The 72,089-nt window shown below is 41.7% G+C and overlaps 2 protein-coding genes across 2 annotated transcripts; one reads left to right on the top strand and one right to left on the bottom strand.

Annotated features, from left to right (window-relative positions):
* Positions 1–22,250: 22,250 nt before the first annotated feature.
* ASIP (agouti signaling protein) lies at positions 22,251–28,627 on the top strand (the record flags this gene model as incomplete). The annotated part of the gene is made up of 3 exons (XM_084296735.1): positions 22,251–22,422; positions 26,118–26,179; positions 28,451–28,627. Exons 1-3 carry the CDS (start codon positions 22,269–22,271, stop codon positions 28,625–28,627), a joined length of 393 nt encoding a protein of 130 aa, XP_084152861.1. The 5' UTR covers positions 22,251–22,268.
* Positions 28,628–43,294: 14,667 nt separating this feature from the next.
* On the bottom strand, positions 43,295–69,667 carry AHCY (adenosylhomocysteinase). Its single transcript, XM_084296507.1, has 10 exons — positions 69,575–69,667; positions 67,728–67,918; positions 64,796–64,871; positions 62,012–62,164; positions 55,026–55,138; positions 53,976–54,183; positions 53,045–53,132; positions 52,059–52,176; positions 47,320–47,514; positions 43,295–44,278 (listed from the first exon to the last, which is right to left on the bottom strand). The coding sequence occupies exons 1-10, from the start codon at positions 69,600–69,602 to the stop codon at positions 44,147–44,149; spliced, it is 1,302 nt and encodes a 433-aa protein (XP_084152633.1). The 5' UTR covers positions 69,603–69,667; the 3' UTR covers positions 43,295–44,146.
* Positions 69,668–72,089: the final 2,422 nt, after the last annotated feature.

Below are 72,089 nucleotides of genomic sequence, written 5' to 3'. Positions count from 1 at the left end.
AGTATCTTTATGTTTTATAGAAAGGAGCAGTAGGAAACTATATAGCCTGTGGAGAGAAGAGAGATTGTATTTTACACATTAAGAATGAAAAAGTAAAATTGAGGTTTTACTTGAAAAGCTTCAGTTACAAAAACATGTCTGTGCCTTTTTCAGTTTAATTTTCTTTATTATATAACCAAAGAGGCATGTTGGGTGAATATACAACCAAATTCCCTAGGGAATATTCCCTGTGTAATCACTGTCAGAGGCAGCTGAAATAATCAGAGGTTGCAGGCAACTGTGAGCAGCCTCCAGCTGGTTCTGGCAGAGTTATATGCAAGGCATATGTTAGGCCAGGTTCAGCCTGATGCAAACCAGATAAACCAAAACAAGGGCAAAAACGTCAGAAAAATACAAAAAAAAAAAAATGAAATAAAATAAAAATAATAAAAAGGCAAATTTCCTGTTTTCCCTTAAAAAAAATAAAAAATAATAATAATAAAAGTGTAAATCCAGTATTAACTGTTCTTAGTTCTCTATCTCAACTGCTTACAACCAAAGTTGTCCCAAAATATTCACAGAACTAGAGAATATTAGTGTCTATGGAAAGCCTCACTTTCAGCTATTGAGGATTACATGTGGAAGAGTCTGTACAGCTCCAAAACTCAACTAAAGCATCCTAGAAAGTTCTTCTCACTGAAAGAACATCCAGGAATGCATGTTTTGGTTTATATCGCTCTTTTCAACCACTCTTCACCAACAGTTTTTAAGGTTCCAATCTTCAAGCATTTATCTGCTTCAAGAAGTTGTTCTACTTTTTAATTTTCCCTTTGTGAAAACTTGAGGAAAGAGATTGCTTATATAGCTCATTTGCTGTATGGAGCAATGAGTGACATGCTTTCACAGCCTGTGTGTGGTACATTCCGAACTGTGAAAAAGCACAACTTCCCATGTGCAATGCCCAGCACCACTGCCATGCCTCTAGCAAAAATAAAAAGCAACCAAAGAGGATTTTTTTTTTAAGCCTGCACAACGTTTATTCATGTTTAGTAATTGCTTAATAAAAATTTCCACTCAAATAAATACCCCACACATTAGAGAGGCAGAGCTGCAGAAAGGGAATCAGAAGGCAACCTACACCAGGCCCCATTAGCAGAGGCAGAAGGAATAACAACCAAGCAGGTCTTGCAGAACAGGACTCACCTCACCAAAATATCATATCCCTAGCCAGTAGGGAAGAGGGAATTGGTTTGGATGCTACAGCTCCAAACCTCATCCATACCTTGTCCTGGTATCACCCCCTTGTTTCTCATCAATACCACATCCATTTGGTAGCTGTAAAGAACAGCCTTCCCTCCCAGCCCTCACACGACATAGGGTGAGAAGGAGGAGGGAGAAAGAGGTATGATTCTTATAGCATTATCCATACCTACATTTTCCATGAGCGTGGCTTGGACAAGGTGAACACCTCATGAATCAGACTGTACAAAATGCTCTGGGCTCACCCACGGCCAGCAGGTGCCAGACAGGGCCGTGGCTCAGGACAGGCCCTGCACAGCACACAGCGCTGTCAGCGTGGCGAAGGATGAGGTACTGACACCACAGCAGTAGCAATGCAGATGGCACATTACAAGCACATACCAGCTACCCATATAGTCACATTACCCATGATGGCAGCTTTCTGCTTCACTCTGCCACCCTACACAGCCCACTCAGACCCTCTTTTTTTTTTTTTTTTTTTTTTTAAATGCTTAACCCTGCAGCATCCCTGTCCCATCTCTTCTCTGTCTCCAGGCTGTGGCAGTGCTACCAGTGTGATAGGAGTGGGGAAAGAAGAGGCGCTAGAGCCAGGTTGCACTCCCCCTCCTCTGCTGCTAGCTGTTGGCAGTCCTGTGATTCCTGAGCAAACTGCTGGAGCAGAGCTGCAGCACTTCTGGGATCAGTGAGGGTCCTGGGCTGGGCAGAGTGGAGGCAGGGGGGAGGAAAAATGCTCTTCTGTTGGGGAAGGAATAGGTTTCCGAACTGCTGAAGGGGGCAGAAGAAAAGCAGCCCCAGGCCCACAGCTGCACATAGGTCTATAAGCCACCAACATCCTCGGCAGAAGAGCCCTGGAGCTAAACCAGGACGTCCCAGCAAGGGAACTCAAAGGAACCAGCAAGAGGTGTTTGCCTTCTCTGCACTCCCCAAGAGCTCATCAGCCTTTCTCCTCCACCACACACAGGACAGAAACCAAGTGTTCAGTGGCTTGATTTTAGTGTCAGGATACTCAAATGCCCTGCCTCTTCAAAAAGAAAGGTACTAAACCCACAGACCTCCTTCTGTGATTAGAACCTGCTATGAAAAGGACACCAAATAAAGCCTTCAGGTCTTTGCTTTCAACTTTAAATAGGTGCCAATACCAAAGACACAAGACAAGTAACCAACAGGTCAGAGCAAAAACCACGTTACAGTTTGACAGTATTGGCTGCTTGCTCCTCTAGAACTGTATACCGGGTCTTTTACATCTTGCATACCTGATGTACAAACTTTTATTGTGTACATACAAAGGACCACATGAATTGACAGCATTAGTCCTACTTGACATTTGCGTTGGAGAGGGAGGGAAAAAAAATTATAACCCTTTAAAAGTACCACCCCTGCCAACATGACTTCAATATTCAATATAAGCAAGTCCTCTCACATCTTCAATTCATTGATTGAAAGTTCTGATTTATATGAAAAAGAAGCAGAACCAGAACATTAACAATACAGACAGCTGAAGACCAGTAAGAAAGGTATGTAGTAAACACTTTTGGAAGTTCATTTCTAATACAGCTAAACAAAATCTATTGAGCACATCCTGCTGTCCTTTCTGCCCTTAGGCGGCTACTACAATGCCAGGATGCCTCAGTGCTACTGCAGTTCTTTTACAGTTACCTCCTTTTCGTCAGTCGCTTATTTTTTAAGAGAAGAAGATGCCTTAAAACCTTAGCTACCCGTAAATACTTAGATAAATCAAAGGATTTAGCAGGATTAGTTTCACCTGACTTGTAGTGAAGTCTCCTGCAATGAGAAAAGACAGAACTGCCGGTCAATGTACAGCACTTCTGCTATGACTTTCAAATCTGGCTGGAAGTGCATTCTCCTCAGCTACATGCCTGAGGTGAGTAAATGTTTTGTTATTTAAATGGATGTTATACTTTTATTCATAATTTTTTCATAAATTTGTACTTTCATATTCTTTTTCTAAATTACAATGAAATATTTTATGATATATAGTTCCAGCAAGAATTTTACGTGCAATGTGGAGTTGTTTAGCAAGACAAAATGAAAATGCAGGGACCAGAGAAATCTATGGTTTAAACAATCTGCTTATATATACACATGTATGTATATCATCTACCCTGAGAGGAATAACACTGGTCAGTTGAAACATGAAGGGTAATAATTATTCACCAGTTACATGAAATAAAAACTGATTATATTGAAATGAAGAAAATAAGTTTTAGTTAAATTAAAACATTAACTTCTGCAACTGTCTTTTATGGGCAAGATAGTGTTGTTTTTTGTTTGTTTGTTTTTTTTTTTTTCATATTACCATTTTGCCTTCAGAAGTTGGACACTTTAGACTGTATATCAAAAGATATTTGGAAATGTATTTTTAATGTGTTCAGAATTTTGTCTTGTACTGGCCTCGAACTCTATATTATTGGACAAAAAGAAAGTTTCTTCATAGTGAAGAGTTAAACTTTTGTTGTCTGTTTCAGTACTGATCTAATTGAATGTTAGATTGGTGGTGGTGGGTTTGTTTGGTTTTGCTGTTTTTTTTCCTTCCCCCCCCCCTTTTTTTTTTTAGTTGCCCTCTTTCAGAAACAGAAACTCTTTTTTGTAAATGTTACATAGTGTATATGTTCAGATTTATGCAAGATGTTTTGGTCTTTTCATGGTATACATGGAATTCTGAACCCTGTAAACACATTGATGGCATTAACAAGGACCATATGTCAGTTGCCTTTCTCATATAGAAAAATCAAAAGGTAGGAGTTTTGACTACTCAAAGAATTTAGTGAATAGGTGCTTAAATGTGATGCTCAGTTTCATATATGCATGGTTTTGCAAATCCCAGACAGCAGCTCAGACTTACATGACTTAACATTAATCCTACCAAGGTTCCAATAACATTAAGTCCATTTGTTGAGGGAGGATGGCAAGTTCAGGTATTTTTTTATGTTACAATTAAATCAACAATTCACTTCAAGTAGCTGTAACCAGTGGGGGGATGAGCGGGAGGAAACAACACAAAGTTTGTTGTAAAGTTGGTTTGGGGTTATTATTTTTCCCCCCTTCCCTTCTAATTCCTTTGCAACAAAAATGTACTGGATTTATTGTGAAAAGAACTACTGAGAACATTCTGATACGAAACGTTGCAACAGAGAAATGAGGAAGTATTAGTTTAATCCTATGTGTTACTTAAAATCCTTTTATTTGTTTATTTAAAAATTAGATGTAGTAGAACAATTTGAATCTGTTTTGAAGGTTCCAAAACACTAACATTGCAGCCTGTTTTAATGCTTTAATACACCCATCAAAGTGCATGACATCTCTAAGATGCGACAAGTGTTATGACTGTAATCCAAATAAATAAAGATATGAACGCAAGATATAAATCAGCTATGTCATTAAAATGTTATTTTTCCTTTCACAGTCATGACTATCACTAGAATTTGCAATTTAAAATTCAAAGAATTAATGTAATGAATGTAAGAATTGAAGCACTTCCTAAACCTCACTTTATATATTCACAGTATACGTCCAATATATTTGACAATTTGAGGCATAATGATGCACCACAAATCAGTTATGCGGTGACCAGAAATATAGCAGGTACTTCAATAAGTAATTAAAATATTTTTCCCCAAAATCCTTACAATTCAAGGATTCAATCCTAAAAACCTGATTGGAAAACCTGATTGGAAGATCAGAGTTGAAACAGATGCAAGAAATTACATATCCACACAATATTACTGTCAGTAATTAATGTATACCTCCCAGATTTAAGATTATTTTGCTATTGCCTCCTTCTTCCCTGCATTATCCCAAATGCCCCACTCTACCTGTTCTGTTATGAATACTGTACATACTTTCTATTCATCAGGCAAGTGAAATAAATTTTAAGGACACATGCTCTAATGTTTTACTGCTGATTTCAGTGTAAGCAGGAGCAAGACAAATAAGTTTATAAGGCAAATTTGAATCATTTAGCCTTCAATTAAACCCCTTTCTGATTAAATATGAAACAAAAAAAAAGGGTTGGGATTAACTCTTGATGGGTAGATACCTTTATTAAATGAGCATAATATGAGATGGCATGGATTTATTTTTAAGCTCTTTAATCAACACTTTGCCTAATATTCTTCCAATCACAATGTTTTGATATTTTCAACATTTCTGTGATCATCATACTCTATATATTTCTTTCCTTTGAGGAATAAAACATTTAAATTGCAAAGTAAAAATCATATCCCAAATTAGGTACATCATTAGGGAGGAAATTCTGAAAGTTAGGGCAACAAATAAAGACATACGGTTAAATCTGTCTGGAATAGTTGAGATCAAGGGAGTGAAAGACAACCTACATTATGAATTTCATAGAAATGAAAAAGAATGAGGGAATGACCATGTTAGACAACATTGCAAACTTCTGGTGTTTCTTGTTACTGCATAAGCCTAACCTGTAAATCTAGTCCTAACCTGTAGCTGTGTGTTGATGTTACTAGTTTTGACTGCTTCCCCTGAAATAGTATACTTTGATTTTTCAGCTATAAGGATAAACTATGAAATACCAATCCTCTCAAGCCTAAAGATAAGGCATTATTTTAAAGTTGTATTATTATACCAAAGTGTTCTGCAACTATTCATAATATTTTACTCAAATGCAGAAGTCAGATCTACTTCACTTGTAAGCACCATATCACATAACACTTCTCCAAATGCTAAGGCTTCTCTGATTATTCTCCAAATAGACCTGTCTTCTTCCTAGTTTATTACAGGAGAAAGTAATTTTCTAGCCGTGCAACTCCATAGAAGTAGTAGTAAAACTGCCTCCCACTGATTTTTTGCAAAGCTAGGTGTGCATTTTCTTGCTTCTCATATTTTTGTTGCATCTACTCACAACAACAACAAAGTAAGAATTAGATCAGAAAAAGAGCTTGTCCAAAGACAAGTGTTACTTCTCTTGGAGAGGAGCAGCAATTCTCCCTCCAGATTGTCCTTCTAGCAAACGTGCTTAGATCACCTGCCAATGTTACCATCACAGAAGTGGACACCCTTCTTTCTACTAAAATCAGCAAGAGTCTTGTAAAGGACAGCAACTTGGCTTTATGCCAGGCTTCTTTCTCATTCAAAGTTTTCCAGAATAGCAATAGTTCCTTGATAAAAGCATTTGCAACTGAGGGAAAAAGTTTCATTCTTGTATTGTATAAATGTGAATAGACAAGGGCAGACCAGGCTGTTTTCTCTTACATAAGCACAATCTCAAAATCAAAGAGATGTTGCTTAGAGAAGTCTGGTCTCATACATTCATGAAAGACATCAAGTCCTTATTATAGGGTAGTATGGGTCAGTTAAAATATGATTTATAACTATCCACAAACTGCTCAGTGGACCTTGCAGAGATCCACATTTGAATGGCCTACAGACCACATGTGTTTCCAGATCCTCATGGGAACGGGGGGAAAACTCCTTGTCTCATCCCCATCCTAATGCAACCAAAAACATCTGCATAAAGATATGCATGTGAGGAGGGGTACCAGGTGCAGGTTTGAGGCAGTCAGGAAAGAATGAACACGCTGTGCAGTGTTGCATTAGGGACGTGATGAAGGGTATGGTGAGGGAGCCAGGAGAAATTCTGAGAATATTGAGAGGATGGTAAAATGGGGGGAACAGATGAGAGCAAACAGTATGGGTAATAAAATAAAAATAATAAAAATAATGAAACCTAATGAAAAAAATAAAAGTGAACAAAAGGGAAAGAAGAGTCTGGAGAAAGTCATGGAGAAAGGACTCTGGAGAGTCAAGGAAAATTGGAAACAGTTGGGTAGAAAAAGTGAGAAAAAATAAGTGTCATAGGGAAGTATGTTCATTTGATAGTACAGGAGGGGAAGAAAAAACAATATGGAAAGAAGGAAGAAGTAAGGAAAAAGTTGGTTTTTTTTCTTTAAAAAAAAAAAAAGAAAACAATAGAAAACATAAGCAAGACAGGGAGAGAATAAAAAACTGACTGACATCAAACAGAAAGGAGGAGAATGCACACAAATGCAAATGCACACAAAGGTTTTTCACAAGGTTGCAATGGCTGGTACTGTGAATGCAAACCAACGCTCCTGATGATCGAAGACTCTCTCCAGAGTGACAGCTGACCTTTAATTCAAAGAAGCATAAAACAAATTCCTGCAATTTCTTTTTTTGATTTTTTTTTCTTTTTAAAGGAGAAAGTTTGTAATTATCTTGAAATTAAATCCCATAAATGTTTACAAAAGAGATACAAATTTTGTGACTTGGTGCTGGAATAGAAGCTAAGAGAAGAATCATGCCTTAATTCAGGTAAAAGCACTGTCTGAAAAATAGGTTTTCCTTTAAGGGAAATTTTGACTATGGTATTTTTCAATTCAAGTTGAAAAAAAATGTTTTGAAGTTTTAAAGTGGAAAAATAAGAACAATGTTTTCAAAAGAAAGGAAACAGTTGATACCATAGATTTCCCCTGCAGATATCAGCACAAAGTTTTAATTGAAATTCTTTCATTTTGAAATGTTTGGTTGCTTTTAAAATTTTTCATGTAATAATTGATAATTGTCAATTTTAAAAACTGGGAATGTTTCAACTCATTGGTTCTACTGCTATGTCATTTTATACTCATCACCCAACAAAACTGAAGATAAGTAGAGAAGGATGAATGAAAACATCAATACACTGTGTTAATGTCAGCCTATATTCCTCCCACTGTCCTAGGTTACTTCTCACCTTCACCACACTGCACATTTGATCATTCTCTTTGCCTCAAGCATTGCTCCTTGAGCATCTCAAACATGTTCAGTAACACAGAAGACATCTTTCACCCATGTTTCTGGTCGCTGGACACGTTTTTTCCTTTGTGCAGATACTGTTGGAGGGTAGTGCCTAAGTGCTCCAGGACAAGCTAACATTCTGGATGCTTTTTGGAAAAGGGAAGGTTGTGCACTGTTTCCTTCAGTAGGAACAAAGCAATCCCCAAATGTTCTGTGATATCATTTTACTGACAGAGTAACAAACGTGATGGCTTCTGAAGACCTTTTGCTACGTTTTGTCTGTAAAAACAGATAAGCAACATCCAATCTGGACTAAGTTGCCTAAACCGATGTCACAAAATCTGTGTAGAGTTATCTACACACATTTCAAACCCAAAATGGAGAAACTAACTTTGAATTAGATAATGAAAGGATTGTAAGCAAAACAGCCTACACATGTGAGACTGCCCCACATGTCCAATTTCCATGGTACAAATAATGGCATCATACACAAGCTTGAACAAATAACTAGTTAGCTGCCAGCTGGCCAGCTTCTTAAAAGGTTTTACTGGCTTCCAAAGCACTGTGGCTTGGCCAGAATAAGCTGGTTTCCCATTTAAAAAAAAAAAAAAAACTTAAGGGGAAAAAAATATGATGATGAGCTATTACTGCCATACTAAAGCAACACATCTTAGTAAAAAGCTATTAATTAGCTTTAAATTAAAGTCATGCTATAAACGTGAGGCATAGCTGCCTCTTATTCCTTTATGATGTAAGTACTAAATTCTTAGTTATTACTCTGATTGCACTTAGAGATTTTAGTTTGACAATATCAGAGCAAAACATAGGAAAACATGTTTCATCAACTGCTCTTCCAAAAGAGACATCTTGGATACAGAAGGTTTTCATTGACTTAAAGTCTTTCCATTTGAAAAAAAAAAAAAAAAAAAAAAAAAAAAAGAAAAAGTGAAAACCCCCCTTGCCCCACCCCTGTGAGGTTTAATCTAAATGCTGGAAGTCTACATCAGCGCCGTAAGTTTGCTTCAATTAATGACACCCCGTATCTATTCTTGGTGATATTGTATGTTTATGCAAGTCTTCTGTGAAAAGCTGAGTTTTGGTCAAATTTTATTCTCCGGTTCTAATTACCCTCATGTAAACCTGGAATTTTTGCATTGTGACTTTACAACTGCTGTTGATGTCTTTATTTTCAAAATAACGTGACCTTGAATCAGGAAAGTATACTAATCTATAATCACTTTTAAGTGTGTAAATATTCTAACTCACTTTATTTTAAATTGTGTTGGCAATCTGTTAAAGCACATGTTTATGGGCTTTTTGTACCCTCAGCATTTTACCTTCCATATCTGTGTCATATATTTATTTTTATTTTATTTTTTAAATGGCACAACCCTGACCTCTTTGTTGTTATGGTTCACTCTGGGGCAGGAAAACGAACTGTAACACTGGGGAAATGTGAAATCTCCAGAAACCAAGGATTTTTATTTTTTTTTTTAAATAAACTAGCCTATAATGGAACAGGCATCCAATACTGCTAGTAACAGTAGTTTCTTAGAAAATCAGCCATGACATATCTAAGAAAATAATACAAGTGCAGTATTTTAAACCAAGCAAATACATGGCTGCAGTCAGCAAAGTGTTCTTTTAAACTCATGATTTTTGCAAATTTTTCCAACACATGGGGTGTGCAGAGTTGTTCCAGCAATTCCCATCTCCCCATGCTTTTTACAAATGCTTATAAACCTGCATCCTCAGCTCATGTTATCTCAGTGCGTTCTTTCTCACCTAAACTACCATGTTCCAGGAGACATACCGAGAAAAAAAGAAAAAGAAAATAAAAGAACAACCAAAGGAGGTATTTTTCCTATTCAGGAATAATCCTTGCTGTGTTATGAGATCCAGAGGGAACAGTGAACAACTGCCTTCACAAACAGCTTGTTAATCACACGGAGACAAAAGGAGACACGACTTTATTTCATATATCAGCCCCACCACCACCACCACCCCATTCGACATACAAAAATCTATTGACACTTTGTCACTTATTCTAAACCAAGACTCGGTGCCCTAGGCTGCAGCTTTGTCAGAGGCTAAACATCTTCATGATTAATTATTTCCATCTATCCCATTGCACAGAACTCAACCAAGTAGGTATAAAAAACAAAAACACCTTGTGGCACACGTGAAGCACACATGGCTGTAAAATAGCCAGCATAAAGTATTAATATACCATTACAAAGTACAATTGTGGTGTATGGAAAGCAAAATTATAGCTTTGAAATTAAAGAGGGACATCCGATACATTTCAAATAATTGTGTCCCACTTCTGGTAAACTCATCTGTTTTTTGCACATGCAGTTATTAAACTTTAAAACACACATGTACACACAGACAACAAAAACCACCTTTCCTCCAATATGTTGCTCCTTTTTGTTGCTCGAGCTATAATTATCTCATTGCAGCAGAGTTTAAAACATCGCTATTATCACATTCAGGCAACTGCTGCAGATCTGCTCACACACATACCCAGCATCTGCAATGATCCCTCCAGGGAATGCGGCTGCCCGAGACCGACCCTTGCAGGAACGGGCCCTGAATAAGGTCTGATGAGCATGATTTCTACCGGCAGGTCTTTTCAGTTGTTCCCATTACATAACTGTTTCTACCTGAGTGACAGAAAATAACCCCTAGCTGCCTTTTCTCTGCTGCCATCAGCTGAAAATGCCTCAGCCTGAAGAGTGCTGCAACAGGACTGTCCCCCTGGTTTTCAAATGGGAAGAAAAAGGAGGAGCTGAGGGTCAACTTTCCAACAGATTTTTTTCAGAGCAACAAAAAAAAAAAAAAAGAAAAAAAAAAAAGCACTGAGAAGAAGCAGAAAAGAATAGCCTGTCCATTGTGGTTAAAATTTTGTCAGCTAATACACGGAAAACACTTTTTTACTGCTTTGGGAGGAGGTGATATTTAAAAGCAGGCTGCTCAGCAGTGAAAGGGGGGACTAAAAGCAACTCCAAAAGCTTTGCCTATATCCTCTGCAGATCAGCAGAACAAGGGAGAACAGCTGCTTTAAGTTTCATTTGAGCCTGATAAATAGAATAACAGCTTGCTAATTTGGTAGGACCAAAATATTTAACCTCTTCTGCAGGGCATTTGACTTCCACTGTATTGCTTGGATGTAAAAGGTTGCGTTTTACTGCTACATTGCACCAGAGATAATTGTCTTCCTTTGCATTCTTACCAGTTGTGCAAATTTATCTTCATGGTGTGGGAAGCAGCAAAGTTCTTAAACTGTCTTTGATATTTTACTTTTTTGCTCTTTTGCAGTTATTTTCTCCCATTCTGTGTTTGGCTTCAAACTCTTCCTTTTCAGCATCGTCGGCGGTTTAGAGTGCCTTGATTCTGTTTGATCTATCTGTATTTTGAGTTTTGTTGCAAATTGTGCTTTAGTTTAGTCGACATATAGCTAAGTTTTTTCTGAAACTCTTTATTTTAAATGTTATATTATCTCTATGCACTACTGTATTATGATTTTAATGTTAAGTACATTTCAGAGGCTGTATTTCTCCACTGCTTGAAGAAGTTGGCTAGGGTTTTAATTTTTGTCCTTCAAGTGAAACAAATAAACTTACTGTATAACACTAAAATCTTTATTTTCCTGAAGCTTTTATAATTTCTGAATGATTTTAAGGCTTTAGATTTTATTTTGGGGGCAGTAATGCTTTTTTCTTCAAACTTTGGACTGTAATTCTTTTTCTAATTTGCTCTGTAAATTCTCTCTATAGCATGTAATATTCATAATTAGTGTTCCACCATTAGTATTAATAGTATTCATATATTTTAATATCTTTTATATAGGAAATATATTTTGTTCATAATATTATGATATAATTTATGTGAGTTAAAGTAGTTGTTGCTTGCATGAAGACACTATTTATGATTGCCATTTGCAATACCGACATTTTTCTTCTCAATTTGATTCTGTTGATTTTTAGTGACTTCAGTTTAAGAAATATAATGAAATGTACAGATATTTCCCTGACGAGATGCATTCATTACTGCTGTCCTGATATTTTTGTTTGTTTTGCTTCCTCCTCTCCCCTTCCTTTCTCCTTGTATATTAAACAGCTATTTTTTCTTTTGATTTTTAGCCATATGATGAAAGTAATAGCTTATCACAGCTTCAAAAGTGAATTTGTTGCTTCTCTGATATTTTCATAGTTTCTGGACCATCTTAATATCAGAAAGACTTCTGACTGAGACAGGAGGAGTTCTTTAAAGACAGTATTTGACTGTAGAATCTGACTTTTTTTTTTTTAATAGTTGTATGCATTTTATTTGGATAGCTTGAAGTCTCCTCATAACATCTTGGGAAGTTGTTTTCACTGTTTGTCTCAAAAGCTCTTTGGAGGCTACATGGTTTTTTTTTGGTTGTTCTGTTTTTTTTGAAGTTTTTTTTGTTTGTTTTTTGTTTTTGTTTTTGTTTTTACAAATAACATGCATTTTTGTTGGGTTTCCACATATTAAGGCTGCACTTCCCTATGCATCTCCCACTCTATGGGAATTGTTCTTCTATATTGAAACAGGCTCAGAAAGCTTTAGTGAGTATTCCAGCTCAAACATGAAAACAGAAAAGCAATCATGGCTAGGGAAGATAACCAGAAGAAAGAAAAAAAAAAAAAGATACAGTTCTCATTTTTCACAAGAAAAAACTATTCGCTTTGAAAAATGGAAAAAAATGCCAACTTCAGTATAGGTTTTTCTTGTTAGTATTGTCTTTGATCCATTATGCATGACAAAAATCTAGATACTCAAACTCATGCAGACATACATGCATAATTAGTTCTCTGTACTTTTCACGGCAAAAATCTACTAAAAGTTTTGTTGAGATAATTAACAGCATGTTAATTAAGCGTATATATGTGCTTGTGTTATATATATACTGCATAGGAAATTTGTTTCATTGTGGTTTTTTGTTTTTTTAGAAGTTTTTAATTTGCTGTTTTTAAGAAATGTTAATGGAAAAAGCCACTGACTTATTGAATAGCTGTCGCAAATTATTTTTCAAATCACACTTTCTTTTCGATATTTTTTGACTGTGGGTTAAAATTTTAAATATACTTAATTCATATTAAATAAAAGAGACCTAGGGAAGCAGAAGGCAGGATGGAGCGGTGCCCTGCTCCAACAGGGCTAACTACACCTTTTCACTCACTTATCTGCATTTTTAACAATTCATGACAAAAAAAACATCTCAGAAAAACAAAAAAGTCACTCATCTACAAATACTAAGGAAACCATTATATTAATAACAGCATTTAATTAAGCAATTCATATCTATTTAACATGATCATTTTCACCATTTAGCAAAATATTAAGCACGGTTTCATCCCATCAATAGAAGTATTCAGTTTAAGATGTGTGAAAGTACTCATAGAAACATATAGCTTTTTTTTTTTTTGCCTGTAAAGCACACTTTTTAGTGGATTTTGCCACGTGTCCACCACTGATGTATTTCCTGCACCAGTGTAAAGCAACCCTGCCACACGGAGCTGAGCTCAGAGCAGGCTGCAGAAGCCAGCAGCCGATGGCAGTGGGTACGTTCTTTCAGCACAGAGCCCTTACGAAGGCTGCCGCTGCCAATGAGACACATTTATAGGTAGCAGTAATATACTTGCTTAAAAACAAATGTTTTAAAGGTGACAAATCCTACTGAGAGGAAGCACACACAATAACCCACACTGAATCAGTTGTGACATTTGATAAAAATCAAATAAAGCTCTGTGCTGACCAGATCCAGCTCATGCCTGTGATCAGTTTTAAAAAGTTAGAAAGAATCCATACAGACACCTTTCAGATCCCAAACTATGCTGGATCAGAAGAGACTTATTTTCTATCTTCTTTTTGTGGCAGAGAAGCAGCTCCAGGCAGATCATCTGCAAACAATACAGTTTGCATTTGAGGGAATAGAGTATACAAACAAAGTAAAAAATTAATGTATACACACACATGTATTATTTAGGGATTTGCCCTAAACTTTTTAATCTTTTGAATGTTAAATTTCAAAGCTTGTTTACCTTGTTTTCTCAATGTATGTCCTCTAGGATTCAGAGGCATGCTCCTTCAGCATGCCTGACTCAAAGCCTGATGCTCAAGACAAAAACAATCTATTTTCCTGGAGTTAGAGGGGTTTCAGAGATCACAGGGTTTGGAAAAAAAAAAAAAAAAAAAAGTAAAACAACACACTTTGAAATAAATAATAGGGGATATATGTTGAGCCAGTAGGAAAACCAAACCAGTAGGAAAACCAAGCATGGCAATGCAATAACAGCAAACACAGCACTTTTGTCTCCAAGATTACCAGCGAGAAGTGTACCCCTTGCATGCCCGAGCTGAAGTGAATATTCCTAATCCTGGCACAGACTCAGACACTTGTAAAATGACAAATAAAAGTGAAGGTCTCACTAGTAGTTACTGCATAACAGACAATGATGCAAATACCAGCAGCTTTGCTTGGAATTTTCATTTCCTAGTTCAAAGAAAAAGTATATATGTATTGTTTTAAGTCTTTGTAGTAGAAAACCCATTTCAACCTTTGAGCAGTTGTTCTAAAACATAATTATTAATGAACCAGAATAGTCAAGAGCTTGGAAATACTTTAGACCTGACTTCATCTCATTATATCTTTGCCATTTTACTCGAAAAGTCTTCTGTCACTCCTTCCCCCCTGTCCATACCAAGCATGTTCAGTGATCGAGACACTCTACAGTTTCTCTTTGATATTAAACAGCTTGAGCTTCAAGAGCTCTTTTCAGACATACTTTTCCACTCCTTTGATCATTTTTGTTTTATCCAAACTCTTTCCACTCAATGAGTGTTCTTCTTGGAGTGTCTTCCAATAATAGCCATACCAATGTCAAATAAATATTCTCTCCTATTGAAGTCAGCCCTCTCTTCTTATTCAAGTGCTACATTCATGCTTTTTGTGTTACACCGGGAGCTGTTTTCCACCACAACTCCCAAAACCTTTTGATTCACTGCTTTCCAGAAGAGAATCTCCCCATCCTTGAAACATAATGCTTATTTTTCCCTTAGATTCATGACTATATTTTTTTTCCCCATTTCAAAAACATTGTTTTTCTGTGGGTAGTTTATCAATTAATACATATTTCAGCCATTTGTCCTCATCCCCATTTACCGCTTATGGGACACACATGGATTTCCCTTCTTCTACAAAAAAAAAGCCGTGCCTTGAAGCACTTTGTAGACAGTTCAGATCCCTTGTTGATCTTGTGTAGATACCAGAGATTGTTAGAACGTCTTTCTTCCATATGGTATACTGTCTGACTCACTGATGCTAGGTTTCTCCACACACAGGCAAAGTTAGTCATAATGTTATTTTCTCACTTCTAAAAGGGTACATAACTGTAACAAATGATTTACCTTAAGTAGCAGCAAACTCCAATGGTTCCAACTGCCATTATTTGTCCAGAGTATAGCTGTGATAATATAACCTTGCTTAGATGTTGGAGGAATGTCTAGAAACCTCAATCTTCTATGCATGTACCACACAATAGAAGCTACTACTAGCAGTAGATCTGTTATTACTCATTTTGCTTTCCATCCACTGCAAATAGATATCATGTTACACTCTGAACACGTCTTCCATTACCTTCCCGATAGCAGCTCTCTGTCCTCTGATTTTCAATTAAATCTCAAAATTAATCAACAGAAAAAGCAAGAGAGCTATTTTATTTCATTTTTTCTATTAGATATAATTTGATCATTGCTCTGATTTACCACTTTACCATCATCACCAGGAAGATTATAATTGCCCAAATGATTTCTGAAAAGTATCCAATGTCAGCTTCTACCAGTCACAAGTTAAGTATCTCATAACTCAGGTCCTTAAAAATAAAATAAATCACCACTTAGATGTCTTAGTTGTAACATAAAAGTTAATCTGTTCCAGAATATACAAAGAGAGTAAAACCAGAACACAAATCTAAGACAATACAGGTTCTCTATGGAATAGAAATAGGAAAAGTCCCATACTCAGACCTGTAGAGACTCTGACATAGCCACACATAAGGAAGGAATAGAGGGACTTGTCAAAAAGATCATGTCTGTTAATCAAAGCAGTATGTGAACTTTTAGAAACTAATAAGTGAATGAGAATTTCATGTAGTAGTCTCTCTAGAAAGTGAAAGTAGAGCAAACAGTTTTACAGCTTCTGCCTTCCTACGTTCTTCAAAGACATGTACTTTCCCCATTTTCCACCTTCTGAAGACATACAATTACATAGAGCTGAAAAAAAATATATTTCTCCCAAATAAGCTAGGCAAAACAGAAATTGAGCTCAGAACACTTTAAGGAACATTTTATACAATGACTAGAATCTACTGAGGCAGGAGCATGCTTTCAAACAAAGAGTCCTGCCCCTGGACTTCAAAATAACTTGAGAATCAGAATGTTGTTTTTCTAAAAAAATAATAATAATTAAAAGAAGATTTTATAATAACTTGTTATTAGTAATAATAAAGTAGAAAATTAAAGTCGCTTACAAACAGGAAGAAAAATGATAATCTATGTGGGCAGATTAGATTCTAAATGGGGCTCATAGATAACAAGGGAGAAGAGCCCCACCGATCTGTATCTATTACATGAGAGAATACCTTCAGCTAAAAAGAAAAGAAAGAAAAAAAAAAAAAAAAGAAAGAAAGAAAAAAACAAACAAACAAACAAAACAAAACAAGCAAAATTAAAAAAAAAATTTACTACTGGGGTAAAAGAAAAAACATTAAAACACACTTTACTTTCCAACAGTTATTCAGAAGACAGGTACTGAAAGTGTTTTAAATCAACAAGTCTAAATAACTTACCACAAAGCATTTAACAGGTCAGCTTACAAGCAGGGAGTATCTCATAACTGAGAGGAGAATTCAGCATCAAAGAGGAGCGCTCCTTCCCCCTGAAATCCTTAGGGCAAGAATCTGGAGTCCTTTCTGTAGTCAGTGCTTTGATTGTCAATTGATCAATCTGCTCACCCATTCACCCATCTCCCCACACCTCCACAGTTTCCCCCTATACTGGCAGAATCCTTTCCTCTTTGAAGGGAGACTGGGTAACCAATTTAAAGCAAGTGCTGTCTGTTAACTGGGGAAGCTGGGTGGGAAACATTTTCAGTAAGTCAAGGAACAGCTAAATAATTTCTTATAGTTAAACAATTACATGGATAATAAGGCCATCATATTGGTTTGACACAGATCTTAGAAAAACTGGAAAAGGACTTAGAGAACTTGATTTACAAAAACAAACAAACAAACAAACAAAAACAACCAAAAAAAAAAACAACAAAAAAAAAAAAAAAAAGAAAAAAAGAAAAAAAGAGAAGAGTAAGGAGATCCCTTGTCATCAGCAAAGTCACTAAAGGAACACTACCTCTGCTTCTAATGAAAAAATAGATAACTGAATAGTGGATATATCCACGTGGATAATTGAAGTACTGAGAGAAAAGTAATTTATACTTCTTTTATAATTTTATAATTCTTTGGGCTCAACCTGTTCAGCTGAGCCAGAAGAATATTAGAAAGTTACTTGCTCAGCTAGCCATCTCTTAGGAGGGAAAACAAACAAACAAACAAACAAACAATCAAATTTCTACAGTGAAGAGAAAGGTTCAGAAGGACTCAGGTCCTGGAAAATGAAATTGAACCAATCAGATAAACAAGTTACCAGAATCTTTATCACTCAGTTTAATTAAGAATTAAGCAGTGTAATCCAGGCAGGGTCTATGGCCTGCTGCAGAATAAATCAGACCACATGATCTTAGTGGTCCTGTTTGGTTTTGTAAGCCTGTAGCTTCACTACAACTCTGCTCTCCCCTAAATATTTAACAGCATATTGTTTACCCAGTCTTATTGTAGCAGCTTCTGACCTTTTTCTCAAGAGCTCTTCTAAATCGTCAGTTCAATAGTCACTTCTAAATCTAATATAAACATACAGCGACAAGCCTAACAGCCACATTACAGGTAGTATCCATAAAACAGTTTACAAGAACCCCGTAGTTCATACTGATCACTACAAATTTAAAATTATTGATTGCTTGTGCCTTCTCCACTTTACTGGAACAACAGCATTCAGAGTTGTTTCCTTCAATATTAGTTGTATCTAAGTGTTTCCATTATTAACAGACTATTCTCAGTTTTAAAATTCACTCCACCCTCACTTAGAGTATCTAGCATCTGTATGAAATGTGAAATGAGGATCCATCTCTTTGCTTTACACACACCATCACACTGGCTAGTTTTGAAGAGAGTGTAATTTTGCCTGCTTCATTAATTGTATCTGTATTGGTTTTAAATAGAAATGATACAGCAGACCAGACTGACAGATGTGTCTAATTCATTCGTCAGTATCTCTGACTCTGGAGAATGCATAATTACCTCCAGGCAAGCTATTCCAATATTTCCCTATCACAAACATTGGAAAGGTTTTCCTTATATGTCATTGAAATCTTTTCTCCCATAATTTAAACCTTTGTTTGTTGCCCTTTCCATCCTGAACAATGAAGGCAGCGGACAAAGATGGCTATAGTAGGCTCTGAATGAGCAATAGCAGGGAGGAGAGCAAGCAGTGAAATTTTTAGTGAGTTATAGCAAGTGTAATGGACAAGTTTCTCTCCTAATAGGACTCCAACCCCAACACAATTGATCTCTGAAACCAATTGAGTCATAGATTCTAGCTACTGTAAAGACTGATTCTCACACTTTATTACCATGCTAAGATTTGAGCTATGATGAACTTATGGCACAGGGGCTCAGCTGAAAATCCTCAAAATGGAAATTTATTTTCTTCCTTTTCAGCCCATCTGAGCTCAAGTGATTTTGTTCTAAACTGTGTGGCATACAGGTTATATAATTACAAGGGTTTTGACAGACCAGTGGAGCTGCAGAATATAAAATAAACTCAGTGTAGTTTGAGAGAGTCTCTGTGTGCTGAGTTATCTGCCACTTATATAAACACATAGAGAGTTCAAAATGATTTGATTTATATATAACAGTAATAAATACAGGATCTGTGAATCAGGGATTTTAAATATATTTAAACCAAGTCATGGTAGACACTGTGTATTCCTGCATGAAAAATCTGTGTAGATTAACTGTGTGCCTCACTTGTCACTTTGAACTGTGCTCAGGAAGCCTCAGGCAGGGTTGATGCAGGGTTGAATCTCCCATAAGCAGGGAGGTTCAGGCTGGATGTCAGGAAGAGGTTCTTCGCCAAGAGGGTTGTCGCACACTGGAACAGGCTCCCCAGGGATGTAGTCACGGCACCAAGCCTGTTGGAGTTTAAGAAGCGTTTGGACAGTGCACTTAATCATATGGTCTGAAGTCTGATTTTTGGGTAGGCCTGTGTGGAGACGGCAGTTGGACTCGATGATCTTTGTGGGTCCCTTCCAACTCAGGATATGCTGTGATTCTATGATTCTTTATTTAATCAAGGAACAGGTAATATAGACACAAGAAGAGTATTGCTCAAAGTTAGTACAGCCAATTTGCTGCAGATATAGAACATATCTCAGCTACCCAACAAACTGCTTTCCTTTTCCAAAGAGGGAACTCTGAAACAATTTTCATGGTAGCACATTTTACTTTTGTTGAAAATATAAGAAAATCATTTGATACAATCAAGGAGATGATGGAAAGGTATATTTTAGTAAGATGCTTTCAAAACCATGAAGTTAGAGAATGTAATAATAGTGTATTAGTGCTGTGGGTAACCCTGGCTGGCTGATAAGTGCCCAGCAAGCTGCTCTTTCACTTCCTCTCCTCAGCAGCACAGCAGGAGAAAGTACAGCGAAAAATCTCATGGGTTGATAAGGACAGGGAGGCCACTCACCAATTACAATCACAAAAAAAAAGCAGACTTGTCTTGGGGAAGATTTAATTTATTGTCAATTAAAAATAGAATGCTATAGTGAGAAACAAACAAACAACAACAACAAAAACAACCAAGAATTTCCCCCTACCCCCTTCTTTCCAGGCGTAGCTTCACTCCCAGTTCATAGAATCACAGACTGGTTGGGGTTGGAAGGGTCCTGAACGAGCAACTGCTCCACCATGGGTCACCCACAGGTGGCAGTTCCCCCCACATCCACCTGCTCCACCAGGGGCCTCTCCACAGGCTTCAGGGGAACTGCTGCCGCGTGCCCAGAGCACCTCCTGCCCTCCTGCTGCTCTGACCTTGGGAGCTGCAGGGCTGCTTCTCTCATGTTTTCCTCACGCTGCATCACACTGTCGTTGTCATGATGTGATCAATATATCCAGTTCTTTCCCTTCTATTATTTGAAATCCAAAATTGTTAAGTTTGGAATTTATTTTTTTTGCACTCAAACTTGGCCTGTGCATGGAGATATATTCAATTTCTACTCCATTCCTCAGGAATATCGAGCTGGGGATGATGAGAACAGGGTAGGGAAACAATAAAAGAGTACAAAAAGGAAAAAAAAAATGCATGAAAGGCATTTGTCTAAGGTTTGTCCATGTCAAAAACAACAGGACATAGGGCATAGCTGAAAATGAGAAGAAACAAAAGGTAGAACCAGAAAACAGAAAGTAGAAATAAAAGGAGTAGGGGAGCAAGAAAGATAGAATGAGTTCAGTAACTTCGGGAAGATGCTTAAGTTAAAATCACCCTGAAATTTAACAAACAGCTTCAAATGCTTGTCTCTGTACACTTGTCTCTGCACAACATGCAGAATTTGTTTTAGTAAACTCATTGTGGTTATGGTACAGAAAAACTAGAGAACAGACAGTGCCTGGTGCTGGGCCTCTGTACCTGGGAATGAAAACAAACAAACAAAAAACTTGGGGAAAAGAGTCTGGAAGGAAGAACAAAAGTAAGAGAATGAACTGAAAGAAGCCCTCCAATGCTCTTTGCCAGTCTGACTTGACTCAATAGTATTTCATAGACTTTCTTCAATTTAAAGAAGAAGCAGAAATTTGGATGTATCACATTGGCAACCTATGAAAATTTTAATCCTAGAAATTCACATATTTTTTCTGGTTAAAAACAATTTAAGAATTACACTGTTTGCTGCAGATGAACAAAGATTTACTTAAACCTATTTTATAAAAGGGGAAAACTGGGTTCTTGCTGCCAGCTGGCCACAGCAGGGAGTGGATTGGTGTCCTGCATCTCAGGGGCATCAGGGAGACACACTCATCTGGCAGCAGCCTGGGCAGATGAATGAAATTCCCAAGCTGCAGACATGTAACCACTGAGCTTCACCTGCAGTTCTGCCTCCAGAGTAACTTCTGGAAAGCCAAAGGGAAAATAAGTAGGCTGGAGAAGAAACAGAGCCAATACCAGTAATTAGAGGTATTAGAGGAGAAGTATAAAAATAGTCTCAGGGTATGTCTTGAAAATACCCTAAACAGAAAAAAAAAAATAAATAAATAAAATAAAATAAAATAAAATAAAATAAAATAAAATAAAATAAAATAAAATAAAATAAAATAAAAGTAAAAAAGGGATTTCTGATTATGGTCAGTAGCAGATAGGCGATAAACAGGATGTTTTCCACAGAAAAAAAGGTTTTTCACACCAACCTTGCACTTATGGCCAGAGGGAGAGGATGGACTTGTGCACAAGGATATATAATCAATAATCATCATTAGCAAAAGTACTTTTATGGACTCACTATCCACACAATCTGCATGTATCCACAGATGATTATTGATAGTGATGGTGCCCATCCACACAGCCAGCAATGACACAGCCAAGGGAGGCCTTGGGCCCATCGAGAGCAACTCAGGTTCTCAGTGGAGCAGGGACATATAAAAATCTGAGGTACTCAATGTCTTCCTCAGCTTTCAAAGGTCAGGTCTGCTTTTGGCCTCCCAGGTGCCTGAGTCGAGAGGCAGAGCCTGCAGGAACACAGCACTACGTACTGCAAGCAAAGATGCAGTCAGAGGGCACTTAAATTAAGAGGACGTAGAAAAGTCCATGAGACCAGGCAGGGTGCATCCTAGGGCACTGAAGGTACGAGTCAAAGCCTCTGCCTCTGTTCACTATCATCTTTAAAAGGTTGTGGCAACAGAGGGAGGGTCTTCAAAACTTGTCAAAGGTATGTTAATACAATTGATCAACAGGATAGCAAACTATTGCTGAGACTCATTTCCTTGCTTTTCTTCTACATGCAGGTTTTGACTGATCTTGTTTTTTTGACAATGGGATTTTTTCTCCCCAGGATGGAAAAAAAGAACCTCTTCCTAAGCCTATTGCTCTGCTACAATTTGCTCAGAGCTACCAATTCTCACATGGTAATCGAGGAGAAGACAGAACGCAACCTGTCAAGGAACAACAAAATGCACCTGTCAGATCTCCCACCCATCTCCATAGTAGGTTAGTAAAATCTGCCATTCGATGCCAAATGAACAGCACTTCCAGAAAGTACAGCTGTTGATTAATACGTATTATTTTGATAGCTTACTACAACATTGCAATTTCATACAATGCCTTAGTACTATACAGAAGTGCAGTAGCAGTGCAGGCGCAGTACCCAAGAATGGCAATGTGGCAAACCACAATTAAGTGTAAGAAAAAGAAAAAATGTAAGAAGAATAAAAATATATGCCCTTTGCATTCGTCCTTCTCCTATATGCATATAAACAGAATGAACATTTGACATCCAAAATGCAAGAATAATTCCAAACAGTTATAATATGCAAAATAATACAATATGCTCAGCTAAAACTGAACATATCTTGGCATAATGCTCTCCTTTTCTGTAGACTGCTTTTTTGGTTCTTGGTATCTTTATTCCCAAAAGGAAAATACAGATGCAAAACTCCCTGTACTGAAACTCTTTTGCTCTCTGTACAAAACTCTTGACCATGTCTGTGCTCACTTTCCTGTGGCAAGAGGCATCTCCAGAGGTATCTCAAGGCCTTTCTACAGCCCAGTTGTTCAAAAGTGAGAGGCCAGCCTGATCCTCCGCTGCCTCATTATCTACACTTGGAGCAATACAAAGTGAGTAAGAAAGCTGAGAGAAATCACTACAATTTTTCTCACTCAGTAGAATTGACATACCTTTTAAAACAGTTTACTTTGGAGCTGAAATGGCACATGCTCAAAACCTTTCCGGGTTTTATTTTAGACAATTGGAAGCCACAATACTTTTATCATTTACTAGCTAAAAATAAATAAATAAATAAATTATAACTTGCAAAGCTAAATATAACAGTCCAAATTGTGCGTTAATGGATGACCTAGGAAGACAGTCTCTAGCCATGATCTTTCAGATCTGACATCGTTTTGCTCTAGCAGCTGAAGCAGCACACTTGGGTTACTGGACCAAGGTGATCTTCCAGCCCTGCAGATACCTCCACAGTGAGCAGGAGGATGCCAGCAAGTCTCATCATTCTCACTGAAGTGAGCTGGGAATAACATCACTTGCCTCACCCTAGTGCACTGTGAGGTGTAACTAGAAGCTATCCTTTTCCCCTTATTTTTGCTAGGCTCTGTGCATTACACAGCAGCTAGATGAAGAAACGGAGCTGTTCTTAAACGAGCGTACACAGAGCTTGAGAGGAAAGCATTGCTAGAGGGATAGAGCAATGATTTGGAGCCAGTCCTGCCCAGAACAATGGGAGAAACAAATGCAAATGGTGAAAGCATTTGGGAAAAGCAGCCAGATATAGGAAGTGGGCACAGAGATGGCTACAACCAGCAGCGCAGTCCTACAGCAAGCTGCTGCTGCTTCCACTGCTCAGGGGTGAGGATGATGCCGCATGTGGTGGTATTATTATAACTACAGTGCCATGGTAAAAGGCAGATGGTATGGTCTTTCCCATCACCACCACAGAAACAATTAATTCAGAATTGATAGTAAGTGTTCAAATAACCAAAGCCAACTCTCCACTCCTAATACATCTAAGGAGTTGATTTCTTTACGATTTATCAGTTAGAATTTAACGTGGTGATCCACATAATCTACTACATGCAGAGACATTTCTCATCATCTTTGTTTACATATTTACAAATTTTATCGCTTCCTATCCAAATCACATTTTCTTACAAGTCCTGTCCCTTCTGATTGGCCACATAGAACAGGGATGAGGCACTCATATTTACAGCTTATTTTTCAAATAGTAATTATAGCAATACTCAAGTAATAAACCTCACTTGCAATCACACACCTGCCAGTAAATTACAGTGGTCATGGTATCAAATGATGTTATGAGTGGCTCTAATTCAATAAAACCTGAGACTGGAATTGAATCATGTTTTAAAACATAAGCAGAGGAATTCCTAGCATCAACTAGAACATGATGCAATCACCTAATTAATGCAGGGTTTTTATAACACTTCAAATTGCAGTTGTATCAACAGAAGTTAGAGGTGTGTATTATTAATATTTGCACAAGCCTGTATTACATTTCTCTGTATTTTCATAGATGAGATTTGTAATGAGCTGGTTAATTAGGCAGTAGTTGAAAACATGGTAAATAGAATATGAGCAATATGAAATTACTGGCAGGTGTTTTACCTAATGCAGAGGAACTAAGGAAGAGATGACTACAGTACAAATACTTCAAAAAAAGCATTTCCTTGTTTCCCTCTCAGGTGCCAACTGGGTATCATTTTCTTTGCCAAATTGCCTGGAACAATTAACACATATTTTTGTCACAGCAATGTATAAATCTCAGTTTAATGACGTCATACAACATATAAATGAACAAAATGAAAACAATTCTGTAAGTAAAACATTACAATGCAATTGCAGTTGTAATGTAGAAAATTAAATGAATGTAGAATTAAATGACTTAGAAGCAACTCAGTTACCAAAGGGTAACCCAGTTTCAAAGGGCAGTATAACAAAACCAACGTAATGTGCCAGCTGGAACTGATCTAAACCCCTAATACCACTTGGTATGATGCGTGCTTAAGCCATGCTCTTACTGAGTGGCCTGAAATTCTTTATGCCTGAAATACAGTTGTTCCTCCCATTGTCTCTTAGAGACAGATGTGTAACTCTATAATAATGCAAGGATAGTAAATGAAACTGCCAAGCAGTGCATTCTTAATTGTGTAATTCTGCAAATTCTGGCAATTATTAAGTGTTCGTATAAATCTCTATAGCAAGTTCTGGAATAGACAAGAAGCTGCTATTCATCAGTGGGCATATGTAAATCTTTTTATGTCAGTCATTCATTACATGGAGCTTGTGCTTATTACAAACCTCACACACAGATAACCAAGATTTTGAAAATATCATGATAGATTAGTGAGACAGGAAGTGCCTCACACTTTAGCAGAAAAGTCTTTCTGTGTTAGATCCCAGGATAAGTCTTAGTCGTTAAGTTAATATACACTAATAAATAATTTTAGAGCTGATATAGTAATAATGCTAATATTCCTCAAATGATAGTATAGGAAATTTCATAATACTGGTGTTTTCATCTAAAAATAAAACCAAAAATTTTACATCAGGCAGTCTGAAATTTTCTTCCCCCCTCCAAAAAAAAAAAAAAGAAAAGAAAAAAAAGTACCAAATCGAAAGATCATCTACCAGAGTTGAGAACCCAGAGCATATTTTTTAATTCCTGACAAATTTATGTAGGTAACACCACCTCTTACAGAACAAATTTTGGCATTCTGAAGGTTTTTCCCATTTTTGTTCACATGACTGATGTGCATTAACACCCTAATTTTTTACCAAGGACCCTTGAATTTTATTTATCTGAAACTATTGTTCACATTGGTCCAAATATCTAAAAAACACATTGGGCAACTGTGGGGAAAAACAAACAAACAAACAAACAAACAAACAAAAAACCAACTCCTAAAATACAAATGTAGTGCTCTTTTGTTTTACATGAGCAACAGCGACAGCACAAGTTCAGGTGCTACTTTTAAGTGAGGACAGTTCCTAGAACTTCATTACTGCAAAACATTCAGCTGTGGAAGACTGCAGTGGTGTGGTAGCAATGCAGGTTATCTGCCTTCTGTTGCACAAAAATAGTATCAAGCATCTCTATTAAATTATATTTGCTGTAAGGCTGATTTAATAACGCATTTTGATATTTTCTTTGAAGATTTAACTAAAAGATCCCAGAGAGTCAGCAGGAAAGAGGCAGAGAACAAGAAATCTTCCAAGGTAAGTGGCTGTTCAGAAAATATCAACAAATTGGAATGGTTTGCTACTTCTATCATTTTCCTCAGTGCATTCATTTGAAAAGCTTTTACAGTCATTCCCTGATTTAAATAATTTGTATACAGTTTGAAGCTTAATACAGTAGAAACAGATGAAGAACATGAATGATGGAAGGAAAAGTATGATCGTAGATTTGTTACAGGTTATTGGGTTTTATTGTTGTTTTTCAATTGGTTTTGGTTTGTTTTATTTTATGGTCCTCTTATAGAAATGGTAACTTAGCCTTGAGTCGCTTTACATATTTAAAACACTGTTTAGATATCTCCCAAAAAAGATACCATTCCCAGTCTTGCCATGTAGGTTAACTGTCCGGGCTCTGAAGCCCAGGGGCATAAATCCACTATCTGCTCATTTTTAACTATGGGTGCTAAAAAATAGAAGTAGAGGCATCCAAAGAATTTGCTATTTGCTTGAAAAATATTACCAAGTAATTTTATCAAATCTGTAGATACAGATTGATAGATTTCTTTAACCTGTAGCCATTAGGTATTAAATATGAAATATTACCTGGACTGAACTCCTACATTTTTAAAGACTCTCTAGTAGAGCAGAAAATAGCATTCTTACTTTATTTTTAGTTTGTCACGACAGCCATTTACAGTCACAATAGCCATTTACAGCGAAACCAGTAATAGCTGCAACCAGAAACATTTAGAGCTCCTTTTCCTTTCTAATTGGTGTCTTGTGTGGTCAGCTTTCCCTGGAACACTTCCTAAATCCGAAGGATGGCTCAGATTGAAAGAAGCCTCAGGAGGTCACATTTTTCCTCCTTCTCCTCAGAGCAGGACATTCTGGCAATCAAACTTTGTTCAAGTACTTGGTATTAAAAGTGCCTCAAGCATTTATAGACCGCATAATGTTTTACCTCACAACTGGAACTTCTGGCAAACTTACCAAGTTAAAAAATTGCCTAGAGCAGCTGTAGCTAGAAGGTTCCAGAGATCCTGCCCAGGTCCCAGGCACATGCTGACCAAGCCAAAGTTTTCTCCCTCTCCAAATCACGTTGTACCAACACTCTTCAGGCAGGCTAGATCTTTTTCAGCTCACTCAGCTGTGTCTGCAGTTAAGGATTCCCATGCACAAATCTAATGCACAATTGATTACCAAGCTCCAAAAGCAGACTGCCAAACTAACCTTGCGAGGTAGAGTATTGCCAAATAACCTCCCCTCTCTCTCAGCCACACAGTTCATAAAACAAAGTGGATCCCCACAGATGACAGGGAGGTTTCATTCTTCCATTTTAAAATTTTGGAGATCCAAGAGTAACTTGTTACCTATAATAATGTCATCATCTTTGAAAATTTGTGTGTCCCTTTCTTTGGTGATGCCATATTCTTCCCTTCAGAGTATAATCCAAAGCTTTATCGAGTCACATTTATAATTACTTATAATATGGAACTCTTGTGGTTTTACCCAGCTGGGCTGCCAAACTCCACCACATCCTGCTCTCTCACTCCCTGTTATCAGAAGAGAGGAAGAAGAAATTACACTGGAAAGAAAAAAGGCTTACAGTTTGAGATAACTTAATTAAAGAGAAAAGGAAAAAAAATAAACAACAACAAAAAAAAACTGTATGGAAGCACACAGAAAGTAAAAAAAAATTCTCTACTTCCCACCAAGGAGTAATGTTTGGCCACAACCCGGGAAGCAAGGCCTTATTACATGTAGAAGTTGTTTGGGAGGACAGTCATTTTACCAATGAGAGGCTCCCCCCTTCCCCTCCCCCTTCCCTACCTTTTATTGCTGAGTGTGACCCCATATGGTATGAAATATCCCTTTGGTTGGTTTAGGTCAGCTGCCCTGGTGATGTTCCTTTCCCATTTTTTGCCCACCCCCAACCTACTGGCTCTCGGGGTGTTAGAGAGAGTCCTGATGTTGTGCCAGCACTGCTCAGCAGCAGATACAACACTGGTGTGATACCGGCTACAAGTGCAGAGCACAGCACTCTATGGGCTGCTGCAGGGAAAGTTAACTCCATCCCAGCCAGACCCACGCAGTTGTTGCTTGATAGGTTGCAGCAAGAGAGTATTTCCTGTGATCCAGTCCCACCACATCAATCCTATATTGCTACCTAACATAGGTCCCACTGCTAGCAACCACCTACTAACCTCAAGCCACAAGTTCCCATAACTCATTTTATTTGCATCTACCCTTTATTCTGACCCATACTTGTTTTACCTTTGTATGAATTTTTTTTTGTTGTTGTTGTTGTAGAAAAAAGCTGAACTGAAGAAACCTCCAAAACCAAGGCCCACACCTGCAGCTGACTGCGTGCCAAATTTCAAAACCTGCAAACCACACTTGAATTCATGTTGTAACTACTGTGCCTTGTGCAAATGCCGGATATTTCAGACCATCTGCCAATGTCTAACGTTAAACCCAAAGTGCTAAACCAAATCAGGAACACATTACGGCTTCTGTCTTTCATTAGCTTCTCAAGTGTTTATGTCAAACTGTCTAATGTGCATAGCAATTTAACTAGAAAGCTTTGAAGCTGGTAGGTTGGATTTGCTCCTCTTCAATGGACAATGGTAGTTTTCTTCATGTGGAGAATTCTGTCATAAACAAGATGGCTTTTTAGTGAGCAGATAAACAGGGAGATAGATAGGCCTTAAACAAGCATTTTTAGCAAAACTAACCTGCATTTAAGAAGAATTCTGGGTTCTTGGTTTTGTTTTGTTTTAGGGTTATTTGACTGATCAGTGGGATTTTTTGTTTGTTTTTGAAGGGTTCTGTTAACCAAAGAATTCAGTACGGTCTAACCAGCACTGCAAAACCTGCACCAACAGCACACAGTCACACTGAAATAGGACTGGTTAATCCAGTGAGGGACCAGAGGTTTGCCCACAATGACAGCAGAACACCAGCTTCCAACAGAGCCAAAACATAATGCTGAAAATGCAGGTTTCAGGGTCAACTCCTTCCTCACACATTCAGCAAAAATCAGGACTCAAATCTATATAGGTTACTCTACATAAAAAGATGTACAAAAAATAATAAGGCATTTTTAATCATCCCCAGCTGAGCATCAGTATCACTACATCCACCTCCAGAGTTTTTAGTCATTCTACCAGTAACCAGTATGTCCAAGGTGTATAACCTACACATATTCAAACCCTTAATGTACCCGTGACTCATGAGTTAAAACTCAGAATTTTTCCCCACTTGCAGCTAAAGGAAAAAAGTCCTTAGACCAGTCTCCTGCTTCCAGAGACAAAGTTCATATCACTTTACTTAGAATACAAAAGCAGGGACAAATAACCAGGACTTTGAGGAAGAAAGGAAAGATAAACAAAAAATGTGTTGCCCACATGTGTATCTTGAAAACCATTTAAAAGCAATCAATTTCTCTTTTTGAGTCCACATTCCCTTTATGTTCAGCTCCCAGCAGCTACCCCAGGCATGAATTTAGGTGGTAATCTCCACATGCTGCATGCAACCAGCAACCATAGGAGAAAAATTACCTAATGTTACGTCAACCTTTGAGGGTTCAGAAACGGCTTTGAAGGTATGGATGAAGCTCAAGGCGGCAGCAGTAGCATACAGGTGGCTAGAAACAAGATATCTTCCTCTTGATCTTGAAGCTCTTTGCTTAATCTTGATTTATCCAAGATGGCATAATAGGAGAACCCTTCTTGGTTAAACTAGGAGAGAGGTGTAGGTCTTGGAGAGCAAGGAGGAAGCAGACCAGTGTCTAACACTGAAGACTCTTCACAGAATCATAGAATTGTTTGGATCATAGAATTGTTTGGGTTGGAAAGTATCATCAAGGATCATCTAATTCCATCCCCCACCCCCATGGACAGGGACACCTTCCACCAGCCCAGGCTGCCCAAAATCCCATCCAGCCTGGCCTCAAACACTTCCAAGCATGGGGCATCCACAGCTTCTCTGGGTAACCTGTTTCAGTATCCCACCACTCTCAGAGTAAAGAATTTCTTCCTCACATCTATTCTAAACCTACCTTCTTTTAGTTTAAAGCAATTACCCCTTGTCCTATCTCTATAGTCCCTGACAGTCAATTCTTTATCCACTGGATGGTCCACCCAAATCCGCATCTCTCCAATTCCACTGCCTGTTAATTTTCTTATACACCTGTTTGACCAGCAAGTCTTTGCTCAGCCACGTCAGTTTCCTGCCTTCCCTGCTTGATTTCACGGAATCACAGAATCACAGAATTTTCTAGGTTGGAAGAGACCTCAAGATCATCGAGTCCAACCTCTGACCTAACGCTAACAGTCCCCACTAAACCATTTCCCTAAGCTCTACATCTAAACGTCTTTTGAAGACTTCCAGGGATGGTGACTCCACCACTTCCCTGGGCAGCCTGTTCCAGTGCCTCACAACCCTTTCAGTGAAGAAGTTCTTCCTAACATCTAACCTAAAACTCCCCTGGCTCAACTTAAGCCCATTCCCCCTCATCCTGTCACCAGGCACGTGGGAGAACAGGCCAACCCCCACCTCGCTACAGCCTCCTTTGAGGTACCTGTAGAGAGCGATAAGGTCGCCCCTGAGCCTCCTCTTCTCCAGGCTGAACAAGCCCAGCTCCCTCAGCCGCTCCTCGTAGGACTTGTTCTCCAGGCCCCTCACCAGCTTCGTTGCCTTTCTCTGTACCCGCTCAAGCACCTCCATGTCCTTCTTGTAGCGAGGGGCCCAAAACTGAACACAGTACTCGAGGTGCGGCCTCACCAGAGCTGAGTACAGGGGGACGATCACCTCCCTAGCCCTGCTGGTCACACTGTTCCTGATACATTTCTTACACATGGGGATACATAGAGCTCTTACACTCCAAGAACACTCCTTAAAGAGTTGCCAGCACTGATCAGTTACTCTGTCCCAGTGTCCCAGAAGATTTCATCTACTAGTTCTTTAAAAATCTGGAAGTTTACTCTTCGGAGGTTCAGGGTCCTGACTGCTCTTTGCCATGCCCACATTCCTCGAGATCATGAACTCAACCAGGGTGCAGTTGCTGCAGCCCAGGCTGCCTCTGATCTTAACCTCTTTAATGAGTTCATCTGCACTGGTGAGCACCAGGCCCAGTAACACTTCTCCTCTGCTTGGTTTATCTGACACCTGGACCAGGAAGTTATCCTTGATGCACTCCAGGAATCTCCTGGATTGCGTACAGCCTGCTGCATACCTTCTCCAGCAGACATCCAGATGGTTGAAATCCCCCATCAGGATGAGTGTGCAAGCATGATGCTTCATGTAGTTGAAGCAAGGCCTCATCAACAGCTGCCTCTTGATCAGGTGGCCTGGAGCAGACCCCAGCCACGAGGTGTCCTTTATTGATCCACTCCTTAATTTTCACCTACATGCTCTCAACCAGTTTCTCAGAGGCAACCCTTTGCAATTGTCCTGGTTTCAGTTAGGACAGAGTTAATTTTCTTCCTAGTAGCTGGTAGAATGCTATGTTTTGGCTTAGGATGTGAAGAGTGCTGATAACACCCTGATGGTTTTAATTGTTGCAGAGCAGTGCTTACACCAAGCCAAGGACGTCTCGGCTTCTTGCTCTGTCCTGCCAACGGGCAGGCTGGGGGTGCAGTAAGAGCTGGGAGGGGACAGACCCAGGACAGCTGACCCAAACTGGCCAAAGGGGTATTCCATACCATCTGGGGTCATGCTAAACAATATATAGGCATGGCTAGCCAGGGGAGGGGGGGCTGGACTGCTCGGGGTTAGGCTGGGCATCAGTCAGCGGGTGGTGAGCAATTGCATTGTGCATCACTTGTTTGTACACATTATTAGTAGTAGTACTATTATCATCATTATTGTTATTATTATTTTCCCGTCTTAATAAACTGTCTTTATCTCAACTCACAGGCTTCACTTTCCTGTTTCTCTCCCCCATCCCAGAGAGAGAGGTGGGAGGATGAGCGAACAGCTCTGTGGTGTTTAGCTGCCGGCCGGGTTAAACCGCTACAGCAACCTATCCATTTCTTAACACGGAGGGCAACACCCCTACCCCTCCTTCCCTACCTCTCTTCTGAAAAGCTTGTAGCCGTCTACTGTAGCATGTCCAGTTGCATGATTTGTCCCATTTCCATGATAGCAATTAGGTCACAGCTTTCTAATTTTACTGTGGTTTCCAACTCTTCCTCCTCATTTCCTGTGCTGCCAGCATCGGTGTAAAGGCACTTCAGGTGGGCTATCAGCCACATGACCTTTTTAGAGGAGCCCTCCCTAATTCCTTTGGGACAATTCACAGGTATTTCCCTGCTGCTTCCTAAAATGACAGTGTTCTCTGGTTCTGCTCTGTCACTCAGAAGTGCATCCCCTTCAAGGCCAGCCAGCTTGCTGCCCCACTTGGTCAGTTGTGTCCCAACTGGTGTCAGCATGCCCCATCTCCTGAAGGTATATCTGAGATCCTGCTGTTTCTCACATCTGCCAGACTCCAGTTCTCTTGCTTTAAAATTCTCTGTTGTTCTTCCTCCCCCACTCCTATACACTCCTTTTTCGTCCTGTGAGCCTTACTTGATTTTAGTCTTTTCCCTTCCTCCCACATAATAGCCAGTCACCCCCAGGGCTAAACTCAAATCTTTTGTGTTCACTGCTTGCCTGCAAGAGGACTGCAGCAAGGTTCCTGCCAACACACTTTTGCTTTCCCAGGAAGATATTTCTTAATGATTAATTCCTAACCCCAAACCTGAATTTTCTAATGCTCTGTGCAGGTCTTATTTGGATGAAAATTCTCTACTGATTTATTTCTAAGTATAGCTAGGGGTACAAAATCTTTCAGGAAGGAAAAGAAAATACAGATGACAAATACTCTCTAAAGTGGCTCAAGCCATACATACTTCTTCCTTCTAAAATCAGTCCAAATCCCAGAGCTTTAAATATAGGCCAGGTGTTCACAGAAATGTCTATTCACCTTCTTAGGGAGAGATACAGTAGACAGAGAGATTAATCTAAGAGCCTAAATGATAACAGGATGCCATTGTGTTCCTCATCTTTTATAAAATATATCAGCTGTCATATATGGCACAAGCTTGAATTCTTTTAAATGTACATAACTATTTCTTTTAATCAGATATCTTGGCTCAGGAATCCACAAGCTGTGGTTAAGAGGATAAGAAGGAATACATTATGATGGGCTTAAGAAACAGAATCTGGCACCTTCTTTTACTAGGGAAGCTGTAAATCCTGACAAGTTGTTTCAAAACTTTCATAAGAAAGCATCTTAAGTTGATACTAAAATGATATCAGTAATCACACAACTTCGACCATGGGAAAAATATCCTTGTTTTATCAGAAAATCCAGCTGGTCATAAATATCGTACTTTAGCAGGAAGGAGAGGAGCAGCGGAGAAAAATGGAAGGAGGGAGAGCCAGAAATCAAACAGCTTGTGCTGTCATCTCGACAGCAGCTTCCATGCTTGGCTGTCAGCTAAAGAAACAGAAAGTGCTGAGACCCACAGCGAGGAGCTAGAGACATTGAAGCTGAACAAGCAAAGTCCAAGGCTGTGTGTATCTGCAATGAAAGAAATTATTTTTTCATATGAGAATAAGGTCATTTGTTTTTAGACACATAGGCACATACTTTTAATCTAGCATTTATACATAGTGCATTTTGACCAATTCCATTTAGTAATAAGCCTTTATTTTATTTTAATTTTTTTTAACCATAATTGATTAGAGATTGTGCTTTCTCTGCCATTCATCTATAACACCAAATAATATATATAAGCAAGCATTCTAAAACTGTTGTTAGTCTTAGTGGCTTTACTTATCTAGCTAAAGATCACATTGCATGAGGTATTGCTAGGTTACAGAAATCAGTAAAATGTGTACAACTGCTATATGCTTCCTGTATTTACTTTGAACAGATATTTATACTTATGAGTTTGTAAGTACAAGAGTGCCCTAAGGGAAATGTCATCAGCACACATACGATAAAACATATGCATGACAAAGATGACGTGTTTAATTTTTAGTTGTCACATGCCAAAATAAGTCTGAAAACTTACTGGAATTCAAGGTTAGAGACATACCCAGTAATGCTGCAAGACAGAGACATCTCTCTCCTAAAGACTAACAGAAAATTTTCCTCGATTACGGCTTAGTAGCATTAAGGACAAATAAATCATTACTGGCTTTTCCAAATATTGCCTGTCTTGTGGAAATTTAAAACAAATACTTTATTTTCCACATCCAAAATCCCAACCTGATTGCTTATAGTCACACTCAAAGATGAGAAAATCCAACTTTACATTGGTAGACAAAAAAAAAAAAAAAAGTAGAATTAACATCTTAATGACTACATCAGCTCCAAACTCCTCAGGAACTCACTTGGGAAACTATGAAAGCGTGTGGGTGACCACAGGAGAAAAACAAACAACTCCCCATGTCAGTCTTTAGGATCTTCTCACAAAGAGAGAAACTGCGAGGTGAGGCCCCACCAACACCAAACACAGCGCAACAATCACCTCATTTGACTTATGCTTTGGCTATGCTGTGTTTAATGCACCCCAAAACACATTTTTTCCCTGTTGGCTGTCAGGGCTCATTGCTGGCTCGTGCTGAGCTGCTGTCCCCAGCACACCCCGTCTACTGAGCTGCTCTCCGGCCTAGGAAGGAATAACCCCAAGCACCAGTACAGGCTGGGGACCAACCTGACAGAGAGCAGCTCTGCAGAAAGGGACCGGGGAGTCCTGGTGGACAGCAGGCTGACCATGAGCTAGCAACGTGCCCTTGTGGCCAAAAAAGCCAGTGTTTCCTGGGGTGCATTCCGAAGAGTGCTGCCAGCAGGTCAAGGGAGGTGATCCTGCCCCTCTGCTCAGCCCAGGTGAGGACACACCTGGAGCACTGTGTCCAGTTCTGGGCTCCCCAGCACAGGAGGGACATGGAGCTCCTGGAACTAGTTCAGAGGAGGGCTATGAAGATGATCAGAGGACTGGAGCACCTGTCATATGAGGACAGGCTGAGAGAAGCGGGCCTGTTTAGCCTGGAAAAGAGAAGACTGAGGGGAGAGCTCATCAGTGTGTATCAATATCTGAGGGGAGGGTGTCAAGAGGACGGAGCCAGTCTCTTTTTAGTTGTGCCCAGCAGCAGGACAAGAGGCAATGGGCACAAACTGAAGCACAGGAGGCTAGGGCTCAATATGAGGGGGCACTTCTGTACTGGGAGGGTGACGGAGCACTGGGACAGGCTGCCCAGAGAGGTTATGGGGTCTCCTTCACTGGAAATATTCAACCCTCACCTGAATGCCTTCCTGTGCAGGGTGCTCAGGGGGATTCTGCTTGGCAGGGGGATGGACTGGGTGATCTTCAGGGGTCCCTTCCCACCTCAGCCATTCTGTGACCTTATTATAGAAGGATGTCAAATCACTAAGGAAGGGCTTTCCTTGAAAGAATCCATTGACTATGCCTTTATAATAGCTTTGTTCTTTAACTGCCTTTCAATATCCCCCAGGACAACCAACCTTCTCCATTACTTTTCCAAGGACTGAGGTTAGACTAGCAGGTCTGTAGCTTCTCAGGTCTTCTTTCATACCCCTATCTATAGGTATAACATTGGCCAGCTTCCAGTGAGCAGGGGCCTCTCCAGACTCCCACAATCTTTAGTAAAGTGTTGGCTTAGTAAAGGTTTTAGAAGGGTCCAGCTATGATGTCCACTGATTCCTTCAGCACTCTGGGGTGAATCCCACTGGGCCTCAGAAGACCTTATCTTGAAGATTCTTCCATGATTATAAAAGTTCCATGGAAGCACCAATCTTGGAGACAACCATTGATGACCTGGGCTTGCCTCTTTCTTTCCTCACTTGCAGTTACCTGGAGGATGGTACCTGTGTTTGAGCTGAGATGGATTGGGAAGGCCGTGGGGGATGCAGCCCCTGCTGACAGTGATGGCATGCCAGCCCTTCTCATGCCAATGGCCCTGCCCAGAGTGCCAGGGACCACCAACCCCCCTCACCAGCTTCCCACCTGCAGCAACTGATGCCACCATTACAGGTCCTTGCACTTTGAAGGAACTAAGGGGAGGGATGTGAACATTTGTCCCCTCTACCTTCTCCCACATGTCAGTAACAGATTTCCCCCAAAAGGAGCTCTTCAGCAGTGTAAGTGCCCAGTGCCATCTTAGACACATGAGGGTACCAGAGGCAGCCACTTAAGGCTGGCAGATATGATATGGGACCCATAGGAGACTGTCCCCAACTGGAACAGCAGCACAAGGCCATAGAGAAACACTAAGCTACCCCAAAGAGCAATGAATCACTCTCAAAGCACCCTTCTTAAATTTGTTGTGCCTGCACATCGCTTTCTGAGGTAATAGAGATTTTATTGGCAGCCTTCTCAGATGACAGCCATGTGCTGGCCATCTGAACAAGTCCCTCTCTCACATCTCCCAGACGAAAAGGTAGGTTTTCAACATTTCTGCAAGATTTCTCAATAAAATGAAAAAAGTATATACAATTGCTGCATGACATACACACATGTATTTCTATCCAGGAAATCCTCTGAGATGATGAAATCCTGGCCTGAAATACAGGAGCTGAAATAAAGTGTCTGTAATACTGTCGTAACACTTCACACATGGCATTCATTTAATACAGATAAAGGCAGGAAAAGACAAAAATATCATAGAATGGTTTGGGTTGGAAGGGACCTTAAAGACCATCTAGTTCCAATCAATCCCCACACCATAGGCAGGGATACCGCCCCCGGCTACATATCCACCCCAGTGGTCCAGTTCGGGCCCCTTTGCATCAGTGGAGATCTTCACTCTGTGCAGCTGCCTCAGACAGGTAAAAAAACAGCATTATACAAATTAAAACAGTAATGGTCAGAAATCAACCATGAAAATACAGAATCTCTCTTCCTTATGTTCCATAACAAGTGTGACATTAAAAAAGTTAAATTCATGAAAAGACTTTAGTAGGTCATTCACACACGGATATTTCATAGTAACTTCTCCATTTAAGAAGTAAATATTTGCAGCACTAAATGAGCGTATCAGATGTTTACTTCCCTTTATTCTTTTTCAACTTGTTCAGTGTCCCTCCATTATTGCTGCTTTTTTCCCCAGTGCAAGCATTTGGCCAGATGTCACTTCATCTACAAAATGACACCACAATAGCAGATTAGACAGCATCCCAGGCAAAGGATTTAATTTCCAAAAAGGATGAAAAAGTTTGAATTTCTCTGTTAAAAAACAAACACATATAGGAAGCAATTTTGGAGGGGAAGAAAACCAGGACCAGCACCTGTCTGTTCTGAGTAAAAATTGCATTAACAATGCAAAGCAGATACCTACAATAAGCACACACTCAAAACAAAATTCTGTGTATCAGACTCATTACTAAGGATTTCAAGGTGCTTCCAACATGCACACATAAATAGCACAACTAAAATGCTGTTTCATTTACTTCAAAAATACTGTTTTTCTATCAGGGAAAGAGACCACATGGCTTTGAACATAAGGCCCATTTAGTATTCTGTTACGAAGATTTCCCAATTGATGAAACCAAAACCAGAGCACTGCAGAAAATTAACAGTTTGCTGAGAAGTGTCTCTAGACTCTGCAGAATGTGACAAAGTTTTGGAAACTTTGCTACAGACTTCCTAAACATCCGTAAGAGTTGCATTGACTTTCTACAGAGTTTCAGGGAATCAGACAAGCAGAAGGGATGTCAGGCCCCCATTCAGTTCAGAAGGATGGTGCAGAATTGTAAGTGCTTTATGGCTTTACCTTGGAAGTATTCTTCCTTCTGGAAGTATTTTTCCTTTTATTAATATTTTTTTAAACAGGTGGGCAGGACCTTTTTTTCCTTGGCCTGCAAACCACAAGCAGTCACAAATGGTTAGTGACTTAAAGGAAGGAAAAAATACTTAACTGTAATTGATACTTCCTACAGTTGTGCAAAGTTGTTCCGTGGCAAACAGTGCTACTGAAAGAACTACTGGGGCTTTACAACGTACACTTACTACATTTGATTTATCCTAACAAAAAATGCCTAAAGGTTAAAAAACACATTTGGCCTCTGAGAAACTTCAGATCATCTTGAAGAAGAACCACTGTTATGAAAACAGGCTCAGACATAAATCATGCAGTCAGTGTAACTTCCATTTGCCCATTCTTTGTTCTCAGTGATCCTTAGCATTTGCCTTAGGAAATACGGATAACTGCTATCTCTATATAGCTCCAATCTCCATTTCACAGAATATCAAAGATCTAAACTGCACAAAAAAAAGAGCAGGACCTTGCTAGACTGTACTGAAAGTCAGCTGCCTTTTTTATTTTTCCTAATCATAGAAACTAATTTATCAGGTTGAGACAAGCAGAGAAAAACATTCAGCCTGTTCTTTCACATTGCTTCTGACTCAATATTGAAGGGAGAATTAGAGGCAAGCATTGTAATATTTAAGAGAATAGTATTTTCACTGGTAGCAATAGGAAAAGTATTCACAGAAAATGAATCTGACAGGCGTTTAAGGAAGCACGTTCTTGTTCTTCCTGGCCAAGCCACAGACCTGTCTATAAGCTAGGAGTACAATCCATCATCATTTCATTTTACCACCGTTTCATTTCTACCACCGTTTCATTTCATTTTACCACCAGGTTCAGTCATTCGGCAGGGGCAGGCTGCCCATGCAGCTCCTTGCTGTCCCAGGACAGCCCAACCACACAAAAGGCACTGCCAGTAGAAACTACTTAAGGCACTAAAAAGCAAACTGAAGTTTTCCAAGTGTAGTAACTGGGTTTATTTTAACACTACTTTATTGCTTTTTTTGCTGTTGTTGTATGTTTTGGTTTTGATCGTTATCTTCTTCTGTCATTACCTGACTGAGCACGAAGTTAGTCCCTCTCTCACTTTTTTTTTTTTTTTTTTTTTTTAAATAAACCCCTTTTAAGTATTGAAAAGCTGCAATAAGGTCACCCCGGAGGCTTCTCTTCTTCAGACATCTATTCCTGGTGCCACATTCCTCTGACTATCACACACACTTCCCCACTTTTCCAAACCAGACTTCCTTTATGCACTGTTTGATACCTCATGTCTCCTTTTATTTTTGCCTTTCAAAATGAGCCTGCAAACAAGACTGAGGGAAGCAGCTGATGCACTGGAAGGCGGGGCTGCCCCAAGACTTCCTATGCCTGACCAGCCTGGTTGAGGACACAAGCCCAAAGAAGACTGCAGCTGAGCTCCTTGCTGCTCCCTAACAGCTTCATCAGTGCACCTTTCAGGAAGAACACGTGCAGACATGCAGTTAAATGCATCACCCTGCTGACCCATCCACCAAATCTTGTTGAGTTTCATCCGCTGAGTAGGAAACTTGCCTTTGTTCCTCACTTTGTACTTCCACCACTGCACAAGTGAAGGTCTCTCTAATTGCAACAGTGCAGTAGTGCAGTGATCTGTTCCTGCTTCTTTTGGGATGCTGTGCGTCAAACCCAGAAAGCCTGTGGCTCGCATTTCACCCTGCTTGTGTAACATCTGCTGCACAGAGCTACCAACATGGGAAAAGTTGTAGTTGTGTTACTGTCAAATGACACAGCAGGCCAGATGTGGGATGCCATGCAAACCGATGCATGGGGGTTCAGCACCAGGGAGGGAGGGGACTTGCAAACCACAGTACCTACAGATGCTGTGCTCTCTTCAGTACTATTGTTCATCATTCATTACATCCAGCTAAAACCTCTGTAAGGGAACTGCAGTAGAATTGAAGATCTGTATTTAGGCAAAAATGAGGAAACTGGAAAAAGAGCTGATAAAAGATTTAGTTACAGCAGATGTGCCAGCATAAAGCAAGCAAGCAATAAAGTTGCGTGCTTTCTTTCACTATGGATCAAACATCAATTGAGAAAGTAGTACGGAATCAAGACAAGCTAACAATACACTTTTCTTTATAAAAAAAAAAATCAGCTACTACACTGAAGATCAGGTTTCAAAGTCCATTCTGGAAAGCTTCTGAAGCAGAATTGAAATCTTACTGCAAAGGTTATTCAAAACTGTTCCTGAGGAAGAGTTCAAACCAGAGCAACACCTAAATTTGGCCAAAGTACGAATCATACTTGTACCAGCCTTTAGGAATAGAAGCTGCTAAACTGTACCTGACAAAGAGCTTTACTGTGCACAGTGACAGCTGAACAAGAATATGAAATAACACCCTGCATTAATGCTGCTGATTCACGCATACTGTTGACAGGTACTAGGCATAGCTTTTCTTCTACAAGCAGCACTAAAACACAATTGCACCGCAGGGAATGGGAGGGAGGTAGAGAAATTCCACCAGTGGTTTTATTAGATGTGTTTGATCTAGTCTTCTTGGATCAATAAAACAGAAGATCTAACAGAACATATTCCAAATATAGTTTTTATATTTTATCAACTCAAAACATGTTTCAAGTCAAATTCACACATTGTTAACTTGCTCAAATTGTTGTATTTTCAGCAGTGATGAAAAAATGGTTGGGATCTATCAATGAAAATGCTGCACTAGGAAGACACCAGCCTGTTTCTCTTCCCTTTCAGCACACTGGTACCTGGCTCTGCAAAGCTGACAAGATTTTTCAGAGCTGGTCAAGCTGCTGGTGCCTAGACACCTCCCTGACTCACTTAGAGAAATCACCATTTCACATGCTGAAAAAGCTTCTGGAGTCTAAATGGAAGCTGAACAGAGCTAAACGGAGCTTGCATTAGGCTCTCCAGAAATGGTTCTGCACACAGAAACTCTTCCTAGAGATGTTTTCTGAAACTCAGGAGCTGCAGCCCCTAATAATGTTTACTAGGCTTCCCTAGAGCTCCAACAACCAGGAAACACAAGACCTCAAGGTCTTTCTGTGGAAAACCAAACACACATGTATATGCGCACACAAATTCCTCGACAAACACAATTTCTGCAGACAATCCATCACTAACAGCAATGTGAAGTAAGTCCTGACCTCCTACCTGTCCTTAAATGACAGCAAAGCATCATTAGCACAGAACTGGTTGCTAGTGCCCACTCAACCATCTGACAAATCTTCCTGAAAGAATATTTCCAACAAAAGAAAAAAAGAACACACTATCAATGAGTGCTGCGCATTGATCACCTAGTGTAGTATATACTTCAAACTTAGGGTATCAGCTCGCCCTGTTATCTTCAACTTCCGTGAGGCTTTAATTCTCTGAGAATTGAGTCAGAAGTTTATGGACCAAGTGTAAGAGGACAGACCAACACAGGTTACACAGTGGTGTGTATTTGATAAAGACCACCCAATAAGAATAGGAAGCAGCTGAAAGCTTCTTTAGATAGCTGGAAGAAGCCTCTCGATAGCAAACTCCATTACCCCACAGAGACTTTGTTTCAGCCACCCCAGTATCTGCTGGAAAGGCAGTAGGGTTGGGCACAAGCAATCCAGGAAGCTTAGAGCAGCAAGGACAATTATGGACGCGGGCAGTCAGCAAGCCATCTAGACGAAGTGTTCTGCTGGATGCGTTACTCAAAGAAAAAAAACTCATTACATATGTGAAAGTAGCCTTGACTGTAGAGACCATGGAAACCTTTATCCTAAGCTTTATCAGAAGTAGGGCCAGCAGGTCAAGACAACAGAATTTTCTCTTCTCTTTTGACACTTTAAAGGCATCTGCACCCAGCCTTGCTCCCTGTTGTGAACACAACATTGTCATACCTGAGAGCAATTGAGATGATCAGGAAGCTGAAGAATAGGATGTGTGAGGAAACAAAGACCTGAGTTTGTTCAACCTGGAAAAGATGAAGGGTAATTTATTGCTATGGCTGCCTAATGGGAACATGTAGTGAAGACTGAGATAGACCATTCTCAGAGGTGCATAGGGACAAAACCAGTAGCCATGAATATAAGCTGCAACACAGGAAATTCTAGTCAGATGTACAGAAAAAAAATGTTCATCGAGAAGATAGTCAAATATTGGTTGACAAGCTTAAGGTGGTTGTGTGATCTCTACGCCTAGAGACAAACTCACCTGCACAAGCTGATCCACAACTTGTTATCAGCAGTCCTCATTTGAGAAGGATGGACCACCACATGGCCCTTCCTACTTAAATTATTCAACCAATTCATAATCCAGAGAGAAGCGATCAAGTCCAACAGCAGAATTACAATCCTGAACGTACAACCTTGAACCTCAGGAGAGCAGATTTTCAGCTGAGAGACAGCTTGCAAGAAGACAAAGCCCAGCTAGAGAAGAGTAATTTGAAGGGAACCAGAAAAGACAATACCCAGTCCTTGTTTCCTTATTTCGTCTATAAATTTATATATAATCTTTATTCCATCACATACAGATAAGTATGACATAAGGTGACCATCTCCTGTCATCTACACTTGGATGTGTCCTGCAGCTATGCGTGTGGAACTCTATATATGTGGATTTAAAGGATTACTGATACCGATTATAGTTTCTGATTATGGTTTCATTTATCATGTCTTTGTGAGATCCACACTCAGTTAAAAATGGTGCTCTTTAGAGGTTGACAGATTCTTTGCAGAATGGAAAGCAGTAAAACAGATGCATAGCAAGCAACACCTTGGTTATTCATCCCCTTTGTTTACATCGTGCAACAGTTCATACTTACCATTTGTTTTAATCACTGACATCATACCTGTTACTTGAGCATGAATCCCAGAGCACTTCAGCTGGTTTTTTTGGGTTGTTTTTAAATATCCTACCAAATCTTTAAAAAAATATTTTTAAATCTTTAAACCTGCTTCTAGATATAAAACAATGAAATACCCTACCAAATCTTTCATTGTTCTATACCCAGAAACAAGTGGTCTGCTATATAGCATTGATTGAATCAGGCAGTGGCAGGAGAGAACTTCCATGACATATGGAGAAGAATCTGTGAGTAGAGGTGTTGTGTGATTTCATACCCCCTCATTCCAACCCATTCTTTACCTCCCCCCCCATTCAACTCTTCAAATACATTTAAATAAATTCAGGAATGTCTCTTATCTCAAGTATATGATGCAGGTTAGCCACAACAATGGCTATTGCCCTGCAAAACCACAAACGGATACGTAAAATGGTTTCATCGGCTTAACAAACACACAGAACTAAATAGATCCATGGCAAAACCCAAAGCATCTTGACAAAACAAGTCAGGCCACAGTCACATTTTTAATAAAAGCACTTTGAGTCAGTGACAAAAGATACAGCAGACATAATTCAGAAAATCAAGTTTGGGGTAGAAGTGTGCTGCTGGTGTTTTCATAGGATCAAACAAGATCCCTAAACCTAACCGTCCCCTCAGTGGTTTCTCAGCCATTCACGACACACTAGAAGGCTGCTAAAGTCACCCTTGCTTCACCCCTCCCAGAATTGCTATGGAAGCAGGATAGAAGGTAATCTGACCAAAATCAGTGGAATAGATTAAGCCAGAAAACTCCTGTTCTAATTTGAGTAGATGATTATGTTGATACTATAGGAGGGAGACCAAGCAACCTACAAAAATACTCCTCCCTACCTTCCCCAGTTTCACAAATGCACATTTCGGCTATGGCACCTTTGTGGAGAGAAGCCTGATACAACTAGCCTCAAAACAGGACTTATTTAGTTTGAACAGGGCATGGCAGAACACATCTCTGTAGAAACTGTTCCCCATCTTATTGATTAGTCTACTCAATCAGGCAGCTGGCCACATGTTTGAAAAGAGTAGGCATTTTCATCTAGCATTCTTTTTGCCCTGCTCCTCTTATTGGGACACTAGAAGCCAATAAAAAGGAGCATAGGATCCTTTTCACTGTGACATTAGTGAAGTAGCCAATTCTAATTCCAGGAGTCAGTGATCCTCTTTCACTAAGAAAACAAGCCCTGAAGCTCCCTTGGTAGGGCGATGAGTTCTGCAGCACTGAGAGGAGGATGGAGAGGGGCTTGTTCTTAGAATCCCAGCACACACTAGAGCTTTGGAAGGTTGTATCCCTGCACTTTGGTCTTTGGGTACTGCCACCTGCTCAGTATCTGTAGTGGTCTGGCTTGAATGGCCCATCCTTTGACAAGCCTAGATATTTGGCCTGCTTCTCACTCAGCTTCGTCAGCTTCACGCACAGTTTATCCAGATGAGCAGCAGCCACAGCTTCATCCAGCTGGAAAACAAAGCATCGAGAAAAGAACATTAGTAGCTTCAGTTCAGGAAGTCATGGCCAACAATGAGAAATGAATGCCTGAAGCCAATAACAGCCCCAAGGAAGATTTAATGACTGTTCATCTGTGTCAGTCTGTTGAGCTCTTTTCCTGCCAACATTCAACTGCTTGAGTGCAGAGGCATCTAATCTTGAGCACAGAACCATTTTCAGATGTAGAAGCTCCAAGCTTAATTTGACTCCCTCAAAAGCCTAAGTGAGACAGACAACTATATATTAAAGCCCATTTCAACCCCACTTACACATTCATATCCACCAACATGTAAAGAAATGAGGTAAAACTATTCGAAGATAAGAATGTCCAGTTTGGTAGAATGGAAAAGCCCCAGTCATGTTTTGACCATAAAGGCATCTGTACATTCTAGACTTAATATTTTAGAACCATTCTAATACTGACAAAATGCATCTTCTTTCTAGATACACCACCTTTGGGGTATGTGTGTTAAGAATATTCATTCAAGAAATCGTTCATTTAGCAATAATACTATTATATATTGTCATGGTCTTCATGAACAATAAAGCCAAAGTGGGCGAGTATATCATATTTTATACCCAACTTTGAGCTTTTCTTTATGCCAGAGGTGTCAGACAGACATGCGATTGAAAAACACGAGCAGAAATTGGAAGATAGTTAAGGACTACAAAGGAAGAGCAGAAGAGTCAGAATACAAGCAGTAACATAGAAAGCTTGCTACTATGTTAAACGGGAAGGCAGATCAGTAAAAGATATTCAGAGACAGAACAGCATTAAGAAGGGATCAGTGCTGCTGAGTTCATAAGATAGAAGGAAAAGTTTTAACATCATTTGTAACTCCTGCAATGTACAAGTACTCATTGCTAAAGAAACACAAACAAGGTAAATCTAAATTCCAGCAGCAGAGAAAAGACTGGTATGGTATTACCTCCATGCTAATCAAATGGATGTGAAAGGTCACAATACATTTTGTCAAGAAAATCAGCAATCAAGAGACAGATCTTTAGCTTGTGTGAACAAGCACATCCTGAACAAGGGTGTGCTAACAAACCACCACTGTAAAGTAATCCCACTGCAATAATCAGGTAAGATGTCAAAAAGCTACATTTGAACAGAGTAATTCAGTGCAGCTCAACTTGTTCATAGTAACATGGAGCTGTTAAAACCTACTGAGAACCAGCGTAGCTGAAGATGTACAAACAAATAAAGACAATAAGTGAAATATTTAAAGAACATGGAAGTAAACCATGGAAGTTACAGAATGCTACGTAAGAGCCAGGTTTTCTTTCTTTCTTGATATTCCTAACTGGAAGGACTGTACTTAAAATGGGAAACAAGTATTTAAAGTTTGTAGACCCTGCCAGTAAAAAAAAACAAAAAAACAGGAGGGTTAAAAAACAAATACATATCTGGCTGAAGTGGAGTGCCGTAACAAGATCTGATAGGTGCACTGCCAGCACTGTTACAACAGATTACACCTACTTGAAAAAGGAGCTGCTGCTGAGTTGCTGACATTTCCCATATCAGGTTCTCAGACTGCAGCAGAGAGAAGCTGTTTCACAGCTGCTTCAGCTTGTGGACTTCAAGATTTAGAGAAAGATAGACTGATATTCTTACCTACTGCACACTTAAAATCAGGAAGCTGAGCATAAAAAAGGGCAGGCTTGGCACCAAGAATATAGATGCAACAGCTTGCCTAGATTTCCAGGAAAATACATTGCAGAAGTACATGCATGTTCCTAGCTAATCATCAAAGCAATAGTTTGCAGTCCAAGAAAATGCAACATTTGGCAGTTCTTAGATTTACATTTGGATCTCAAAGTTACTACACAGAACAAGGAAAAATACTAGCCAAAAAATTATCAAAGAAAGTTCTACCCATCTTTAGTTGGTTCTGACAAGATAGCTTTACTCATTTAAATTATTCATGGAGCACAGTTGGCAAAGATGATCATTTTGTCATAGTACATGAACCTGAACACATCATTGCCATATGCTTCACAAACATGCAACTATTTGTAAGCAACTGATCTGGGTGTTACTTCTCCTTTTCAGTTCAAGTACATGTATGATTACTAAAAACTGTTATTCAGGAAGAATATGAAGGCACATTTTATTAGCAACATTGGACTATCTTTTTTTGAGGGAATTGTCAATAAAACTTTTCCTCTGAAGATAATTATGTGTGTGAGAGCTTACTGACCAACTCATACATCGTATTTCTGGTACACTTTATTTGATCATTAACGGACAGTTTTGGAAGCTTAAGACCCTCAGCAAATACTTCATATAAAAGCCCAAACACACACTTTATACTTCCCAGATGAGAAGTGTTTTCACATTAAGTCTCACACCCGGCTGCATTTCAAAGGCAGTGGGATTTTACTCTAGTATCTTTTTCAATGACCATCTCAAATTCTCAGGCTTGTTTTGGAAAATTAAAACCAGATTAGTCTTACAAAGGAATTTGCAAGTTATGACATGACCCAGATTTCTCCAAGAACAAAGAACCCACAGGTAAGTTTAAAGGGAAACACAAGGGAATTTGTGTCATGAATGTTTTGTGAAACTATTAGGATCAGATTGTGATAAGCTCTGCTCAGGTGCAAATGGGACCCAGGCTTGCTCTCAACCACAGTAAAAGAGACTTCTAGTTTTGCTCTAGCTTCAACCCTGCCTCACTAGACTTTTCTGTTGGATAGGCATGTGACAGCTTGCTGTGAATGCTGACACTCAGCAGAAGGAACATGTTAGCTGGGAAGAGCTTCCAGACTATCCTGAGGCAGCATAATGCTTCATCTCAGTTCTTCACAACCTCCTAGCCACAAAAAGCAGCCCACTTCAGACTAACAGGCTTAGTGTGACCAAAGTTAAGCACTTACTAATAGACAGAAGGTCTTTGTAACAACATTAAGTAGGAAAATGAACTCAAACACAAACAAAAATCTCTATTATCACATCTGAAGTTGGCTTCCTTATGAGCTTCCATCTTTCTGCTATTCTACCTCACCTTCTTTGGCAGGAAATGGACTCCAACAGAGTACTTGTCACTATTCGTCCACAGCTCAATCTGTGCCAGCACTTGGTTGGTGAAGGAGTTGCTCATAACAAAGCTAGGGTGACCCATGGCACAGCCCAAGTTGACCAGTCTGCCTTCTGCTAGCAGTATAATGTGACGGCCATTCCTCAATGTGTAGCGATCCACCTGGGTGGGAAAAAGCAAAAGCAGTTGTTAGAGGCAAAGGCACAGACAGCATTTTAACTCGCACAAAAACTTGGTGGGCTACCTTCCCGCATCAACAATTTAGCAATGGGCTTGGAATGTGGACTTCTATTAAAATTGAGACACCCCTCAATTCCCAGCCAGCATTCAAAGCCTGTAACTACCCTGGACTTCACACAACATGAATCTTGGCATCTGTTTCATGCCTAACCAGTTATCCCAATTTTTTCCTGATTCTTTCACAAGCATATCATCTCAGCTATCTGTGGTAGGGAACACGCTGCCAGCAGTAACGTGTAATTGTGTACAGGAATTACGTAACAGCATGGAGAGCCCAGAGAGAGTACACCTCTGCGTCCAACAGTCCAGAAGATTTGCATCTAACACTGGTGGGGTAAGAGCCAGTTTGCTCAACCTGCTGAAATTACTCCCCATTAAATCTTCCCACTTCAGTAAGGCAACTGATTAACAATCGAGACGTGCACAGTTTGTCTCCTAGGTACAGGATGCTGTAGTTACCTACAAACTCTTTGGCACCAGATTCTAGGAGAGACTGCTCCTTGAAGTCCCTTGTGGTTTTACAGCTCATCTCCTGTGATGAGGCCAGGCCCATCTGAGAGCAAAACAGGTCCAGAGACATGATGCAAGAATATCTCCCCACTTATCAAGAGAGCAAGTCACATTGAACCTGTAGCTGTGAAGAGCTGGTATAATAAATGGCTACCCTAGATTTCTAGTACAACCTACCCACTTTTCTCTCAGAGAAAAGCACAGCCCTTTGTTCAGGCTGATTTCCAGGCTGTGCTAGGGCAACAGGACAGGCTGTGCTGGGGACAATCTAAAACCAGATTGCTGGTTTTAGCATGTACATAGACAGTAACTATAGCAAACAGAAGCCCTAAGTAAAATTCTTAATTTCTCCTGCTCAAGACCAATACAGCAAGGTAGATTTTATTTTTTTTTTTTTGACTGAGCAGTTTTATTTTTTTATGGATGTTGATTCTCCAAATGGACCACAAGAGGCAGCACGCAGTCCACCCCCAAAAATTCAACATGTACAATCAGAAGACTGTGGGATGGAATAATAAAACAAAGAAAGCAGCATGCTAAAAAAAAAAAAAAAAAAAAAAAACAACAACACATGAGAACTACAGCATTACAGCATTGCTGACAGTACATGCTGTTTACAGATTAAATGGCTAGGATTTACAGATTAAATTGAGGTTTGAATCTGGTGGTTTGCATGTCAAGATGTTGCATCCAGATATTGACCCAGCATACACCCATACAGCTGCTGGCTTGCGTGTGGTATCATACACCTTTGGCAATCTGCTGACGTGACTGATTCAATCCACAGGGTAATGTAGAAAAATGCAAATTAGTTTTTGTATAGAAAGAAACGCAGAATAGTGGTTGTACCAGAGGTCTAAGTCAGTACTGTGAAAACAAGTCTCACCCATGGGCAGATACACCAGCCCACTTATAAGGTCAAGACACTGCTAGACAAGTACAACTCAAGTTATCCAAGTGCTAAGTTCACCTCCATGGTTAAATGCATCCTCCTTTCCCCTGTCTGCATTTAGCTTACTCTGGACTTTCCAGCTGCTTTGCACTTCCCTCCAGACAATAACATACACATAAATGACTTATTTTCAAAGCAAAAGCTCATCATTCCTTGAGCTTTCCTTCCCCTCAAGAGCAAAGTTTGTGCTACATCTCACTGTAATACCACAATGCAGGTGAGGGATACTGCACCCAGTGCAAGCACATTCAGAACAGCCTGCCAGCTTTTTAGGAATAAGCCTATTTCCTCCTTAGTTGTATTTTGAAGGCAACAGATGAGTCTTAGAATGGCACATTAAGACATCTTCCTATCCCAGAAAGGTTTCTTACACCAGCTCACAACTTGTAAATGGGGACCACACGTTACTGAAAACTACAAGGTTGGATGCTTCCATAATCACCCTTTACCTCGAGCTGATGTCTAGCAACTATGTATTCAGCTCTGATATTAATTCTCAAGACCAAGAGACAGATGTCTTCATAGGAGGGTTTTGATCATGGATAGAGATTTTTGGTCTTGTCCTATATTCCCCTCCTTGCTACAGGACACAGAAAAAAGTTGCTACGTCTTAGTAAAAATTCATGTATACAGAGAGTTGGTACTTGGTATTATAAAAACACATGGGTCCCCTCACCTGATGCGGAGAAAATGTGATTCTAAGGTAAGCACAAGATATCACACCTTTAACACAGGACTGACCTCTGCTTGAAGTCCTGAAGTAGACAAGAGGACCAAAGTGCTCCTTTAAGAAATTTGAGCAAAACTGAGAAGCCAGCAATGGCCTAACTGGCAGACCAGTGATTTCCTTCCCAGTCTCCAGCATAGGAACAATTCCATCCATTTCTTACAGTGACTTGGCACTGTTGCTCTGAAAAAGCTCCCAATGCATGCCGATGAATTCCCACGCAGCTGGTGAGGGAATTAAGTTGCCACCTTCCTGAGAGTTCATTTCTAAACCCAAAAGTACAACCTGTCTCCAGCAGTAAGCAGTAGATGGGTAAGGAAGAATACAATTAACTTCAGCTAATTACTTTAGCTACTTTTAAATGTACATGTTCATGTCCCTACGGCAACCCAGGCAGTGGCTTCTGTGTGAGCAGGTGCCTCCTTTGGGTCATTCTAAAACTCCTGCTTGCAACAGCAGTGGTTTACAGAAAGAGAGACTCAGGGTAGGAGGTAAATCTTCAGCATTAAACCATATGGACTACCTTGACCATAACTCCAGCCTTTTGAAAATAAAACATTTGTTTTTAACCAGACGCTTTTAATGTTTTTCATTCCTTGAACTACACTGCATCTTGTGTGCACTCAATACATTTGTAATAGGACCAACTCCTATAGATTACTGCTTCCTCCAACACTGACACTCAGATTTTCACATGGATTCGAAGAGCCACACTGAATGGGCTTGTGCAGGCAGTTTGTACATTATCACATTAACATCCATTTCTGCCTTTCATAATGCTTACAAACAGCTCCAGTTTTAAAACCTTTTAAAACCTGAGCTACCTGAAAGCAAACAGCATGCTACAAGCTCCTTTAGGACAAAACCTAGAGTGAAGTCAGCTCTACACTAAGGCCACGGGCAAGAACAGACCTGAATATAGTGATAACTTGAGAGTATAACTTCATACCTAGTTCAGCCTATGTTTAGTATCGCAACAGCAAACATAATAGTATATGAAATAATATGACTTGTAGCTGCTTATTAAGAGTTTGATGTGGGTGGCCAATAAGCCACAGGGAAGTTACGAAAATTGGAAGAGCAGATTGAGATCTAAAAAACACACTTAGATGTGGTTAAAAAAGTTAAAAACCTGTCCCAGAATGCTGCTATCAGCAACAATTTCCTCTTCAAAAGGTACACCAAGTTGGACAGAACCTGGTTTGCCTTGTTATGTTCTCCCTCAACATTGTTGTTACAAAGTAATTTTGATATAATTTAGTTTTGTTTCTCTATTCCACGACAACTGAAAAGATGAAATTTTTTTTTCAGATGCCTACTTCCCTGTGCGTCTACTGCCATGATTTGAAGTAAATACATACTGAGAATGAAAGCTGAGCAAGGATAAAATATCCTGCCTTTTCCACCCACGCTCAGACTTCTGGTCTCCACAGGTTTCTAAAACAAAGCCACTGAGTCTGGAAGAGAAGTCTGAATTTGGCAGAGCTCCACATAGGCTTTCCTGAGGCATCAATTTCCAAACAAGAAGTGCTTTGAAAAGCAAGAGGTGTGATTTTTTTCAAACCTTGACAGAATCCCTAAAAGACATTCCCTTGAGATTCATTCTAGTATCAGCACCCTGTGTCAAGGCTTAGAGTGTTCTGGTGCAGGGCAGCTACATCAGTGAACAGCTTCCTTTGAGGAAATTCAGATCAGCCACTAGGCAATTCTTAAGCTCTGTTCCTAATAAATTCTATACAGTCTCTTAATAGTCTTCTGTATTCATCATCTAGCTTGTTTCTGTTCTGTATTCATCACCTAGCTTGTTTTTTTAAAACTGAGTTATGACTTTGTTTTCATCTGGTGGCTATCAAGAAAACCCATTTCTATAGCTCGCTTAATACCCCACACATCAATGCTGACCTCCAGTAAGGAACAAACTTGATGCAGTTGCCTACATGACCAACATTAAGGCATAGGCTCCTGCTTGTCTAGGTAGTAGGAACATGTGAACAAAAAAGCATCCATACCAGGTGCCTCTTGCCAGAGACCATGCTGTGCTCCAAGGCACTGACTGGAACCAGCTGCTTTAATACCAACGCAAAAATATTATGCACAACTTGTCCCAAGTTATACAGGCAAGAGCAGATTAGAATTTGCATTCATATTAGCCCAGAACAACACTGCTTCCAAAAATAAAAGCTAGAAATGCAAAGAGAAGCAACTGGAAGAAGTGTCCCCCATTCTGGAAGCAGACGCTGACTTGCAATGGGCTATCTTCTGCAAGGTCTGTCTCACCTGAGGTTTAACATTCACCACCTCTACTGCATTTTCATTCAGCCACTTTGCATCAACTTCCACATCAAAATGACCGATATTACACACTATGGCATCATCCTTCATCTGCTCGAAGTGCCTGCAAAAAAAAAAAAGTGTTCCATTGAAAGTTAATAAAAAAAAAAATCTGTCTCCAAAATCAGAAGATGCTCTGGTCCATAGCTTTACTCAGGAAGTGAAGAGTCCCTAGATCACCGTAGTTGATTCTGACAAACATGAGATACGTGGGTCAGGTAATCTTTTAGACGTGAAATCTACTGGAAAAAAAACTTCAAGCCCCTAAGAAAGGACCCTTCCCTAGGATATGAGGTTATTGGAAAGAAAGTATTGTCCCAATATAGAAAGTAAAACTTTTTTTAATTGGTCAATACTAAAATACATGTAGTTATTCTGTTCTTTCCTACACAGAATAAATCTTTCTCAATAACTTTAAAGTTTCCTGCAATTTCACATCTCTGGAGACTAATGGCTTTATCTCCTCCCATTTAATCTGACCTTGCACTACAACACATTGAAACCTTATGGCAAAGACAGGAATGAGTTTGTGAAGACTGGAGGGACTGTAAATTGAGATCTGAGAAGTGATAAAAACCAAGCAGGGTATTTTATTGAGAACAGATTAGTTTCAAGTCTGTTGTGCACTCTCACAGATGGAATCACTTTCGATCTTTACCTACCTCCCCTTTTGTTCACATTTATCTAACAGAAAACTCAGACCTGCCCTTTCCTTTTCCAAAAGTCTATCTTTCCATCTACGCCTTTTGTTTCTCCAGCATTAGGTGCTATAAGACAACAAGTGCAACTTGTCAACATCCAACAGAACTGAAAGACTGAAGTCCCAGCTTCTCATTAAATTAACGCTAACACCGTATTGCTGGCAAGTTATGACTGCGTAAAAGTCTAACTGCACCAGGATGTTTTTGCTACAGCAAGTGTCTAGATCATACCTGCCCTGAACAATGTCAGTGCATCCAGTGGTGGTAACAAAGATATTTCCTTCTTTGCAGGCCTCCTCCATAGTAGTAACTTCATAACCTGAAAAAAGAAGAAAGATTATCCTCCCTGCCCAACCACCAGATGTTTTTCAAAAATGGGCTACAATACTATGAATAGAAAAGTATAGTATAAAGAACTATGAATAAAAGAAGTCTGTGCCTGGCCTACACAGGGTGCATGACAGTGACTGTACTTATCTTACTAAATACCAAGGTAGCACAAAAATCTCTCTCTCAGTATTTCTAGTGTGTAGATCTACGCATTCAGCATCCTGTGTCCGTTGGTGTAGTGTCTGCCACAGCTATCAGACTGGATTCAGGGGCTTATGTTGGCCAAGGAAATGCACCCACATACCTGCTGGTTCTAATCCGTTATGAATGGAAACGGGATAAACTGGTACTAAGAACAGCTACATTAAGCACCCACAGAAGAGCCAGAGTACAGCTTCATGTTGGAAAAGTAGAGAGAACATGGCACTAGTCTAAAGAAACATCTAATGAAGGTAAGATCTTGTGTTTTACTGTGGTAATATTCTAGCAAAGTCTTAACCCACACTGGAGGTAGTTGCCCAAGTTGAAGATAAGTTATTCAAAACCAGATAGAGCATTATGAAATTGAGGGCTTACCCCACAATGGTCTTTTTATCTTTCACTATAAATACATCTTCAAGGCCTATACTAATGAGCTCCTTCGCAAGTTACAAAGGAAAAGTTCCTCATGTCCTTAAATTAAGGAAGGAGTCACATCTACCTCTACAATATAGACAGGGCTGAAATCTACTGAAATTCCTTGACCAGGTATCATTTAGTGCTCTACATTAACATAGACAGAACCAGTAGTAATTTCTACACCAGTAGAAGTTTGTACACCTTCAGTTCTCACCTTCCATGGCTGCCTGCAGCGCGTTGATGGGATCAATCTCAGTGATGATGACTCTTGCTCCAAAGCTCCGCAAGGCCTGAGCGCAGCCTTTGCCCACATCACCATAACCTGCCACCACTGCTACTTTTCCAGCAATCATAACATCTGTAGCACGTTTGATACCATCAATGAGGGACTCTCGGCAACCATAAAGGTTATCAAACTTGCTCTGAGGAAGAAATTGGAGTAGTTTCAGAAAAGAACTGTCTGGAACTGAATAGAGCATGCTAACTCGGAAGAGATTTATTGACTAGATTTAAAAACATCTGGACGCATATGCCTCATGCACACCTGAAAATCCTACTATATAATCCTACTATAATTCACGTGCATCCAAAAGCATCAGCACCCTTTAAATATCATTCCTGCATAACCCTCAATGCACCAGCATTTATCTTGGAAAGCAGAAATACAGCTAAGCAAGGGATAAATACCTCCTGCTCCATCCTTAGGAACTTTTGCTTGCAGAAATACGTCAGACAAACCAACCTTTACCAGTCACAAGCTCATCTAAGTCATTCACTTTCTTTTCCGGCTGTTACCTGCCACCCACATGTGGACTTCAAGCAGGTGTTGACAAGTTCCTTGACATAGAATCTAACTGTAGCCCAGAGCCATAATTTCCAGGGTTGTTTTCATATTATTGAAATGCAAAAAAAAAAAAAAAAAAATGCACACCCTTGAAAAAAAAAAAAAAAAAAAAAAGCCCTGGATGTTCTAGAAATGGGATATTTACAGTAGAATGTCACATTTGAAGGTGGTTAGGCACTGGTACAGGTTGCCCAGAGCAGCTGTGTTAACTGAATTAGATTGTCTTTAAGGTTCCTTCCAATCAAAATCATTCTGTGATTAGAGGCAACACAGGCTCCATATGCTAGAAAAGGATATATGCTGAAAATCTGCTCAGTACCACATCAAGAAGAAAGCAAGAGAAAGAACACTTGTAGGGGAATCACATCCCAGCACCAAACCAGCCATCACAACACAGTAGAAGTGTTCTAACTGCATTACCTTGGTGACAGAGTCATTAACATTGATAGCTGGAACCTTCAGGGTCCCACTGGCCTTCATCTTGTACAAGTTGTGAACTCCAGTGGTTGTCTCTTCCGAAATACCTCTAATTCCTATGGGGAGAGTAAAATGATTCATCTTAGTTGGAGTTAATGCCCCTGCAAACCAACACATTCAATTGACAGAAGCAATTTCCACAGGCCTAGGTTATAAAACCCTTTGCAGGAAGCAGGGAAGAGATCAGAACCCTCATTTGGACCCTCCAATAGCAGCATGACGCTTCAAACAAGTTTCTTAACAGGACTGTTAAAACAGCAAGACAAATTTTTTATTTATTTTTTAAATAGAAGGGATCGATTCTAGATCAGAGTCAGGAAAGAGACAGTTCTATTTTCTCACCATCTGAGCAAAGAACTCTTCTGCAAAGAGCAAGATGTTCACTTCAGTGATGTTTCTAAAGCCTAGCCCGGTCTTGCAAGATGGCTTGAAAGGAGGTGATACAGAGATAACTGCATTGAAATTTGAAGCACTTGGAACAAGAAAAATTCAATTTCTCAGTTCACCATTCCCAGTCCTCCTGTCGGTAATCAGCTCCGATTAAACCCCCCAGATCCAGATGCTAGCTACATGAAAAATCAGTTTCATAGGTACTACTACTACAACAGTCAAAAAAAACCACTGTTTCAAATATATCCTTCCTTGTTTGAAAACAGCCCAGGAGGTGGAGGCCAGAGACAAAGGGCTGTCTAGAAACACAAACATACAACAGAACAAGATCTTGATATGACATGAGCTGTCATTCAGTCAGTTTGCTCCAAAATAAATACAAAAGCCAAAGCAGTAAGTGTGCTCCCTGCTTTAAGTGCCCTGACTCTTCAGACCTTTTGTCAGCCTTGAGTTTTGTCCTGAACTGGGATAACCACATATGGTACTAATTCCAGCTATTTCTCCTCCCTACTGTATCAGTAATATCTCATTGCATGTAAATGCAATTAGTTGACTGGCGGCTAGCAAACGTGATGCCCATCTACAAGAAGGGCCAGAGGACTGACCCAGGAAACTACAGGCCTGTCAGTTTGACCTCAGTGCCAGGGAAGCTCATGGAGCAGATTATCTTGAGAGTCATCACGCAGCACTTGCAGGGCAAGCAGGCGATCAGGCCCAGTCAGCATGGGTTTATGAAAGGCAGGTCCTGCTTGACGAACCTGATCTCCTTCTATGACAAAGTGACACACTGGGTGGACGAGGGAAAGGCTGTGGATGTGGTCTACCTTGACTTCAGCAAGGCTTTTGACACCGTCTCCCACAGCATTCTCCTCAAGAAACTGGCTGCTCTTGGCTTGGACTGGCGCACGCTTCGTTGGGTTAGAAACTGGCTGGATAGCCGGGCCCAAAGAGTCGTGGTGAATGGAGCCAAGTCCAGTTGGAGGCCGGTCACTAGTGGCGTCCCCCAGGGCTCGGTGCTGGGGCCGGTCCTCTTTAATATCTTCATTGATGATCTGGATGAGGGCATTGAGTGCACCCTCAGTAAGTTCGCAGATGACACCAAGTTAGGTGCGTGTGTCGATCTGCTTGAGGGTAGGAAAGCTCTGCAGGAGGATCTGGATAGGCTGCACCGATGGGCTGAGGTCAACTGCATGAAGTTCAACAAGGCCAAGTGCCGGGTCCTGCACCTCGGGCGCAATAACCCCAAGCAGAGCTACAGGCTGGGAGAGGAATGGTTGGAGAGCTGCCAGGCAGAGAAGGACCTGGGAGTGATGGTTGACAGTCGGCTGAATATGAGCCAGCAGTGTGCTCAGGTGGCCAAGAAGGCCAACGGCATCCTGGCTGGTATCAGAAACAGTGTGACCAGCAGGGCTAGGGAGGTGATCGTCCCCCTGGACTCGGCTCTGGTGAGGCCGCATCTCGAGTACTGTGTTCAGTTTTGGGCCCCTCACTACAAGAAGGACATGGAGGTGCTTGAGCGGGTGCAGAGAAGGGCGACGAAGCTGGTGAGGGGCCTGGAGAACAAGTCCTACGAGGAGCGGCTGAGGGAGCTGGGCTTGTTCAGCCTGGAGAAGAGGAGGCTCAGGGGCGACCTTATCGCTCTCTATAGGTACCTCAAGGGAGGCTGTAGCGAGGTGGGGGTTGGCCTGTTCTCCCACGTGCCTGGTGACAGGACGAGGGGGAATGGGCTTAAGTTGAGCCAGGGGAGTTTTAGGTTAGATGTTAGGAAGAACTTCTTTACTGAAAGGGTTGTTAGACACTGGAACAGGCTGCCCAGGGAAGTGGTGGAGTCACCATCCCTGGAAGTCTTCAAAAGACGTTTAGATGTAGAGCTTAGGGATATGGTTTAGTGGGGACTGCTAGCGTTAGGTCAGAGGTTGGACTCGATCTTGAGGTCTCTTCCAACCTAGAAATTCTGTGATTCTGTGATTCTGTAAATTCTCTGTATGCTACATTGGGCAAGACCCCAATTACTGACAAAGCCTATCCACACAAAATGCTACTCATTTTGTGACAATCAGAACAAATCTGAAACAAACCTATGCAGCCTAGCAGAATATCAGTAGTGGAGAATACGAAAGCTATGTTCTTTAAGGTCTGGAAAGATACATAAGTCAATTATTCTGTAACTGTATGAAATTAGGGGAAAATTAGGTATTAGGTGAAAGTAGAGGAACGCTTAAATCAGGCTGAAACCACCAACACGAGCAATATCCCTTGAAAGAGATCCAGGTTCACACTCGAAAGGGTGAGTGCGAACCACCAACAATCCCAAGCAAAATCCAGAAGTGTTTATGCAGTCTATTAATTTTGGGAATCAATGCATCCAGACCTGGCCAAGCACAGCAGCACACCCGAGGGGTCTGCAGGCTCCAGGGAGGTTTCTCGTGGCCGCAAGAATGACCATGGTCTTACGTGCTCTGCAAGGGCACCCACGCTGTGCTGAGGGCAGAAGCCGCTGCCTTTGGCTCCAGCTCGAGCACATGTTTCAGGGCCCTGCATGCCCAAGGCACAGGTCCCCACAGGCTCTGTGAACGGGCTCCTGTGGCACAGGATGTAGATGCTCAGCAACAACCCTCTGGTTTCACCTGCCTAGGTGAAATGAGAGCCCCTGGGGAGGCTGGTCTCTCCTCTGGCCATTAGCCCAAGGCCACCTGTGCCAATAGGGCTGCAAGGGAAGAAGGGAGAACCCCAAACTCAGAGCTGAGTTAAGTGAGAAACACTCAATCCCTTGAAGTCATCTCCAAAGTCTCCCAGCCTCCCCCTCAGGAAGGGAGGCTCGCTGTGTGCCCCAGCCCAGGCCACTGCCACCTCACACAGCACCCCTGGCAGCCGGGCCCTGCCCACCCTCCACAGACCAACGCCGCCCCCTAGCGCCCCCCCCACCGAGCCAGGCCCCGGGGATGCTGCCCCCCAGTGTCACTGCTGTGGCAAACCGTTAGTGGAAAACGTTCACTGATTGATCTTCCAACATCTTTGCTCCCTTATACAGGGCACACAGATGCTGATTTCTGTTCAAAATCCTCCTCAAAACCTGCTGCAACACGACCTAAGCCCAGATGAGCCATGCAAACCAAGAACCCCAGCAACTTTGGTTGTGTATACACCAGGTATGATTCAAAGCTGTTTTCAAACTGGGATTTTTACAGAGCAACAGATGTCTTGATAGAGTCTAACAGACAGCCTCCAGGCCTCCCCATCACTTCCCAGCCACCAGTTATTAGCAGCGGTGCTGTCACAAAGAGAAATGGGAGACCAGCACCTCTAGAAGGAACTATAGCTCTGTTAGGTCAGTGGTCCCCACTGCTCTACCATCACACACCTCAGACAGCCATCAAGTACCACACTTCACTTCATTACCTGCAGAGAGAGTAAATTCAGGTTTCAGCACATTGAGGGCAGGGAGGGGACAGGACAGTCTGAAGAATGTTGTCTGGTGCACAACAAAATACAGCATCTATAGCAAGTCTCTCTAAAGCAGCATTTTCCCCAAAGGAACAATTTCCCAGTGCAACTGACTAGATCAAGGATAATCTCTCCCTTCTGAAGGAAATCTTTGGGATTTGATGGCAGAAACCTCGAATTCAAACCTGCCCTTTCTTCTGTCCCATCTGCTAAAGACAAGCTTAGCAGACTGTCTTTAAAACTGTGCTAAGTGAACCCCATGTTAACCACCTCAGCAGCTTCCCTTCCCTGAAGGCCACCTGCCTGCTGTCCCCAGGTGGCACACAGAGCTGATCTAAGCTACCCTCAAACTCCGCCAAATGAAACACTTAGTTTTAATGCCTGAGTGCCTTCAGAACAGAGAAGGGCCTACAGCAAGGAAAAAGTTGAAGTAAAATAAAGAAGCCTTGCTGAACATTCAGGCCTGCTCTGTTCTCTTGTATTTCCTACCAGATCATTGAGCTCTAACAGATCACAAGTCATCCCATCTTCTCAGTCTTTTCTGAGCCTTTTGCAGAGATGCCACAGATGACCTCTGCACAAGTTCAAATGACGACCTTCTTTGGTTCTGAAGTTTTACCCCCTCCTACCTTTACCTATCTTGGTTTTAAGAGCATTTAGCTTAGTGGAACAAGAATATAGTACAAAAGCCATTCTGCCCTCTAATGGCAGCTGTGAACAGGGGCAAGGAAATGCTCCACAAGCTTTCCCACACAGCTGTTCAACACAGCTGCTAGCTGAAGTAGACTTGAAAGAATCACAGAGCCCTATTTTCAACTGCTCACAGCACATCAGGACTAAGCTAATTTCTGTATTTATTAGACATAGCTGAAGCATGGAAGACAGACAGTTCCCTCTAAAATTAGGTCAGGAAGCTTGTCCAGCCTTCAAATAGCAAATGATGCACTCAGCTCAGCTCCACAAGCTGTTCTGCTCAATTCTCAGCTTTCCTTATGTTTCCAGGGGAGAACAGCATGCTGCAACATCATCAGCGCTCACAATCCAGCCCTGCCAACTACTGTGCATGCTCTAATGCAACTGTCATTCTACCTCCATTCCCAATGAGGCCATTAAAATATGACAATTCATTTTCAATGACCTTCGAAAATCACCACAAGCCTTTAGCATTTATTAGCCTCTTATCCTCAAGGCATGAGAAAAATAGATGCTGCACAGTGTTTTTTTTAAGCAATGCTTGCAACAAAGGGCTAAGCACAAATCTTTAATGCAACCAAGGCTCTCTACTCAGTGGGTCCCATTCTCAAAGTCTTGCTGCTTCTGAGGAGCATTGGACTGGGTGGTAAAACACACCATGTTCTGTTGCCTTCTATAGAAATGAGTCTTAACTTACTGAACTACCGCGAGGAGGCTTCTCAGCTACAAGCAGTGCAGATAGTATATGTGTTTTAGTGAGGGAAACATTGATAGGTATGATATTCTGTCTAGACCCTTTAAAAACCCAGCTGAAGAGCCACTCAAATTGGGAAGCAACCCCAGGCAGTAGGGATGTTTTATCAATGGCAGACCATAGATGGTTGCCAAGCAGGGAGACAGCCACTGCCCTGCTGCAACATATCATACTGGTCCCTTGCACAACAGGAACACAAGACAAGTGATGGCACAAAGGGGCAGATAACAGAAGGTTGGTGGTGTGAAAGGAGCTCGGTGCAAACACCCTTAGGAAGAGAGACACAAATTGAGGTGTTTGTTACAGGTATGTGGCAGGGGAACAACCCCGCTAAACAGAATCAGAAAACACATTTTGGGCTTATCACAATGCCAGAGGTGTGACTAGTTGTGGTATCCTTCAGCATTAAACAGCAGAAAAGCAAACTGTCATGAATTTCAGGCAGAGGCAACCTAGAAAGCAAAAGAGACCTTTGATGGAAGAGAGGGGATCCCAGGACAGCTGAGCAAACACCAGTGAAAGTCTTGCATTAATTCAAAAAACACCAAGATGTTCACTGCTGAAGAATTACTAACGTGAGGTTCAGGGTCAAGGAGAAAGCAAGGCTTGTCTCACAGATGCAACTTCCTCTCTTCTCTTCCTTGTACCCCTTCCTAACACAAGCGCACAGATGGCAAGTAGACCCAGCCTCCTTCCTTCCCACAGCCCTGTGCCCTGACTTCTGATTTTTCCCTGTTCAGGCAGCACAAGGCTCAATAATGTTGATCCAGCAAACTTTACAGCAACCCCACCTCCAAGGACCAAGAATGAACAGCAGCATACCCAAAGGTATCAGTTTAGTTTCTGCTCCATATTCCCATCCAATTATCTCCACACATCCTAGGTCAAACACATCCTTTGGACCGCAGATGGGCCTCTGTGCTTTGCAGCAGCACATGATAGCCACTGGCAGAGCACAGAAGCTGTCATACTTGTCTAGCACAGATGAGCCTGCTACTGCAAGTCATGTCAAATTCCCTTCAGATAAGTCATTTTACAGTAACACATGCTAACCACACTACACTGATGTTTTCATTTTTACTATCTTATACCAGAGGTAGTAAAATCAACAAAAGAGTACCAAACCTGACTCTGTCAGCATCTTAGCTGACATAAATTGGATGAGTTAATGACTTGTACTTTATACACTGTAGAAAATTGCTCCCTTTCCAAGAAAAGCTACAGGTTGTCACGAGTTTATCTAGAGATGCGCTAAGAGGATAGGGAACAAAAGAACATTAATGACAAAAAACATGTATTAATTGCTAGCTGACATTAACCAACTCTAAAACACAGCCCATTTCCAGGAAGCTTTTGGCCAGGCAGCAGCACCAGTTGTCACTCAGGTAATGGATACAGCAAACAATAGCCAGAAGAATAGGTTAATGTAGTATAAATACTACAAAGCAGAGATGGAAACAACAGTTCCTGCAGGTAAGAGATTCTGGTTTTTTGACTGTACACAACTTTCGTGGACACATCCATAGCCTGCTGGCACATGCATTTGCATCATCCCTCCACTCCTTTTACACAGGCAGGTAATTCCCAGAGAAAAAATGCCTAAATGGCCTCCCAGATAGAACAATGCCTGACAAAAACTGCAAGTTACCTTTCAAGAGCTGTGGGTATTTAGTATGAACGAGGTTGGTAAGATCTCCACCATCATCCAAAATCATGTTGAGGGGCTGCCCATCCTTGAAGTAAAGAGTCTGTTCAATGCACCACAAATACTCCTCGTCGGTCTCCCCTTTCCAAGCAAAAACTACAAAGGAACAAACACACAATTAGACAGTTTCTTATTCGCTGTGTAATAAGGCATGTAAATAAAGATTTCATCAGCAGCATTCAGTAGCAGAGCCAACAGAGAAATTATCTGTGCCTGCAGGTCAGAAGAGACATTTGCATTGGAAAAAAAAAAATTAGAATGGAGAAGTAAAATTGATTTGCCTTCTGTTCCAGGCCACAAATTTCATCAAAACTGAGGCTGCACTGTTCCCCTCATTCTTCTGCATTAAGAGGGAAAAAACAAAGCAAACTAAAGCAGACTCATACCCACAATGCCCCCACTTCCTCCCTTAATTCACTGTTACCAGGAATTCAAAATATCCAGTGGATATATTGATGCCAGGTCTTGCACTTCAGCCACAACAACCCCATGTAGTGCTACAGGCTTGGGGCAGAGTGACTCGAAAGCCATGCAGAGGAAAAGGATTTGGGGGTGCTGACTGATGCTCACCTGAACATGAGCTGGGAGCGTGCCCAGGTGGCCAAGAAGGCCAACGGTATCCTGGCTTGTGTCAGGAATAGTGCAGCCAGCAAGAGCTGGGAGGTGATCGCCCCCTGTATTCTCTTCTGGTGAGGCTGCACCTCAGGTGCTGTGTTCAGTTTTGGGCCACTCACTACAAGGACACCAAGGCCCTGGAGCATGCCCAGAGCAGGGCTACAAAGCTGGTGAAGGGCCTGGGACATAAGTCCTGTGAGGAGCGGCTGAGGGAACTGGGATTGTGTGGTCTGGAGAAGAGGGGGCTCAGGGAGACCTCATTGCTCTCTGCAACCGCCTGAAAGGAAGCTGTGGGGAGCTGGGGGTCAGCCTCTTCTCACAGGTAACCAGTGATAGGACCAGAGGGAATGGCCTCAAGCTGTGCCAGGGGAGGCTCAGGTTAGAAACAGAGACATTTCTTCTCAGAAAGACCAGTCGGGCACTGGGACTGCCGCCCAGGGAGGTGGTAGAGTCACCATCCCTGGGGGTGTTCAAGGAGAGGTTGGACGTGGTGCTTGGGGACATGGCTTAGTGGGTGCCATTGGTAGCAAGGCAATGGTTGGACCAGATGACCCTGAAGGTCTTTTCCAGCCTTAACGATTCTATGATAGAAATAAAAAACACAGCTACAGCATTCTATAGCACAGCAGAAAAGAGGCTCCAGACTTTAGCATGAGCAAAGCACCAGAACAAAGACCACAAACTCTCCAGCAAATTTGAGTTTAAATTCTTGTCTTTAGCACAGTGCTAAAATTCAAGCTGCCGTGATTCCCTTATTCTTATAAAGGTGCATTTCTAGACCAGTACATCTACCACTATGTTTCAACAACTAACATGTTATATCTAGCAGTACCTTTGCCTTTCCAGGCATTTGTACCTGTTTCATGTTATACTCAAGCCCCAGTGATAACGAGCTACTCAAATGTATTAGGCATGATTTATATACCCCAACATTGAACACCTGCTAAATTGCCATGTTTTCCACTGTTTATACTGAAAACTTCAGCTCTGAGCCACAAGGAGCCAATCCTACAACTGACCCTTCTGCAGAAACGTGCATTAGTATCTCTTATTTTATACAAAGGTTCGGCATTCCTCCAAGGCCTCATAAATTCAGTATGTGAAGTGTAATATTAACAAAGAGCAAGTTCCACCAAGCAAGAATACCAAGGGCACAGGTCAAAAGCTTAAACAAACACTCCATCTATAAACTGCTCTTCAGCTGAAGCTTTGAGTGTTGAAAGCAGTGAGGGAGGCAATATCTTTAATATCATATCTGGAAAGTCTTCATTCATCCTTCGACATCACACACCAGCAACAGGCAGGAGCTGATGCCTGCAGCTAGTAATGCCACAGAAGCCGATAAAAGCTTTCTTCTGTTGCCTTAAAATGCACCACAGCTGAGGAAAGACTTGTGACAACAGCTAATTATAACAGTAATGAAGGACACCTCCCAAGGCAGAGAACCAGGCTGCCAGAAAACAGATTTAGCTTCTGCCAACACCCAGGCTCAGACCATGTACTCCCAGCAGACAGAGCCATGAGGATTGTATGTCCTTAAGCTGAGTAACATGGCAAACAGCTTAATGTATTTATACTGATCTGCAAGGAATTGCTAACTACTGGAAGATGACAGTAATAAAACAGCATTTTGATAGAACACTGCAGGGATATTGGTCTGCAGTACAATTGGCCTGGGTTTAGCCTTAAAATGTCTTGAATATTGACCTGCTACCGTAATAGGGCACATGGCAGTAAATATTCCTTCCCCAACCCCTGTTAGAACCAAGCTTGCTGGAAACCACCAAGCACCCGTATCACAACTACACACCAGTGTCTAATTGTCCAGCCCATTTAATCATCTTACTGACCAAGCTTAAAGCTGGTTAACATACAGCCCAGCTCTTCTGCAGTCTGCCACCAGATCAGCCGTTGTCAGGAGTGCTAGACTGTCTGATGCAATTCAGCTAGAATCAAACGTCCCGCTTTGTAACAATTACTGGCTTTGATAAGCTGTTTCTATCCCACAGCTTATTCAGAAGAGCTTGATTTGTACACAGTTTGATTTAGCTAGAACAGACTGTATACTATATCCCAGTTCATCAGAGCCAAATTAGGACATAGAAAACTTACCAGGGATACCAGCTTTTGCAATAGCAGCTGCAGCATGGTCCTGAGTAGAGAAAATGTTGCAGCTTGACCATTGTACCTGGAAAACAACTCAAGTTTTATTTGCTGAACAAAGTTCTGAGATATCAGGAACTATATATCCAGACACAAAAGAGAACAAAAGCAGAAAAGCATATTAGTACAAATCCCTGCCTAAGTAGCTCTGCAAAAGTTAAGATGAAAACTAAGTATTTGGCTAGGACAGGGAGAATGACATTTGGGGGGATAACATAATGGAGCTTTAGCTGTGCTGCATATTCAGACATCTACTTATGAGCACTTGTGCCAGACAGCCAAAGCACGCGTTCAGCTACAGATCTTCAGGAAGTGCAACAGTATGGTGGGTTTAGAAAGTCTGGGTCTGTAAGTTCAAATTTTCAGAACAGCCTTATAGCAAGTGTCCAGCAAGGGATAGCCACGCAGCAGCACACCTGCTGGCACTCAGGAAAGTCAGAAACGCAGCTGAAACACTACAGTCCATCAGCAGGCATTCTCTGAGGTTATGCTCACCCAACTCCCACTCTGTGCCGCAGTCATGGAAGTTTTCCCAGTGAGCTAAGCATTTTCCACAGATTTCTTAACTAGGCTCAGGCACCTAGAAGAGCAACAGCACGTCGCTGAGTTGCACTGAAAAGAACTTGCACACCTACTGCAGCTCCCCAGTGGTGGCTCCCAGGTCCCCAGTGTGACCTGAGAGACATGTTGGAGCTCTTGCTCTGTTCCCTACTGGGCTGACCAGCAGGTAGGTATCTGCATGCTTATTTACAGCAGACTTTAAGGAGAGAGGAAAATCAGGTACAACCCTTCAACCTGATTTCAGATATTCATCCCATTGCATCAAGAATCAACACTTCAAACTAAGGGTTGCAGTAGCATACTCTGTTTTCTTCCATCTGAGCCTTTAAAACCAACACTTAAGCATTGGTAACAACACTATCAATCTAGGGAAAAAATTGATCCAGGAAGAGCACAGAAAAGCTGAATTCAGAGTTAAGCACTACACCTCCTCACCTGTGTTTTTCTGATCTCCCTCCGTATCAGCATAGATGACATTAGAAGGTGTCATGAAGTTCAAAGCATACTGAATACCTGCATACCATCTACACTGGAAGCACTTGATACAAGCCACTTTTCAACTCTGCATCCTCAGATCTGTAATGCCAGTTTGTGGTAATGGCATAGACCCAAGAATTACTGGTGTACTTGATGGGCTCAGAGCCTAATACTTACATTGCACTGGTTATGAAGAGCACGTATTGCAATTACATAACATTAGAACTTATGTACACTGAGGGCACAAAGTATTTACTCTTTGTAAGCTTAACCACAAAAAGGGATACCAAGATCACTACAGCTACAGCCTCACTGTGTAGGGTATAGTTTCATTGTAGTTTCTCTCTTCCCTCCCAAGCACTGAAACTCCAGTAGAACAGATAAACCAGGGCTGAAACCAAACTCAAGGCAAAGTCTAAACTCACATGCAGGCATCAGGACAAGAAAGGAGCTCACAATCAACACAATCAAGCATCAAGCTGATGTAACATCACTTATCTTAGAGGCACAACCCTAATTTACACTTAGAGGAATCAAATCTTTGTAGGTACCTCTCTGAATGACTTGGATGAATGCCATATGACACTGATTTTGAGCTGCACTCAGACTAAAGCAGTTTAGCAATATTTAAGCAAGCACACAGCTGCTGCCTAGGCCAGCCATACTGGGAAACAGCAACAAACAGGAGCAGCAAGGAGCTTCATAAAGTTCAGCTGCTACCACTTGCTTTTAAATCCTGAAAAGGGACAAAAGTTTCAGTTCATAGGAGTTGAAATAAAGCCAGGACTGGAACTCTTCAAAGCTCTACTTCAGGGCCGTGCTATTTGCAACAACTCTGACCTGGCAGAAGACAACCCTAACACACATTCAGTCCTGGCACTCTATCTAGATCTATCCTCCTGACTTTTTGAGGAAATGCTTTAGCTATTATAGAGAACTTCTACCAGTGCTTTTTGGTCAGCGTGACAACACTCATTTCCTCTAACCATTTCCAGAGGTGTACTCCCAGGAAGGGGATCCCATACAGGGCATCTCTGGGCAGCCAGGTTGCAGGCAGCTACGATTCAGGAAAAAGGAATTTCAGATCACATCCCGTGCTTTACATAATTCATCATCAAGCTCCAACCAGTTCCCTGATCAGCTCACAAGCTACCTGGATTGTGCCAATCTTGGACTCCATTCTGCAAGACAGGCACAGGGCACGATGCAGCAAAGAGCTTAGAGGTATCTGAGTCTTTAATACAGACCAGGGTAACTGGTTCACAGTCACCCAGTGAATTTGAAGTCAGTAGGGTCTCCATCCTCCATCACTGAACCATGCTGCCCCTCTGGTGTTTTCTGCACAGCTCAAGGGCTATCAGGAGCTCTCAGACCGCTTCATTAGTTTTTGCTGACTTTGACGGCACAGGGTAGTTCATAATGCAAGCTAATCTGCACTGGAGGCAGTCACTAGAGATTCAGCATTAGCAGCATACCAGCAACAGCACCGCATGCCTGAACAAAACATGACCACATGGGAGCAGCTTTTGGCACCACTCCTCACAGTGCTGTGTACACTGCTGAGGGAGCTGCTGAAGCCACTGACCCAGCCCAAAACAGACACTTGTGAAGATGCTGCCTGTCCAGAGGGAAGATACACATCACATCCCAGGGGTGTGCACATTACAGGTTTTTGCTTAAGGAAAGAAGAGATAATCCACCCTTCCTTAGACTGCAGCACAGTCTCTTCCCAAAACGGACAGAAATTTGCGAGGATCCCCTACAGTAAGTACATAAATCAAAGCAGTGCCCCAGGCAGAGTGTTACCTAAGAGCATACTGACAGAGAATCTCAGACACTTTACCTCAGCTCCCAGCTTTATAAGGGTCTCTATGAGAACTGCTGTCTGCACGGTCATATGAAGGCAACCGGCGATACGTGCACCTTTCAGCGGCTTTGATGCAGCATACATCTCCCGCATCTTCATCAGCCCTGGCATCTCATTTTCGGCAATCTCAATGGCCTTGCGACCCCAGTCTGCAAGGCTGATGTCAGCTGCAAGAGAAGGACAGGTGTCAGAGCTGAAATAGCTGAGGCCTTGGTATCCCTTCACACACTTGTGGATAGGAAACAGCTGCAACAGCTGAACTGAACACCAAGCAGCAGCTTGGAGACAGAGCTGAGGGAAAAACAGGCCCTATCCCAGTTATTCCCTGCTGTTGCACTATGGTATGCAGGCTTTCAAACAAGTTTAGATCAAACAGTCCTAAAATAGCAGTGCTCCTGTACAGGCACATTAACCAACTGCCACCTATTGCTCAGGAATCCTGGGGCCCATTCATTCATTACACTCCATCTTTAAGCACCCATTCCTGCAGATACTGTCCGAGGGACTGTCACTTCCCAGAGATTTACTTTCACAGACTCGCACACGTGCAGGGACTGCCTGTACAGTAACAGCTTCTGCACGTAAGAACAGACACAGAGTACTGTGCTCCCTGCCAAGGGTTCCAGGGGCTGAGCCCCACCCAGCTCCCCCCATTAAGGAGGGAGCTGCAGGGCTCCCACCTTGACTCTACAGAGATAATTACTGAAGCATCATTCATCACAGCTCTGCAAAGAAAGGTTTCCAGCAGTCTAGCTTGGCATTGAAAATACTGCACCTGCAGTACAAGTGTGACTCCAGCCTCACCTACAAGAGCAAGGGCCAAACTGCTAACACCTAGGTGCTCTACCCCGCAGCATCATCCAATGCTAAAAGGCCCTGACACTTTTTTATTATTATTATTTAATCTCTTCCAGAGATTTCGGGAGCTTACTGTTTCACTACAAACATGGTCAGCTATATTTCATTCAACTACCTAGTGAACACCAGCCCTGGAGAGCATTCAGGAACACCAAGCCAGAGCGCCCAGGTTCATACTGACGAGCTGGTTGCGTTTTATTCCAGAATGAAGCCCTGGGGCCATCAAAGCTCTAGGGCCTGGACATTACAGCAACCAGGTCTGAAAAAGCCTAGCAAACGGATAGGCGTTAAAATGATGATGACAGGGGTGGGCAGGGGCTTTCTTTAATCTCACCCATCTTAAAAGCTCAGCTGTCTTACAAGGGGGTGTGTAAGGAACCGCTTGAAGTATTTTAGGCTTGTAGCTCTTGCATTCTTTCCTCCAAGGCAAGTTGCTTTTATGAACCAGAACCTTATGGACTAATGGTTCTGGTTTTAATTTAATCTTCAAAGGCCTCAAAACTCTATAGAAAAGCGTGTGGGTTTTTTTTTGTTTGTTTGCTTGCATTGGTTACCGTTGGTGCCATTTACATGAAGGTCCAAGATCTCAAACCCACCCCCTTAAAATCGCTGGGGGGCAGGAAGACAGGCCCCAGATTTAGAGGCACTTCCCCGCCCGGGGTGCTCGGTGAAGGGCTCCCGGAGGGGAGGCGAAGCCGCCGCAGGGCTGGGAGGGGGGGCCCCGGAGCACGGGCACACGGACACCGCCTCGAGCTGCCCCGCACCACGCCGCGGCGGCTCGGGGCGCCCCCTGAGGGCTCCCCCGCTCCTCCCCGCTGCCGTTCGGCCGCGCAGCCCCTTCCCAGGCTCCGATTACCGCCGAGCTCTCCCCGCCCCGGCCCTCTCCATCTTCCCTCGGCGGCCGCATCCAGCCGCAGCCGCAGCCCCGGGCCGGCGGAGCCCCCCGCCGCCCCCCGGCCACTCACCCACTTTGTAGGGCAGCTTGTCCGACATGCTGCCGGGCACCGCGGCCGCCGGAAGAGGAGGCAGCAGCGGCCGCCCGCCCGCTTTAAGCAGAGGCGGCGCCGCCGTGTGAGTGCGCGGGGCGGGGCCGCTCCGGCTCCTGTGCGCCGGGGAAGCGGCCCCGGAGGGCTCTGCCTGAGCCCCGGGCCCGGGGCCCGGTGATGGCTGGGGCGGCCCGGCCCGGCCACCGGGCAGCGCCAGGAGCGGCCTTGGAGCGCCCCGGGCCCAGAGCAGGCCCCAAAGCAGAGCTGGCCGCGGAGCCGCTGTGGGCGCAGCGCGGGCTGTGCTCCCCGGCAGGCTGCCCCCCCTGAAATCACCACACGGTCACCTCCCTGGCCCTGCTGGCTGCACTATTCCTGACACAAGCCAGGATGCCCTGTCCCTCCTGGCCACCTGGCTCTGCTGAGGCGAGCAGCAGTCAGCACCCCCAGATCCTTTTCCTCTGCACAACCTTCCAGCCACGCTGCCCCAAGCCTGTAGTGCTGCATGGGGTTGTTGTGCTCCAAGTGCAGGACCCAGCACTGAGCCTTGTTGAACCTCATCCCATTGGCCTCTGCCCATCCTGTCCAGGTCCCTCTGCAGGGCCTTCCTACCCTCTGACACATCAAAACATCCCCCCAACCTGGTGTCATCTGCAAACTTACTGAGGCTGCACTCAGTTCCTTCATGCAAGTCATCAATAAAGATATTAAAGAGGATGGGCCCCAACACCAGCTCCTGGGGAACACCACTGGTGACCAGCTGGATGTCACTCCGTTCACCACCACTCTCTGGGCCCAGCTTCCCAGCCAGTTGTGTACCCAGCACAGAGTGTACCTGTCCAAGCCATGGGCTGCCAGCTTCTCCAGGAGAATGCTGTGGGAGACCGTGTCAAAGGCCTTGCTGAAATCTAGGCAGATACGTCAACAGGCTTTCCCTCATCCACCAGGCGGGTCACCCAGTCATAGAAAGAGATGAGTTTGGTCAGGCAGGACTTGCCTCTCATGAACCCATGCTGACTGGGCCTGATTCCCCGGTGGTCCCGCATACATTATGTGATTGCATTTAAGATGATCTGTTCCATCACCCTTCCTGGCACCGAAGTCAGGCTGACAGGCTTGTAGTTCCTTGGATCCTCCGTATGACCCTTCTTATAGATGGGCATCACGTTAGCAAGCCTCCACCATAACTGCTGATAGACGATGGAGAGTGGCCCAGCAATCACATTTGCCAACTCCCTCAGCACCCTCAGGTGGATCCCATCTGGCCCCATGGACTTGTGACAGTCCAGGTGGAGCAGCAGGTCTCAACTGTTTCCACCTGACCTGTGGGGGGGTTCTTCTGCCCCCGTCCCAGACTTCCAGGTCGGGAGTCTGAGTACCCCAAGGATAAGCGGTCTGGCTGGTAAAGACAGATGCAAAGAAGGTGTTAAGAACCTCAGCCTTTTCCTTATCCTCAGTGCTCATGTTCCCCACTGCATCCAGTAAAGGACAGAGATTCTCTTTGGCCCTCCTCTTGCCATTAATATATCCATAAAAACATTTTTTGTTATCCTGCAGGGCGCTGTGCTGGTCAAATGGCGCGCAGCACAGCCTGTGAGCCACGCTATCTGCCTGACCCTTGGACTTGGCTGTGGCATGATCCTTTTTCCGGCCTTCAAACAGTTTGCCAAGTGCCGGGGGGGCTCAGCGCAGGCGGGCCTGCCAGCTCCTGCCCCTGGCCACAGCCAATGCCTGCTGCACGGGCAGGAGGCAGAGCCCTGCCTCAGCCTTGCCTGCAGGTCAAGCGTACACTTTGTTCTTACTCCTGTTGTAACCTGAAAGGTTTTTCATAAGCCTCAGTCATGAACTGGGGCAAACTATGCAACCAGTTTGTTATACATCTCTTCTAGATCTACATCTATTTATGAAATATTTAAAAGTGAGGATTTCCTCACACCGACATATTCTTGTTGAATTATTTTGCAAAGTGTGGAAGTACTGTCCAAGTAGATCAGTGCAGAGTTCACCTCCACTCCACTCAGAGTACTCCCTGTAAATAAGGTTCAGTATTTGTTATCTGAGCAGCAGTTGATCTTCAGTCCTGCAGTGAAAAGTCCAAATAGAAATAGAGTAGTCCTAGTAGAAAACCTGTAGTCCCACAGCCACTACACATATAAGTGGTAATATCTGTGTTTGATATTTGGAGTGCTGCAGGTTGCACCAGCACATCTGACAGCACTCCAAGCAGTTTTGTAAGTCAAAAGGTGCCCAAAAGACTAACGTATCCATAGCTCTAGAACAGATTCATCTAACTTGGTCATGCTGTTGTGGGTTTACATCACTACAACCTTTTCATCACAGCTCAAACACACCAGCTCACATCAGCAGGACAGCAATTCATACTCCAGCAGTTTCCATCTGCTCCCCTGACACTGCATCCAAGCATTGCATTGCTGGCTGACCACAGTTTCTGTGTGTTCCTGCATGCCTGTTTCTGCTGACATACACATGAGGGTCT

This window comes from Netta rufina, assembly GCF_964035555.1.
Source record: "Netta rufina genome assembly, chromosome: 16".
NCBI classification, from domain to species: Eukaryota; Metazoa; Chordata; class Aves; order Anseriformes; family Anatidae; genus Netta; species Netta rufina.
This window is presented reverse-complemented; position numbering and strand designations above follow the sequence as displayed.

Coding starts and splice junctions, on each gene's coding strand:
- AHCY (XM_084296507.1), bottom strand. CDS start 69,602: ATGTCGGACAAGCTGCCCTACAAAGTGG. Junction 62,165..64,795: donor TGCAAAAGCTGGTATCCCTG/GTAAGTTTTCTA, acceptor GTTCCTTTGTAG/TTTTTGCTTGGAAAGGGGAG. Junction 44,279..47,319: donor TCCATTTCCTGCCAAAGAAG/GTGAGGTAGAAT, acceptor TTTGTTTTCCAG/CTGGATGAAGCTGTGGCTGC.